The 71,578-nt window shown below is 43.1% G+C and overlaps 5 protein-coding genes across 7 annotated transcripts in view; all 5 read left to right on the forward strand.

The window, feature by feature from the left end:
* Positions 1-949: 949 nt before the first annotated feature.
* LOC120025986 (apelin receptor B-like) lies at positions 950-3,221 on the forward strand. Its single transcript, XM_038970760.1, has one exon. It carries the CDS (start codon positions 1,096-1,098, stop codon positions 2,200-2,202), a length of 1,107 nt encoding a protein of 368 aa, XP_038826688.1. The 5' UTR covers positions 950-1,095; the 3' UTR covers positions 2,203-3,221.
* A 16,117-nt stretch (positions 3,222-19,338) lies between these two features.
* On the forward strand, positions 19,339-21,335 carry LOC120025818 (NF-kappa-B inhibitor-like protein 1). Of its 3 annotated transcripts, none has more exons than XM_038970501.1 (4): positions 19,339-19,905; positions 20,008-20,120; positions 20,237-20,348; positions 20,422-21,335. In XM_038970501.1, the coding sequence occupies exons 1-4, from the start codon at positions 19,632-19,634 to the stop codon at positions 21,000-21,002; spliced, it is 1,080 nt and encodes a 359-aa protein (XP_038826429.1). In that variant the 5' UTR covers positions 19,339-19,631; the 3' UTR covers positions 21,003-21,335. The 3 variants fall into 3 exon arrangements, with proteins under 3 accessions (XP_038826429.1, XP_038826431.1, XP_038826432.1); XM_038970503.1 differs by having other exon boundaries at positions 20,425-21,335; XM_038970504.1 differs by having other exon boundaries at positions 19,805-19,905; positions 20,040-20,120.
* Positions 21,336-23,027: 1,692 nt separating this feature from the next.
* On the forward strand, positions 23,028-32,642 carry LOC120026440 (V-type proton ATPase 116 kDa subunit a2-like). Its single transcript, XM_038971303.1, has 20 exons — positions 23,028-23,230; positions 23,887-23,965; positions 24,798-24,898; positions 25,120-25,257; positions 26,159-26,253; positions 26,373-26,499; positions 26,612-26,694; positions 26,817-26,910; positions 27,292-27,504; positions 27,613-27,763; positions 29,283-29,422; positions 29,533-29,690; positions 29,853-29,943; positions 30,121-30,239; positions 30,359-30,569; positions 30,712-30,831; positions 30,930-31,049; positions 31,138-31,255; positions 31,384-31,555; positions 31,787-32,642. The coding sequence occupies exons 1-20, from the start codon at positions 23,114-23,116 to the stop codon at positions 31,887-31,889; spliced, it is 2,550 nt and encodes an 849-aa protein (XP_038827231.1). The 5' UTR covers positions 23,028-23,113; the 3' UTR covers positions 31,890-32,642.
* Positions 32,643-33,900: 1,258 nt separating this feature from the next.
* Positions 33,901-58,899, forward strand: LOC120025590 (oxysterol-binding protein 2-like). The gene is made up of 14 exons (XM_038970143.1): positions 33,901-33,923; positions 36,151-36,356; positions 46,884-47,134; positions 47,373-47,541; positions 49,143-49,269; positions 49,550-49,619; positions 49,795-49,929; positions 50,505-50,750; positions 53,070-53,190; positions 53,976-54,079; positions 54,490-54,585; positions 54,723-54,907; positions 55,104-55,324; positions 55,491-58,899. The coding sequence occupies exons 1-14, from the start codon at positions 33,901-33,903 to the stop codon at positions 55,631-55,633; spliced, it is 2,097 nt and encodes a 698-aa protein (XP_038826071.1). The 3' UTR covers positions 55,634-58,899.
* Positions 58,900-63,130: 4,231 nt separating this feature from the next.
* LOC120026291 (solute carrier family 35 member E4-like) overlaps positions 63,131-71,578 on the forward strand; it is a 9,146-nt gene continuing 698 nt past the window's right edge. The window contains exons 1-2 of the mRNA XM_038971118.1: positions 63,131-63,496; positions 68,264-68,877. Of these exons, the coding sequence (XP_038827046.1) occupies positions 68,283-68,877 (595 nt within the window). The 5' untranslated portion in view covers positions 63,131-63,496; positions 68,264-68,282. The remainder of the gene's footprint in view (positions 63,497-68,263; positions 68,878-71,578) is intronic.

The following is a 71,578-nucleotide window of genomic DNA, read 5'->3' on the forward strand; positions in this document are numbered from 1 at the left end:
GGGTAAATTATAATAAATTATATTTTCTTGTTCTTAAATAAGTAACATAGGGCAAACCCAACCCTGGGACATCCAATGGAAAGATAAGAAAACAAGTAAGCTAAACATGTAAATAATATACATGTAAAACATAGGCCAATAACGTTTTCTGTCCTATTTCATGCAGCACAACAAATTCCCATTAGAAAGAGAATAGGATATTTATAATATAATATTTCATGGTCAAATTTTCTCTATCAATGTTCATTTGCTGGACCATGATATTTGATAATTTATCAAAATGAATTATGTTAGATACAACTAAATTATACTCATCTTATAGCACTGCAGTAATAACATAATATTTTATTTGATACATTGCACACGACACACGCAACATGTTTGAACAAGTAGACTATGCAATTGTGCGATCATTGACATGGAAATGTATTATTCTAATTTGGGTGCTCAAGTGTACAATTGCCTATTTTGGCAGTCGTTTCCCCTTAAATGCTGCCACTTTATTATTGTAATTGTCTACTTTTAGGCTAGGTGCTTGCCCCGGCTTGCCTAGACAGGCAGGAAAACGAATATTGTTCAAATCAATTCCATATCAATTCAATTATACTTTTTAGGACTTCTGAAGGCTGTAAAACATGTAGAGCAGATCCCACAATTCGCCTACAGTCTTTAACATGTATTAAAAGTGTGTGTCATAAGAGTTGCAATAATGTTCTTTCAATGCCCTATTTGTATATTCCTTACGTTTTCGCTTTTAAATTGAGGTCTCCTTACCGTTTATTGGAGAGTTCTCTTCACACTCGAATGCTATGGAGTCGCGGGGGGCGTGGGTAGGGCAGGGGAAGGGGGGTGCTGGGGTCGGCCTGGGAGGAGGTGACAGAGGGTTGTGTGAGGAACTGCCGGGGTTTAAAAAGGCAGCCTTCCCAGCGCTGTGACACCAGACCTGAAATCACCCTTGACTGCGCAGGAACTATTTTATGAACTTATTGCACACGGATTTGGACCAAGTTTCTAATTGCTTCATAAACGTTATTGATCCATTCTATCAACATTATTTTACTTGATAAAGAAGAAGAAAAGGATACTCTAAGAAGAATGGAGAAGTGGACAACCCCTGAATACTATGACTATGATTATGAAGATCAGGAGAACAGCACCATGTGTGACTACTCTGAGTGGAAGCCGTCCTACTCAGTCATCCCAGTCCTCTACATGCTCATCTTCATCCTGGGTCTCTCTGGCAACGGTGTGGTCATCTTCACTGTGTGGAGGGCTCAGGCCAAGCGCCGGTCAGCAGACATCTACATAGGCAACCTGGCCATGGCTGACCTGACCTTCGTGCTGACTCTGCCACTGTGGGCAGTGTACACTGCATTGGGCTACCACTGGCCCTTCGGTGTGGCCCTCTGCAAGATCAGCAGCTACGTGGTGCTGCTCAACATGTACGCCAGCGTCTTCTGCCTCACCGCCATGAGCTTTGACCGCTACCTGGCCATCGTGCACTCTCTGTCCAGCACCCAGCTGCGTACCCGTGGCCACATGCAGGCCTCCCTGACGGCCATCTGGCTCCTCTCCGGCCTACTGGCTGCCCCCACACTCATCTTCCGCACCACCAAGGATGACGAGAACAGCGACCTCATCTCCTGTGGCATGGACTTCAGCCTGGTGTTGGGTGGGGGTAATCAAACAATCAGTCAATCAAATGAATTGAAGCAGAAGGAGTCCATGTGGATCGCAGGGCTCAGCATCTCCTCCTCTGCCCTGGGCTTCCTCCTGCCCTTCCTGGCCATGATGGTGTGCTACTGCTTCATCGGCTGCACCGTGACACGCCACTTCAACAGCCTGCGTAAGGAGGACCAGAGGAAGCGGCGTCTGCTGAAGATCATCACCACCCTGGTGGTTGTGTTTGCTGCCTGCTGGATGCCCTTCCACGTGCTGAAGAGCGCTGATGCCCTCTCCTACCTGAACCTAGCTCCAAACACCTGCGCCTTCCTCCGCTTCCTCCTGCTGGCCCACCCTTACGCTACCTGCCTGGCCTACGTCAACAGCTGCCTCAATCCCTTCCTGTATGCCTTCTTCGACCTGCGCTTCCGTTCCCAGTGCCTCTGTCTGCTCAACCTGAAGAAGGCCATGCACACCAGCCCCGCCAGCTCCATGTCCTCCCAGAAGACAGAGGCCCAGTCGCTGGCCACTAAGGTGTGACGTTTATGCTGTGGTCAGGGCATGGGAGAGGGATGCCAGCCAGAGGGAATAGGTCTCCAGCTGCCTTTTCCTGTCCTACCTACATCGTCACCTGAACACTGCAGGTAAATCTAAGATTTCAGAGGTGCAAAATGATATCATTACCTATTCAGCCACATACATGTGGACTGCAGACTGAGTGCAAATGTACGTGTCCTCCAGACTGTGTGACTGAGGAAACTGATAGTCAGTCTTCTGGCTGTAATCATGACCACTGACATCCTCCAAGCTCACTCTCAGTGATTAGGAAGTTTGTACAAACCCCTTGAACTGCTTGATACAGGGGGCCAAGCTCCATACCAGGGTGATGCAAACCAGACCCCAGACATTTTGGACAGTTGAATGTATTTCAAAGGGACAAAGCAGCTCATATTGTTCTCCTGGTGTTCCGTGTTGACTTAAGGCAAGTTCTTGGGTGGGTTGTCCCATGGCTCTGGCTTTTAACACTGGAGGAGTGTATTATACATGCATTTGTACCATGCTGTTCTTGTTTTTTTTAAGCACTTGCTCATTGGAAAGAGGTGAGACCTCTTCCTCTGCCCCAGTCATGATGTAAGTGTGTGTGTGTGTAGGTCCAGGAAAGGTGTTGCAGCTTGATTAAAAAGTTGTAAGGGGAGATAAGGGCACGGAGGGAGGGGGGTGGTCCCAGACGGACAGATGGCAGCTGACAAATGTTGTCGAGGGAGGAGATCCAACTAATAGGTGGCTGCTCTGACAGATTAAATTCTAGTGTGTGTGTGTGTGTGTGTGAAGGTATGAGTGTGTGTGTGTGTGTGTGTGTGTGTGTGTGTGTGTGTGTGTGTGTGTGTGTGTGTGTGTGTGTGTGTGTGTGTGTGTGTGTGTGTGTGTGTGTGTGTTTATTGAATCAGGATTGGGGAAGGCATGAATTAACTTGTTTTTATTTGACTAAGATGTAAATACATGCTGTACAATGCTTTTATGTGATGATTTGAAATAAAACGTTTTCTGTTGAACTAAAATCCTCTCTTGTGTCACTGTGTTACTTGTTACAATGTCATGCAAACACTATTCAGTAGACATGCTTTGTCCTGTTAGCACACAGAGTTGAAGGGTGACAGTCTCCCTCCCATTGTGTGCAGTTAGAATGAAAGCTGTGTCTACGGGAAATACATATGAGTTCTATTTCCCGCTCCAACGTTTGTTTCTTTGCTCCTTTACGACAGTGTTCCCCTTCAGAACATTAACAGACATTTGTTGAAAATGTGTTGATAAAATGATGGAGGACAATGTATTCTTTCTCAGAGAACTGTGTTGATCATGTAAACCAGTGTAACCATGCTACCACATCTCTCCCTCGCTCCCTTCAGCAACATGTAAGCTTGAGTAGCTTCTTTTAAAGCAAATATCTAAGATTCACTCCCCATGTGTAATGTCAAAGTATTGTAGTGTACCATTATCAACTCACTGTTCCTTAGTTGGGATGCTTTGCACTGAGACCAGTTTAAGCCAATAAAGATAATTGAACTATTGTATGAGTAATTTGCAGACAAGCACTGTGCGTACAGCAGTTCACTGACCTGTAAGAGACCATCCCCATGATTAACAGATTTGGCTGTAATGAGCTTTGTTCTGGACATAATCAGTAACAGCGGGGGGGGCTAGGAGGAGTGGGCTGATAATTCTGGGCCACTTACAGACACCACACTCCTCCTGTGAGACAATATTTGCCTTTGTTGACATGATAAATTGGGCTTGGAGGAACCTGAATCTGATTCAGCAGTTAAAGTGTGGCCCTGGAGACTTGTTATAAGTTGTTTATTTCTCATTATCTCAAAATGTACAGACACCAGTCAAATTCTTCCCAATTAGAAAACCACATCCCTGTCGCTAATCTACAAAATAAACGTGCTCTCTATCATTACACCACCATGTTGGAATTCCTCCTCATGGAATTCTCTGCGTGTTTGAGAAGCCCAATAATGCAAACATGTTTTATCTGCCTCTTCACAGCTCCAGAGCCTCATGCATGTTAAACTCAAGCACTACTACACTACGAACTAATCTCATGTCTGATAGAGACTTCAGTCGAGAGAAGGAGGATATTGAATGGTTAGTTAATCTATCAGACATGAGATTTCAAGTCCTCATGTCCTCCTCATCAGCAGCTGTCTTGACTGGGTCCACATCAGACACACCTGGCATCGCTCTGTGTAAAAACACAGCCCTATCCTCCATCTGCCGACACCACTGTGCAGGGTCAGAGAAAAGTGTGAAAGACAATCTGAATAGATTATACTCCAAGGTTTTCAAGTTTTATGGAGGTAATTTGATCATATTATACAGATTTCATGGCCTGAACCTTGCATATGCTTGGCAACATAGCTTCTCTTTGAGCTAAAGAGGGCGTTTAGCCATTGCAACATGAGAGACATTTGTCCCCCTGGTCCCTCATCCCACTGGGTTACAAGTTTGAGTGAGATGGCATGGTTGGTATGCCACAGAGTGCTTTTCAAAATAGATTACACAAGAGATTTCCAATCAACATTCCTATATCATAACAGTGTGTGGGTTTCAAGTGGGCCTATATTTATGACAGCAGTCTTACCATAGGGATTTCTCATTCAAAATCCTCTCATTTGATTCCCTTAATGGACTTTGCATGGGATGACAAACAAGTTGACAAAACAACTGAACAGAGTTTTTCTTCTCAAAGGACATTTAGCTCACATTTTAGTCTCATAGGTTCTTTATATTTTAGTTATTTAGCAGACACTCTTATCCAGAGCAACTTACAGTAATGAGAGCATTCATTTTCATACTGGTCCCCCATGGGAATGGAACCCACAACCCTGGCGTTGCAAGCATCATGCTATACCAACTGAGCTACACCGGACTTGATCTATATAGCTTTGCTGACATTTTAGCAAACAGACTCATTTGAGATTGATAGTGAATGTCATTTTTTTCTAACAGGCGAGAAAATGAACACTGTATGATGTATGTTGGAACTATTGATCACGGCATAAAGACACCCCAGCTAGCACATTTGGTTCCTTGGAAATAGTGGGAATGTACGTTTTTGGTTTCCCATTGGTTCTAGGAATGAAGCCATACGCTTCCTGACCGATAAAACTGTTTTTTAAACATTCTGTGAACGGTTGTGAACATTTTATTATGGTTCCCTGAAAGTTTTCCTGGATATTTAAAAACTATGTTTTGCTTGTACATACTATATACATTTCACAGACACTGTACATTTTAAACTAGTTTCATTTTTATTTTAAAATAATAATAATTAGTCCTACCCTTCAGCTCCCCTCAACCCCTCCCATCTATCTCTAAAAACCATCCAGTCCCAGCCTTCAGCTCCCCTCAACCCCTCCCATCTATCTCTAAAAAACATCCAGTCCCAGCCTTCAGCTCCCCTCAACCCCTCCCATCTATCTCTAAAAACCATCCAGTCCCAGCCTTCAGCTCCCCTCAACCCCTCCCATCTATCTCTAAAAACCATCCAGTCCCAGCCTTCAGCTCCCCTCAACCCCTCCCATCTATCTCTAAAAACCATCCAGTCCCAGCCTTCAGCTCCCCTCAACCCCTCCCATCTATCTCTAAAAAACATCCAGTCCCAGCCTTCAGCTCCCCTCAACCCCTCCCATCTATCTCTAAAAACCATCCTGTCCCAGCCTTCAGCTCCCCTCAACCCCTCCCATCTATCTCTAAAAACCATCCAGTCCCAGCCTTCAGCTCCCCTCAACCCCTCCCATCTATCTCTAAAAACCATCCAGTCCCAGCCTTCAGCTCCCCTCAACCCCTCCCATCTATCTCTAAAAAACATCCAGTTTTCTACTTGCCATATATTTTCCAGTTGCACTGTGCTGTTTCACAAATGTTCTGAACCTTTCTATTCTCGTAGTTTCTACAGATTTGAAATTAAAGATGAACATTATTACTAAGAGTATTCATATAGTATTGATCGAATGACTAACGCTTTTCTAGTCACCCAGCAGTGCTATTTACAGACTTAATTTTAGGTAAATGTTGTGATTTTTCAGCCATTCCTGAACCTGTGACCAAAAACAAGCTACATATGGGCAGTACCAAAACAAGTGATCTAATGATTCTGTCTCTTTGCAAAAAAACAGCAGAGCTGGGATAGTTGTATCCCCCATATACTGTACATAACGTTATATTGGCTGCAAGAATTTTGTATATAATAATTGAAATGGAGAAACTACATTTTGAATCCGGTGTTGTTTTGTATATCAGTTCATAAACCCTGTGCCATGGAATCAGCACATCGAAAATCTCTTCCCAACTATTTTGTCCTTAAATGGAACTGGTATACTTTTTTTACTTATCAATTTTCTTTTAACTAATTTTGGTCTTGCAGGGCCAACAGACAAGTTCCTTAGCTTCTCCCCCTTCTACTTACCTCCTCCAGTTTTGCGGTATTGCTACAATCAGTTGGTGGTAATTTTGGATAGAGCAGATATTTCCATATATTTTTGTTAACTGCATGTGTGACAAAACTCCATCAGTCCTATTTATGATATCAGGTGTGTTCATTAATTCACTCTGGAGTGCCAGAGTGCGCTCGGAGTGCGCTCCGAGTACGGTCAGAGTGAGCTCAGACTCAGAGTGTGGTCAGAGTGCGCTCAGACTCAGAGTGTGGTCAGAGTGAGCTCAGACTCAGAGTGTGGTCAGAGTGCGCTCAGACTCAGAGTGTGGTCAGAGTGAGCTCAGACTCAGAGTGCGCTCAGACTCAGAGTGTGGTCAGAGTGCGCTCAGACTCAGAGTGTGGTCAGAGTGCGCTCAGACTCAGAGTGTGGTCAGAGTGCGCTCAGACTCAGAGTGTGGTCAGAGTGCGCTCAGACTCAGAGTGTGGTCAGAGTGCGCTCAGACTCAGAGTGCGCTCAACTGGTGTTGCACGTTTGCAAATTCCTCAGTTATTCTGCGCTCTGGCACACTCAGAGGAGAGTGTTCTGAAATCGGAGTAGATAGCCAGAGTGAATTTACGAACTCATTAACAAAGATTAAACCGTTTAAAAAAAAACATTAAAACATTTTTTTAATCGATTAGTGTATTTGAGTTTAATCATAATATTTGTTGAAATATTTGTTCTGTCTTTTCTGGTGGATTAAACTGAAATTGCAAACAGCTATGTATGGCTTGTTTTAAAAAGAGCTATATTTCGAAAATTATTTCATTTTCAAATAACCGAAAGTTGCAATCTGAATAAAGGGGAAAAGGCTATTTTGAACACGGGGTGAGCCATTCATACTAATCTGCTGGAGAACCAATTCAGATTTAAGTATAACTTTTTCATGACTGAAGCCTTTAGTGAGAGGGAGGTTTAATTAACATTCTGAGAATGGAAATGATAGGTTATTTGAAGGTAATAAAATAACATTCTGAGAACATGTTTCAATAAGACTTCTAATAACACTGCTAGCTTAGGTTAACTGTTTTGAACTCCAAGCACAGATCGGACACATGGACATGTATTTGCTTATGCATTAATTATGCAAACACATCCCTTTTTTATTGTGGCACGACGTGAGTAAGATTCAAATCTATGATCTTCTGTTTTCTATCCATGGAATTAGTCCACTGCGCCACCAGGATGGAGCTAACATGCCATGTTTGTTCATTTCAGTCTATTCAAACAGACCCCATTTCATAGGAAACAAGCACTCATTAAGATCAGGTGTGGTCAATGAGTGTGCATGGCCAACACACCTGAACACACTTCACAAGATAGAGGATAGAGAGAGTTTTGTTGATACTGAGAACGGAATGTATATGTTTTCAAATAACATTCTTAGAACGTTCTCTGAACGGTACTAAAGTTTTCTTGTGGTTTTTATGGAAAGTTTTCTTAACGTTCTCAGAATTGAAAACATGACTTTAAATAGAACCACGAGGAAACCTGAATAAAACTTAATGCTAAAGTAATGAAATTCCAACAGAAGAATGTTGTTTCTTAACGTTCTTGGAACAATTTGAGAACATACCTTTAAATAGAACCATGAGGAAACATGTAGGAAACATTATGCTGAAGTACTGAAATTCCCACAGAAGAACATTGTTTCTTGATGTTCTCTGAACTATTTAAGACCAATGCCAATATCAAACGTTCCAAAATTGAAATTAAATGTAACCATGTTTGAACTTTCAGATAACGTTCTGTTAAAGTAATGAAATACCAAGATTATTATTTTTTTTGTCAAGTTCCTTAAAGGAAAATTCCACCCAAAAAACATATTTTGATCTACATTAATCTATTGTTGATGTACTCCAAAAATGTTTTCTATGTCAGCAATCAAATTTTGGATGTTTTTAAATAACATTCTTAGAACGTTTTCTGAAGCAAAACGCAGCATCATATAATGCAAAACTGTCACGCTCGTCGTACGAACTCGGACCAACGTGCAGCGTGATCTGGGTTCCACATCTTTTATTTAAAGTAAGTGAACCACAAAACAATAAAGAATAAACAAAACGACAATGGCGTGCTAACACACATAAACAATATCCCACAAAACACAGGTGGAAAAAAGCTACCTAAATATGATCCCAAATTAGAGACAACGATTACCAGCTGCCTCTAATTGGGAATCATACAAAATCACCAACATAGAAAAACAAAACTAGAACCCCACATAGAAAATATAAACTAGACTAACCCCCCAGTCACGCCCTGACCTACTCCACCATAGAAAATAAGGACTCTCTATGGTCAGGACGTGACAAAAACGCATCATACCAGCTTTATTTCTGTATTTTGTAAGTTATATATCTTGAAAACTTGAATCCTTTAAATGTGCTGAGAATGTTCCAAAGCCAAGCAACTATCCTGCATCATTCCCAAAAAGTTGTGGGAAGGTTGTTTGCAAAATAACCATTGGACAACCACGCTCTCACCAAGATCTCAGAAACATATGGTTCTCAGAACATTATGTGCTAGCTGGGACAGCTCTGCAGTTGTCACGCCCTGACCTTAGAGAGCCTTTTTATTTCTCTATTTGGTTAGGTCAGGGTGTGATTTGGGTGGGCACTCTAGTTTTTCTATTTCTTTGTTGGCCGGGTATGGTTCCCGATTCAGAGGCAGCTGTCTATCATTGTCTCTGATTGGGGATCATACTTAGGCAGCCTTTTTCCAACTTTAGTTTGTGGGATCTTGTCTCTGTCTAGTTGCCTGCGAGCACTACATAGCTTCACGTTTCGTTGCTTTTTGTTTGTGAGTTTCATCGGAATAAAACATGTGGAACTCTATGCACGCTGCGCCTTGGTCTACTCATTTTGACGAGCGTGACAGCAGTGGCACTGTTGTCTCTGCTCTTTCATCTTCTCCTTGTTAGCCACTTCTCCTGTTTCAAGACAAACACATCAACACCCCACTGAGCCATCTAGATGACGAATGTAGCCTCTACCTAGCTAAAGGAAAGCACCAATGTTACTTATAATACTTGAAAACATATAGAATAGTCATTTGAGAGGTAAATTCAACACCAGCAATAGAATATATGACAATCTGCTTTATCAATATCAAGTCCTTACAGGCATTTCCAGTGCAATACACATTATGCAAAGACAACCTCACACTTAATAAACAACACAGAAACATATCAAACAGCATAGAAATCATTTCACCTTTATAAAATAGGTGACTAATTGATTATACCACAGAATGTAATTAGACTAGGGGAGAGAAATCGAGTTGCAGTGTGCTAGTTATTATATCCTTTGCCCTAATGGCTATCGTCTGTGGACATGTCAAAACGCCCATGACACTGTATGGGAGGTGTTACCACATCCAGGCAAACCACTATGAATATTTACCAACCCCAGCACATTGTGGGTCAACTAAGAGTTTCTTCTTTTGCTTACATTTATGTGTTGTTTGTTATCAGGATTGTGTTTCAAAATCATTGTAGATAACGCTCTAACCCTAGGTTAGGACCCTAGGTTAGGACGCTAGGTTAGGAGATGAGCCATTTCAGCCAAACACCTCTCCCTCCCAACAGACCTCCACAACTCCTCTACCTGTTTTGAGTGACCCGAGTCAAAATCACAATGGGGTAATACTATTAAAACAGGTATAAAGTCAGGCCTCTTGTCATACACACATCTCCAGCTGTCATAAATCAGAGCAGAAGAAACCAGGCCAGGCAAAAGCAAAAATAGATCCAGAGGAAGTGTGTGCACGTTTCTCCTCCATCTGAACAATGGGGAGAAGGTAGCCCAGGCCACAAACCGGACCTTGGACCAGGCCTGGTCGTGCTGTGGCGGGATGGGGAGATGACCCCTGGAGCGTCTTGGAGGACCCCTGCCTTCCTGCTGCCTGCCTTACCCTCCTCCCTCTCCGGTGGGTGATGGACCTCAGTGGACAGGATAGAGTCAGCAGGCCAGGCAGGAAAGACAAGCGGCAAGGTAGGGGTTCCTGTCCAGGGATATCCTGTCTTTCAGCAGCATCGCTCCGCTTCATCCCCCTGGCGCGAGAGACACACGCCCCACCTGACCCTATAGGAGTTCAGGGTGTTAGCAGGAGCAGTTACGTAATGCTGTGATAGGATCTGATCAAACTTGGCACTCGACCGCACTCTGAGGCAATTGAATAGTGGGATAGGGGGGATGGGTGGGATGGGTGGGGGGGTTGATCCACCTCACCATGCTAAAATAGACTGTCTGTGAGAAACCAAAGAATGCACCCTCACCCTGCCTATCTATCGCTTTTCAGCCCAGTCTCCACATAGACGTGAGCATGTGACCCAAACACCTGAGGTGACATAGTGGAGCCCTTTCACACAAGAGGGGTATCGTTAAGGGAGTCACGTAGTTTCCGACAGCCATGGGGGAAGAAGGGGTTCTGACTGGGGGACCACTCCGGAACTACGGGTGTGAGGAACTGAATTATCCTGAACGGATCCTCCTCTCTAGGGCACAAAGCACCCCTTCATCTCCTTCTCTATCCCCATTGTGAGGGAGCCCTCTCTCTGCACAGAAGCCATCTCCCTCTCTCAGGCCCACCCGAGGACTAAATGAAGCCTCTGTCATCAGCCCCAGCACAGAGCCAGTTCAGCTGGACCCATTCAAGCCCTCTGAGCATAACATTACTCCATCTCGGGAACTGACAGCTACACTGACAGACAGACAGACAGACAGACCTGGAGACAGGTACAAATGTGTTAAGGTCAAGAGGTGCATTAGCTAATTCCATCCTCATTTGATCAAAGGGTAAGTTTGTAATGCAAAGATGCGTTATTTTCTATGTATAGACATTTTCAGTATGATTAATACAAATTGAATAAAAATTTGTTACAGAATCAGTGTATATAAAAATTTCCTCACACACACACGCACACATGATCAAATGCACGCATGCACACACACACACACACACACACACACACACACACACACACACACACACACACACACACACACACACACACACACACACACACACACACACACACACACACACACACACACACACACACACACACACATTATCAAATGTGCGCATGCATGCACACACACACGCATGCACACACACACACACACACAAACATTATCAAATGCGCGCATGCATGCACGCACGCACGCACGCACGCACGCACGCACGCACGCACACACACACACACACACACACACACACACAGATAAACTCTTGTAAAAAACAATTAATTTTGCTGTTCCACATTTCAGCATTTGGGTTCTATTATTGCAAGCGCCATTGGTGTTGATGCCTGCAACAACAACTAGCTGCCACCCACCAACCGACCGACCAAACCACACACACACACCACACAAACAACACACATACAACGCACGCACGCACGCACACACAGATGCTCTCTTATAGCCTACACAGTCTCCTCTTCCTGACAGGTGGCAAGCTGAATAAGGACCCCCAGAACAGATTCATGGCAGAGAATCAACCCCAAAGGAGAGGAAAGGAGGAACTAGAGATGGGAAGCGATGATCAGACAAAAAAAATGAATATAAAGATGTACGGGGGGGCAACCCTTACAAAAAACTCCTACAGGAATTTGCCCCTTTGTGCATGAATTGTGCAGGTGTCCTGCAGAAATCCTGTAGTATTGACAAAATCCTGAAGGTTAAAGCCCTGATGTTCCTGCAGGACTCCAGTAGGAGTATGACTTGTCCTAGAGAAATTTAGAAAATCCTGCACAACAACGTAAGTTCTTGCAGGTATCCTGCAGGACCAAAACCTGCATGATTTTGGTCCTGCATGGGGTGGCAGATAGCCTAGTGGTTAGAGTGTTGGGCCAGTAACCAAAAGATTGCTGGATTGAATCCCCGAGCTGACAAGGTAAAAATATGTTGTTCTGCCCCTGAACATGTCACACCCTGATCTGTTTCACCTGTCTTTGTTATTGTCTCCACCCCCCTCCAGGTGTCACCCATCTTCCCCATTATCCCCTGTGTATTTATACCTGTGTTCTCTGTTTGTCTGTTGCTAGTTCGTCATGTTTGTCAAGCCAACCAGCGTTTTTGTGTCAGCTCCTGTTTTTCCCGTCTCTCTTTTCTTGTCCTCCTGGTTTTTGACCCTTGCCTGTCCTGACCCTGTACCCACCCGCCTGACCACTCTGCCTGCCCCTGACCATGAGCCTGCCTGCCTGCCGTCCTGTACCTTTGCCCCTGTTGCTGTAATAAACATTGTTACTTCGACACAGTCTGCATCTGGGTCTTACCTTAATACCTGATAGTACAAGGCATTTAACCAACTGTTCCCCCGGTAGGCTGTCATTTTAACTGACTTTCCTAGTTAAATAACGGTTAAATTAAAAAACGTTAAAAATATATATATTCCCGCAGGTCCAAAATCTGCAGGATTTTGATATTCCTGGCTGCAGGATATGGCAATTTCAAGTTAACTACAGGATTTGAGATATGTTGTGACAACAGAGAAAACATACTTTTGAAATATAGTGCAATATCAGACAACATTTCAACTCAGCAGATGTGAGAAAATGTATAAATGACAATGTCCACATGCAATAATTATAGTGTATGCTACTTTTATTTATAATGGTTTCAGTAGGTCCACATTTCAGTCAATGTAATAATGTCAATGTAATAATGCATTTTGTATCATGCTGCCAGTTTAAGAAACACCTTTATTCATACATACTCTGAATGTATAAATACAATGTAAAAAGTTGTATACATTTTTATAACAAATAAATAAATAGTTAGGTTCAGCGCTTCCACCCTTTCTCAGTCTACCTCCCACTTGTTGGGTTGTAAACAGATGCAGTTCCCTTGTACACCTTGGATGTCTTTCAGGTAAACACAGGTGGTACATATGTCTGTGCATTTGATTAATTGAACCTCATTTGAATTGCCAATCTCTTTACGAATCCAAGAGGCAGTGCCTCCTGTCTCTTAGTCTCTTATTGTGCATCTTGTTGTCATCACTGCGTAGCCCACTTCACTGCCTACGTCAACAAAAGACATGACCATCCCCACTGACCCATGTTGGGTGACCACTACATGGTTTACTAGTTTCGATAAGGTACTTGCTGTTTTGGAATAAATGTGATTCCCTTTAATGATCGCTCCATGGTGAAATGTACATGTTTTTTTGTAAGTAATGTCTGATTCTTCAAGGAGAAAATCCTCCCTTGATGTAGGGTTCTGTGCAACAGGATACCCTAGTAAAAATACACTTGTTTTTTTTTCACATTTGTTGGCGAGATTGTAGCCCCTTAATATTTCTTCAACAAATCTTTTGCTAGCTTGGTTTGATTCTGTGGTGAATGTAATAGTGAGTAGTCTTGGGATGTGTTGGTAGAGAGTGAACATTTCCACTATTTGTCCTGGTACCAAGTCTCCCATTACTACTTTCAAAGATTAATGCACTTTGAGCCCACAAAGGTCCCCAGTTTCGGACAGATGTAGGTGCATGCAAAAGTATGTGGACATTGTAGCTGACTTGACATTTCCCATACGATTGTTCAAACCTAATAACAAATTCTCAAAGGAACATCGCAGCCATATCAATGTCATGAGAGGTAACCGTGTCTTTCAGTAGACAATAGATACTGTACTGTACCCTGCACCAGTAGCAGCAAATGTTGTAAGCACTGCCTGGGTAAAATCCCATTTAAACAGGGGAGACTATAGAACAGCAGGAAGTGTTGGAACTCTGTGGCTTTCCAATATTTGAGTAAATTAATTGAGCGTGGTGGTCTTGCCACATTTACAGGTGGTTTTATGGCAAGCAATATTTTGTTTATGCCCTCTACTTCTCTTCCAGTGTACTAGGACTCAGGGTGATATTTGGACTCAAACCACAGTGTAGTCATTTGATGACATATGCCTAGTAAGATGCCGTGCATGCAATCAAAAGCAAACCCTGCAATCCCGCTGGAAATGGTAAGGAACACTAAAGGAGATAACACCATGTATGATGTTCCCTGACTCTACCACCAAGGCAACCTGTTTGGTGTCTGTGCGTGGCTCTGGCTCATTCTAAACAGTAGGATACACTCTAGTGAACCCATTGCGCCTTTTCTACCCCTTCTCCTTTATGATAGCACCAGTTGCACCCATGTTCACCATTAAATTGTTTGATATTCTTTGACATGTTTTAACGTTAAACAGTGATAAGATGTTAGTGTATGATTATGTTAACATTTATACAGCCAAGACCATCAGCAGAGGGGATGACCCCTTTGGGCATAAGTAATGTCACACTGCAGGCCTGCAGTAGAGGTGGCACCTCCAGCACAGCCATGTGAAAGACCTGGCTGTGGCTGGGATTGGGAGGGAGGTGATTGCTACTCATGGATTATCTGGAAAAGTGGAAATGCCAATAAAGGGACTTCAGGAAAGCCAGTCCTTGATGAGGGAAAAGTCAAACTGATAATTGGTGAGGGAAAATATTTGACCATAATGCAGCACTAAAACCCCTTTAGTAACTCATAAAATGTTTTTACTTTGATCAGATTTGGATTTGTAGAAACTGCACAAAACAAGTTTCCAGATATACAGTTGAAGTCGGATGTTTACATAGACCTTAGCCAAATACATTTAAACTCAGTTTTTCACAATTCCTGACATTTAATCGCAGTAAAAATGATCATAAGGTCAGTTAGGATCACCACATTATTTTAATAATGTGAAATGTCAGAATAATAGTAGAGAGAATGATTTTATTTCAGATTTTATTTCTTTCATCACATTCCCAGTGGGTCAGAAGTGTACATACATGTGCAGTTGCAAACTGTAGTCTTGCTTTTTATGGCGGTTTTGGAGCAGTGGCTTCTTCCTTGCTGAGCGACCTTTCAGGTTATGTCAATATAGGACTCATTTTACTGTGGATATAGATACTTTGTACCTGTTTCCTCCAGCATCTTCACAAGGTCCTTTGCTGTTGTTCTGGGATTGATTTGCACTTTTTGCACGAAAGTACGTTCATCTCTAGGAGACAGAATGCGTCTCCTTCCTGAGCGGTATGACGGCTGCGTGGTCCCATGGTGTTTATACTTGTGTACTATTGTTTGTACAGATGAACGTGGTACCTTCAAGCGTTTGGAAATTGCTCCCAAGGATGAACCAGACTTGTGGAGTTCTACAAAAAAAATTCTGAGGTGTTGGCTGATTTCTTTTGATTTTCCCATGATGTCAAGCAAAGAGGCACTGAGTTTGAAGGTAGGCCTTGAAATACATCCACAGGTACACCTCCATTTGACTCAAATGATGTCAATTAGTCTATCAGAAGCTTCTAAAGCCATGACATCATTTTCTGGAATCTTCAAAGCTGTTTAAAAGCACAGTCAACTTAGTGTATGTAAACTTCTGACCCACTGGAATTGTGATACAGTGAATTATAAGTGAAATAATCTGTCTGTAAACAATTGTTGGAAAAATTACTTGTGTCATGCACAAAGTAGATGTCCTAACCGACTTGCCAAAACTATAGTTTGTTAACAAGAAATTTGTGGAGTGGTTGAAAAACGAGTTTTAATGACACCAACCTAAGTCTATGTAAACTTCCGACTTCAACTGTTTATACACTACTTGACCAAAAGTATGTTGACACCTTCTTGTCGAACATCTAATTCCAAAATCATGGGCATTAATATAGAGTTGGTCCTCCCTTTGCTGTAAAACAGCCTCCACTCTTCTGGGAAGGCTTTCCACTACATGTTGGAACATCCAATTCATCCCAAAGGTGTTTGATGGACTTGAGGTCAGGGCTCTGTGCAGGCCAGTCAAGTTCTTCCACACCGATCTCGAAAAACCATTTCTGTATGGACCTCGCTTTGTGCATGGGGGCATTGTCATGTTGAAACAGGAAAGGGCCTTCCCAAACTTTTGCCACAAAGTTGGAAGCACAGAATCATTTAGAATGTCATTGTATGCTGTAGTGTTAAGATTTCCCTTCAATGGAACTATGGTGCCTAGTCCGAACCATGAAAAACAGCCCTAGACCATTATTCCTCTTCCACCAAACTTTACAGTTGACACTATGCATTGGGGAAAGTTTCGTTCTCCTGGCATCCACTAAACCCAGATTCGTTTGTCGGACTGCCAGATGGTGAAGCGTGATTCATCACTCCAGAGAACGCGTTTCCACTGCTCCAAAATCCAATGCCAACAAGGTTTATACCACTCCAGCCGACGCTTGACATTGGGCATGGTGATCTTAGGCTTGTGTGCGGCTGCTCGACCATGGAAACCCATTTCATGAAGCTCCAGATGAACAGTTATTGTGCTTTTTTTAAATTTGCGCTACGAGCTTCAGTACTCGGCGGTCCCGTTCTGTGAGCTTCTGTGATGTACCACTTCATGGCTGAGCCGTTGTTTCTCCTAGACGTTTCCACTTCACAATGACAGCACATATAGTTGACTGGGGAAGCTCTAGCAGGGCAGAAATTTGACGAACTGACTTGTTGAAAAGGTTGCATCCAATGACAGTGACACGTTAAAAGTCACTGAGCTCTTCAGAAAGGCCATTAAACAGCTAATGTTTGTCATTGGAGATTGCACGGCTGTGTGCTCGATTTTATACACCTCTCAGCAACGGTTGTGGCTGAAATAGTTGAATCCACTCATTTGAATGGGTGTCCACATACTTTTGTATATACGGTGTATATTGTATATTAGCTCCCGAGTGGCGCAGCGGTCTAAGGCACTGCTTCTCAGTGCAAGAGGCATCACTACAGACCCTTGGTTGATTCCAGGCTGTATCACAACCGGCTGTGTTGGGAGTCCCATAGGGTGGCGCACAATTGGCCCAGCGTCGTCCGGGTTTGGCCGGGTAGGCCGTCATTGTAAATAAGAATTTAACTGACTTGCCTTGTTAAATACAGGATTTTAAAAAAAGTATATTTATACTCCGGACTCTGACATTGCTCATCCTAAGATTTCTATATTTCTTAATTCCATTATTTTACTTTTAGAGTTGTCTGTATTGTTGTGTATTTTTAGATATTACTGCACTGTTGGCGCTAGGAACACAAGCATTTCGCTACACCTGCAATAACATCTGCTAAATATGTGTATGCGACCGACACACTTGTATTTTATTTGAGAGAAAGCACTGAGGGGCAGCACTGAGGGAAACGGTGAACGATGAGCATAAACTTCACATTAGGTATAGGTTTACATCCTTTCTTGTCAATGTATAGGTGTGTTGCGTGTTAATATACATATTTCTTCTGTGTTTTTCAGACAAAAATGCTTACGTTTCCCTTAAACCCAAATGAGCCTTTCATTCAGTTATAATAACACCTCTCCTTACTTTGTTTCCTACTTTTCTCGGGGATCAGCTTTTTTACTTTTTCATCTGGAAAGGAAGAAGCCTTGTGTGGAAGGCTCCAAAACACCTGAGCTTTGTAGTGTTGTCACTTCAATGATGCCATTTGCCTGGTTTGGACCAATGAGTTGTGCTTTTTTTCTTTCAGCATAGAGAGACAAGAGAATATCAATATTTAATAAAAGTATAAAGGAAGTTATGTCTTCAGTGTTCTTTTGTAACATGTTTAATAATAGGCCTATATCATTACATAGGCCAATCATTACCCATGTGACTGAGTTGACAGCCTATTAGTAATATCGCCTATTTGGCCTTAATAACCATGTTTAAAAACGATCAAATTTGACCCTTTTCATTGAGTACGATTTATGATAGTAAGTACGATTCTGGTAAGTATGACCTAACCGTTACTTGTTATTTCGTTTGTCACTGTTCCTCATGTAACACACACGCACACATACCGTTTCTGCCGTTACATCCTGTGAACGCTGCCCATCTAATCTCTTTAATCTCCTCCCCTGTTAAGACCAAGCCTATGAACAACAGTGAGACTGACTAACACAGGCAGCAGCACTGGACAGCCATGCAGGCGATTCTCCAAGGAATCATCTTTTATGCAGCGCTGGAGCTGAAAAGGACAATAAAACTCATCCTTTGTTGCTGCATTGAATAATAAAATTGTCATGCAATCTGATATCCTGTGCTTTCTGTCCATTCTTTTGAAATTGTGTATTGTCCTACAGTAAATTCTCTATGTAGGATGAGGAAGGGATCCTGCAGGTTGTCCTACAGGAAAATGGGCCTGAAAATCCTGTGGGACTTTTTTGTAAGGGAACCTACAATTTAAAAGTGAAGAACACACTTTCGCAACAAATTTTAGCTCTATAGCAACATAATCCATGGTAATATTGTTTTATGTAATTTATAGATTAGATGTATAGGTCCTACAAATTATCAATCAATGTCTCAATGATTCACATTGCTAAACCAGCACAGGGGGGTCACCTGCTCTACCTCTACCTCCTGCTTCTCCTTTTACGCTGTCTACCTAGAAAAGTATGATCACATACGATAAAATCAGACATTAGCTTTATCATTATCTACTCGGTGAAAGAATGGTTTAAACTTTTAAACACGAGCAATAAATGCAAGGGTTTAAGATTTAAATTAACTGCATTGCAAGTCAAAGCCATGTATACTACAGCGGTATACTGCCACTTAGTGATTGAATTCGGAATTTACAACCCATCCGGAACTAAAAGACTCCGAATAAATATACAGGGGAATTTAACGACAGGACAGCATATTGACGTCGGTGTTACATTGTTATTTGTCCGTGTTTCCGCAAATTTGGTTGAGGTTACATCAACTAATCGACAAGCCAGCTAACTAATGGGGGTTGCGAAACATTGAAATTGGCTTGATCAACTGACAAAAGATATTTAGTATGCAACGAAGACGGGTAATAGGATTACGCTACCTGTTGTGCTCTTTTATGACAACCTATAACTAACGTTATTGATTGTTGTTGGTTAACTAACTGTGGAAGCTGCTAGCTATGTATTGTTACAGCTGTTAAGTCTTTGTTGAAGTAAATTAGAATTAGAGTAAGTGTCCATACGGAGGGAGATCATGGCGACTCGTAAACAGAAAAAGATGATAAGATACGTGGAAGATGGCAGTTTAATGAAGCTGAAGTCCTACTTCCGGAAACACTCCGACCTCGACGTCAACTTCTCCCAGGGTAAAAAGCGCAGGACTCCCCTGCACCTGGCCTGCTCGCTCCGTGATGACGCCATCCTTCGGCTTTTGTTGAAGTATGGAGCCAACATCCTTCAGAAAGACAAGAAAGGGGACACGCCCCTACACATTGCTGCTAACAAGGCTCTGAAACATGGCAAAAGAGGTGAAGGTCTGCCAGTATTACTAACAACAAAAAGATGCAGCTAGGATAATAACATGCCTTCTAACCTTTTAAAAAAAAAATGTACCCCCTTTTATCATGTAGTTTATGATGACCTCGTCTTGCCCCTTCAAAAGAGTTGCCCAGATGCCATGGTTGCACCAAATAATGCAGGAGTTACACCTCAGGACCTGCTGCAATGGATGAAATTTGAGAAGGTATGAATGTCTCTGCCATATGCATGTGTAATATGTGTTTTAGGAGAGAGCTAGGACATGATTGTATGGTGTGTACATCCTTGAGAACTGTTTCTGATGTTATTTTTCTCCCAAAGACTGCACCTAGGGAAAAGTCTTCACAAGCGACAGACGCTGAGAAAGAGTGGCAAGAGAAGCTCTTTGGGGAATGCCAGGATGAGTTTTTTGAAACATTTGGACAATATGATGGTAATGTTTCACTCTTGAATAATTTGATTTAAATAATTGTACATTGTCATATTTATGTTGTTTTTTTCTTCAGCAGATGATTTATTTGCGGAAGATACCGATGAGGAGGACTTTCAAGACTGGGCAGATAGAATTAGACAGGAGTATGTCACTAAACAGCATGCAGAGGCTCAAAGACTGGCATCCTCAGGTTTTCATGGGAAGAGGAAGAAAGAGGCGGATGAGGAGGATCGGGCTAACAGAGAGCTGCATGAGAGGCTACAGAGGGAGCATGAAGAGTACCTGGCGCGTGCTGCACGGAAAGAGGAGGAGACGCGTCAGGGGAAGAAGCAGCGCTACGAGGAGCGATGTGCAGATACCTTCAACACTGACACTGCAGCAGCGGCCACCACAAAACTGAGTTATCGGGACATCCCCTGGCCGGCAGCAAAGGGCTCAGTGGAGGAGATGGTGGAGGTGATGCTGCATGGTGCAGATAGGAAAGACATGCCAGTGTTCCGTAAACTCCTCAGGCGCCAGCAGACCGTTTGGCACCCGGATAGGTTTGCCCAGCGCTGTGGGACCCGGCTGGAGGAGGGAGACAAGCAGAGGATCCTGGAAACTGTCACTGCTCTCTCACAGGAGCTCAATAGACTGGCTCAGAGCCTCAGGTGACAATGTCAGACTGGAAAGGACCTTATGAGATGTTGAACAGTCTGTCGTTTAGCCACTCACGGTCCTGTACATGCAGGGCAGTGGTTATGTTTCCAGTGGTGGTCAGTCATTTTGATCTGTCAAAACTAATTTCTTGGATAAACTTGGCTAAGCTTCTTATTCTTGTCACCATGCCAAAGTGTTGAGTGAATGCCATATTTCTTAGTGTTGAGTTGTGTACTTCTCGGCACTAGGACTTGATGTAAGAGATGATGTTGCTAGAGAGAATAAGTGTTTGCCTTGTTAAATTTTAAAATTAATTAAAAATAAATAACCTGTTATATCTTGATTGCATAAGTGTTGCTTGAATCAATACTTGGAGGAGGCACATTTGGCAGCAAACCGGCATGAATCTTTATGCACACCTCTTAGGAGTGCAACATTTATCCATTATTGGCAAAGGTTCTGCCAAGTTGGTTAGGGATCATTGATGGACACTGGACATCAATCTTCATGTTATGTTACTGATTTTTAAGCTGTCGGAACTGAGAATATTTGTATACACAAATGTTGAAACAAGTTGTGTAAAGCCTGTGTATAGACAAAATGATTTATCAAAAATGTAAGATAGCATCCAATACCAATATTTAGTGAACACTTACGCATGAAATTAGAATGGTTTACATTAGTAAGTGTTACTAGCATCATTAATAATGTTGATAATGTCATGGTAACAATGCATAAAAAAGGAGAAAAGTCAAAAGAAAAGACTTGTTATTATGATGTTGTCAGGAACCCGGCCCGCCTTATTCACAAGTTCAGCATGTTACCTAACTGAAAAAATTCTGAAGCTATTTGGGTTAAGGATTGGGAGGGGATCAAAAGGACCATGATGACACAAACTGCACAATACACTCGACTAAGTCAAGAGTGCTGATGAGATCAAAGTGGGGGAAAAGAAAAAAGATCACAGTAAGTAAACAGTTTGACACTTGACTTGATTTAAAAAGAGAAACTATTGGACAGCATTTATTAACCTACCACCACCTACAATCCTTATACAGGCCTACACACACAAAGAAAGGGCAGATGGTTCACCCTAATTTGAATGATGGAACTGAATAAATGAAAGGATGCTCTAGTTGCCAGATTTGGTTCAAATCCCCAAACGAAATAATAGCTGTAAGGCAATTTCGCCCTCGATATAAGCTAGCAGAAAAAATGCACATTCAAATATGAATTCATCTACAATTCTCTGTGTTTTTGGAAATGTTATAGACGCATACATTGACTGTACTAGGCCTAATGGCTGTGTGTTTATTTATATATTGCCACAAGGGCTCATAGCCTATGAGTCATAGGCTTTATTGAAAATAATGTGGTATTTTCGTATTGGTGATTTCGCTATCAAAGTGTATTATTATTTGAGTGTATAGACTGTGGGTGTAGGCCACACCCTACCTTTATACACTTTTGATAATAGCGGCGTATACTCGGGTGTCAAAATTCAATTTGAGGACTAAAATAAAAATATCTGGCAACCTGCAGGCACGCTCAGACTATATAGGCAGCCAACATACTGCGATTAAAGAAAAGTATTTTATTTATACTTACCCACATTTTAACTTGTACTTTTTATGTACAATTTTGGATATTGTCTGCTGGCATGACTGACATATATTTTTATTTTCTATTTTGCGTAATGAGCAATCTTACACATAGCATTGCGACGGGGATATAGTTGACTCTTTGTGATAGCGACACAGGATGACGCGTATTATCTGACACGCTCGATAAAATATGTGCGAAGCGATAGAAGGGTGAGGGTGTATTGTTTGTTTTCTTACAATTTAGGGGACCTAATGATCTAGTGTAAAAGCTCGAGCGTTATTATCGATGAAATAACTAACCCGTTAATAGGCAGAGTAATTTTGCCAAATTGAGAGAGCTTATACTCGATACAATGTATTAATTTTCGGAAACGTTATTGCGAAGCTTGGCATTATAGACACGCGCAGAGTTGTGATTTCGCGTTGGTATGATTTATTGGATGCAACTACTGCTACAATTGTCGTAGAGTGAATTAATAGGCCGGAGGAGATTTCGTCAGCAAGGTGCCGGTGGCAGATAAGATGGGGTCGGTGTTCCGAAGTGAAGAGATGTGCTTGGCGCAGTTATTTCTACAGTCCGGTTCAGCATATGATTGCATAAGTGAGCTGGGAGAAATGGGTCTGGTCGAGTTTCGAGATGTAAGTAGGCTATTCCACTTGTCTGTCGAGCCAATGTGCAGACTTGCAATGCAATAATAGAAGCATAGTGTATATAAATTAGTTAGGCCTACTCAGTGTCTGTCAGTTGTCAATTATATGTCATGACCAAAACTGTTCTTTGTGTGTGTGTGTGTGTGTGTGTCTGTCTGTCTGTCTGCCTGCATCGGACTACCAGTGCACCCAGGGTTATGCCTACGTGTGTCTATCAGTCCAGTTAATGTGCTACTCCTGGATCAATTATTTGTAAAAAATAAAATACAATGTAGCACAAACTGATTAAGCAAATCAGTTAAAGCCTTATTTGATCACATATCCCCCTATTCTGTGATTGTCTGGTAGTCATGATGGAGGTCTCTATGCAACTGCATATGGTCTGTCTGTCTATATAATTCAGGGCCTCCAAAAACCTGTTACCCAGGTACCTTGCTCACTGGGTTTGTTTAATTTCATTGTTGTGACCTGACCTAGATTTCAAAAGCAAATGGATTTGGACCTTTCAAAATGAAATGTTGATATTTAAATGATACATTCTGCAAAATAAAATGTACTGGAAAGGAATCTATTTCATGAACTCCAGGATGTGAGCATTGGGCCTCCTGGCAAAGTCACTGACCACTGTGCTCCTCTGGTTTCAGATCAACCCCAGTGTCAACTCGTTCCAGCGACGCTTCGTCAGCGAAATCAAGAGATGTGAAGAGATGGAGAGAATTCTGGGTGAGGTCACTGAGATGGACACTAGACCAAGACTACCATACAGATGTAGGATCCTAATTTGAGCTTGTTTGCTACAGCAGGAAAATAATTCTGCATATTTTTTTTACCTTTATTTAACTAGGTAAGTCAGTTCTTATTTTCAACGACGGCCTCGGAACAGTGCCTTGTTCAGGGGCAGAATGACCAAATTTTACCTTTTCAGCTCGGGGATTTGATCTTGCAATCTTTTGTTTACTAGTCCAACACTCTAACCACTAGGCCACCTGCTGACCCATAATAATCCTGTGAATTATAATGTGAATTATAATTAATGGACATTTTTGTAGGGGTTGATAAAAAAGATTATTAGGGCAAATCAAGTCTGACATTTCAAAGTGGAAATTACAATCTTTAGAAGCCTTTTTAAACCTAAAATACACTACAAGTTTGCCTTTCCTGCGGTATAGGAAAATTCTCAACAACAAAAGAGAGATCAAATTAAGATCCTACATCTGTACCTTTGATTTACTGGTGGGGTTTGATCAAGCTCTGGTTACCTCTACAGAGAATTACATATTGCTTTTGGTAACAGCAATGCAGTGGGATTGAATTACAAGTCATTCCTCTGTGAAAGACTGGCTTTGTGCTAGATATAGATCTCAGTTGTTCTTCTACAGATAATTTTAGCAAGACCTCTTTATGTTTTGATCAAACGTGTCTGGATTTTATAACTGTAAATACTCTGGATGTTTCAACAGATCCCATGATGATTGTGTGTTCTTTTGTGCTCAATCAGTGTTTGTTTATCTGATTAAACACTTGTTTTAAATAATTTTTTGTTTTCTTTGTACAGGGTACCTTTTGAGGGAGATCCGAAAGGCAAATATTGCTGTGCCAGAAGATGATGAAATCTGTCCAGTCGCCCCTCCCCCCAAACATGTCCTTGAAATCATGGTAGGTCTGAGATTCTGTTTGTCATGTAATGAACGAGTGCTGTGGTTGATGTTCACTGTGGATGAATCGCTGAGTTGGTAAATGTTTGAAGATAGTATTGACCATGTGTGGTTTAGGGTATTGATTGTGTGTTATTAATGGTTGAGGGGAACTAATTCCCATATGATTCCTGTGGTCAAGGGGTGTTGACCGTGTGTGGTCTGTCTACTGTGGTCCCCCAGGAGCAGCTCCAAAGGCTGGAGGTGGAGCTTAGCGAGGTGGCCAGGAACAAAGAGAAGCTGCAGCGGAATCTTCTGGAGCTGACCGAGTACACGCACATGCTGAGGATCACACACACCTTCGTACACAGCCGCTCCCGGGTTAGTGCCATCATGTCTATTTACACAACTATGACTCCCACCATACACATTACTATCACATAACCTCGCCTCATAACTGCCTAATGCCATTTAAGTGACACATACACTTATCAGACTCACCCTTTGCTCGATTGCCCTCCCAGACACAACTGTCAGTTGACTGTGACACCATATATTGGGTCTTTCTGTCCTCTCTTCATGCGTTGAGTATCCTCATCACCACACACATGAGTATCACCTGACTTTCAACAATGGACATTTGGTCATGTGATTCCACGGCCAATGATGCATGTTTTTTTTAGCTTGTAGATTATAGGCCAGGGTTCCCCAACTGGCAGCAACTGGTATTTTTATTCGCCCCCCCCAAGTTTTCTGAGAATTATTATTTTTTTAATGTTGGTTGAATTTTCATTGTTGGACATAAAAGACTGTAAAAACACCAGGAAATCGTCTCCAAGTGATTTTCATTTTGTAAATCTGTTCCCAAGTATTCCCATGCGTAATAGACACGTGATTGTATACAAATGTAAGCAAGGTTTAAAATTATTATGTTTTAGTCACATATTATATCTGTTCGGGCTTCTTGCGGTCAACTTGCAGTCTACAAATCATTTTTCATTATGTTCCGGCCCCCCGACCATACGCTGAAGAAAGAATTGGCCCATGGCTGAATCTAGTTGATGATCCCTGTAATAGGCTACACTTGACAATAGGTGTAGCAATGAATTTCAACCATTATGTAATAACTTTGCTATTACAGATTTACAAAAGGTCTAGAAACTAATAATTAACGTTTTATAAACTACTTAAGTACCACTTTAAGACTTACCCTTTTTTTTAAATCAAAGGCTACTGGTATTTGTGGGTTGATCATGCAAACCTGGCCTTTCCTTGTATGCAGCATGAGGCCCTTGGCCCCCAGTATGAAGAGTTCCAATCCATTGAGTCAGACTCTGGAGGCTGCACTGGCATGCAGAGACTGGGAGCCAAGCTGGGGTGAGTTTCACAGACAAACATGTATAATAGAAACTCACATAATGTGTAGCTAATCACTGTGAGAGTCAGCTTAAGTAAGTGGTGAGTCCTGAGTGGTAAAGTCTTCCTCTTGGCTGTAGGTTTGTGTCAGGCCTAATCCACCGGGTGAAGGTGGAGGCCTTTGAGCGCATGTTGTGGAGGGTGTGTAAGGGGTACACTATCCTCAGCTATGCAGAGCTGGGCGAGAGCCTTGCTGACCTGGACACGGTGAGTAGAAATAGAAAGAAATACGGATTTCAGAAATCTATGTTTACCGTCATGTCATTTTTGGGGGGTAATAAGACACATATAATATGTATTGTGTGTGTGTACCTTACAGGGTGAGATCAGCAAAAATGTTGTGTTCCTTATCTCATTCTGGGGAGACCAGATTGGACAGAAGGTCCAAAAGATCTGCGATTGGTATCTATGCTTTTGCCAGCACAAAACACAAAATCATCCATTGCATGCACACTTCTTCATCTCTCAGGCCTGTGTCTCTCATTGATCTGTATCAGTGATATTTTTGTATCCTTTTCTTCCAGTTACCACTGTCACCTTTACCCCCACCCTGAGAATGACGAGGAGAGGGCAGATGTAATGGACAGCCTAAGGACCCGCATCCTGGACTTGAACAATGTACGGGCAATTGCCAGGGCATTACCCATATGTCTGTCTGTCTGTCTGTCTGTCTGTCTGTCTGTCTGTCTGTCTGTCTGTCTGTCTGTCTGTCTGTCTGTCTGTCTGTCTGTCTGTCTGTCTGTCTGTCTGTCTGTCTGTCTGTCTGTCTGTCTGTCTGTCTGTCTGTCTGTTTGTTTGTTTGTTTGTTTGTTTGTTTGTCTGTCTGTCTATTTGTATGTCATGTTAAAGGCACGGCCCAAACAATGTATGATAGAGTTTGGCTAGATAATATTTGGATGACATCTCTCCATGTTCCACATTTGCATAGACACTAGTTATAAGACCTTATGCAAATACTTGAACATATCAAATCTTGTAACTGTCCCCTGGCACCACCAGGTGCTCCACCGCACTGAGGAGTACCTGAGGCAGGGGCTGCAGAAGGCCTCAGAGTCGGCCTTCACCTGGGTAGTGCAAGTGAAGAAGATGAAGGCCATCTACCACATCCTCAACCTGAGTAGCTTTGACGTCACCAACAAGTGTCTCATTGCTGAGGTGTGGTGCCCTGTCACTGACCTGACCAACCTGCGGGGGGCGTTGGAGGAAGGTTCGGTGAGTGAGGCTGTTGAGGATACCATAGTCCTACAGATACAGTAGTTTGTTTTGTCAAATCTGGCAGTAGTGTGTATAAATGTAATACATGCTATTTTCCCTTTTCAGAGAAAAGGTGATGCCACTGTACCATCCTTTGTAAACCGAATCCCAAGCAACGACACACCACCTACGCTCTTGAGAACAAACAAGTTCACCTCTGGCTTTCAGAGTATTGTGGAGGCTTACGGAGTTGGAGACTACAGGGAGGCTAGTCCAGGTGAGTACAGATTCAATAGACCAGTGGAGGCTGCTGAGGGAAGGATGGCTCATAATAATGGCTGGAACTGAATCAATGGAATAGCATCAACCACATGGAAACCATGTGTTTGATGTATTTGATACCATTCCCCTAATTCTGCTCCACCCATTACCACGAGCGCGTCCTCCCCAATTAAGGTGCCACCAACCTCCTGTGTAGTCGACAGACAAACCTACAGGTAGGCTAGTTTGGAACACTTTAGACACAACATTTAGGCAAGCTCAGGTGAGCACTATTAGAGTGATTCCTCATGAAACCCAGACAAAAAAATACTGTACCATGATTTTGGGGATATTCACGAAATGTGATCCATAGAATAGTCCTTTGGAGGAAGCACTGTTGAAATATATTTGATATTTTAATTTAATAAATTTAATAAAGTTGGCATATTTATTCAATTTTGGCCTCACCCAAGCCTCCTTTAAGACTCCATAATCTTTCGTCTGTAGGTGCTGCAAAGCAAACATTGGTGTCATATGAAGCTTTACTGCTTGCTCTGTATTATGAGTAGTATTTTGATTTCAAAAACTTTTTTTTTTACATTAATTAATATTGAGAAATAGAAACATGAATATTGAAAATATACCAATTTTGATTTGGAAAAGTATTCAATATATTGTTGAACATAATATACTCTACTGGCATATCAAAGTTCCAGAGTGGGATCATCATTCCTACTTTTAGAATTATGATCCAATTTGTAAGCACTACCAACAGAGTGAATGTGAAAATAGTTTCAAAATGGCCGCCCTCAGCTGGTGATTTTCAAAGTGTGCAGTGATAAAGGTAAAAGGAGGGCTATGATTAGTTACATTGTCGTCTATGCCAATTTCTCTATATAAAATGGGCCATAATTTAAAAACTAGCAGAGATCCCACTCTGGAACTGTGATATGCCAGTACAGTATGTTATGATCAACAATATATACAAAAAATTTGCCAAGTTAAAAATGTAATATTTTCAATGACACCAATTTTTGCTATGTAGCATCTACAGATAAAACATTATGGTGTCTTAAAGGAGGCATGGGTAAAGCCAAAATGTCATAAATATGCCAACCTTGAGTAATTATTTCTCAATTAGGCTTTTAAATACAAATGTAAAATATATGTCGACAATCCTTTCTCCAAAGGACTATTGTATGGATAAAATTTCATGAAAATCCCCCAAATCGTTTTTGTCTCGGTTTCATGAGGATTCATTATAGGATTCCAATTACTAACCAATACATGTAATGCAGACTAGTCAGGTTGAGCACAGTTATAGGAATAAATGAAAGCTAGTTGTCCATGCTGAACATTTTTAGCATTGGGCCAGTAACTGAAAGGTTATAGGTTCGAATCCCCAATCCGACTAGGCGAAAAATCTGTCGATGTGCCCTTGATCAAGGCCCTTAACCCTAATTGCTCCTGTAAGTCGCTCTGGATAAGAGTGTCTGCTTAATGACTAAAATGTTACATGTATCTCTGCTTGGCAGTTCCCTACACCATCATTACGTTCCCCTTCCTGTTTGCGGTCATGTTTGGGGACCTTGGTCATGGTGTGGTCATGGCATGCTTTGCCCTGTGGATGGTGTTGAAAGAGAAAAGCCACAAGCACAAGCGCTCTGATAATGAGGTGAGAGCGTTTTAAGTGTAATTTCTATCAAATTCGACTGTGTTTTTGTGGTTGTCTTGATTTTGATGTACTGCCATGAATGTTGGTCTTGGTTTCTGTGTTGTCCTCAGATCTGGACAGTGTTCTTCAAGGGACGTTATATCATACTAATGATGGGCCTTTTCTCTGTGTACACGGGGCTGATCTATAATGACTGCTTCTCCAAGTCACTCAACATATTTGGCTCAAGCTGGAGTGTTAGGGCTATGTTCACAGATCAGCAGTGGACGTGAGTGATCAAAACGAACACACAAAAACATGCACATTTGTACATTCCCAAGCACAGTATGCACAGAATAGATGGTCAGTGTACCTGTCGATGTGAACATATCGTTTTAATTTAGCTGTAACTGACTGAGGTTATTGTACTCATATTCACCTCTTATTCCAGAAATGAAACTCTCCAAACGAATGCTTTGCTCTCCCTTGATCCCAATGTCACTGGTGTCTTTAGTGGACCATACCCCTTTGGCATCGATCCTGTGAGTATACATACACACGACACACAGACATATAGCGATGCTCTCAGATGCTAAACACACAAACCCACAATCACGCACTCTCACATGTCCCTTCTCATGCCTTTCACTGCTCCCAAATCCCAGAGATTGACATTGTCTGATGTTATGTTCATGTTATGCTTTGTATCACACCCACAGATATGGAACATGGCAGTGAATCGTCTGTCCTTCCTGAACTCCTACAAGATGAAGATGTCCGTCATCATAGGGGTCGTGCACATGAGCTTTGGGGTGGTGCTCAGTGTCTTCAACCATCTGTGAGTGAGCAGTTGGTGGTTCCTAACCGTAGTCACAAAAGTTGAAAACTTCAGAAAGGGTTTCTCTAAATGTAAATTCATCCTTTCCTCCCCTTCCCTATTCTCTTCCATTTATCCAGGCACTTCAAACATAATTTCAACGTCTACCTGCTGTTCCTCCCTGAGTTGCTGTTCCTGCTATGTCTCTTTGGCTACCTGGTTTTCATGATCCTCTACAAGTGGCTGGCGTTCGGTGCACGTGACTCCCGCCTGGCCCCCAGCATCCTCATCCACTTTATCAACATGTTCCTCATGCAGGGAGGGGACAACACCCCTCTCTACCCTGGACAGGTGGGTGTTGGGGATGGGGTGATGATTCTGAGTGCTCCCCCGAGTCTGGGTTTCTCAGCATCTGTATCTGAATCTCTGAATGTCTCTTTTGACCATCTATCCATGTGGCTCTGTGTTTGACTCTGTGTATTTTGATCCACAGACTGGGCTGCAGGTCTTCCTGGTGGTGGTGGCTCTGCTGTCTGTGCCTGTGCTGCTGTTAGGAAAACCAGTCTACCTCTACTGGCTGCACCGTGGAGGGAAGGGCCTGCGATTACGCAGGGTGAGTATGGTGGAAAGAGTCATGTATGAGCTTGTTACCCATATGTTTTCAGTAAATAATGTATGTGCACATTTTAATGTCTGTTGTCTGTATTTTAGGGATATGAGAGAGTGAGGCGTGTGAGTGAGGATGATATGTCCCAAGCACCAGCATACGATGATGATGAGGAAGAGGGATTGGATGACCTCATGACCAGCAGAGAGACCCAGCCTAAGGAGGTCAGAACCACAACTATACATCTCATATACACATTTGAGTACATCACTGTTGCGTTTCTGTCTAATCAATGTATTTTTCATCTTTCAGTTTGACTTTGGGGATGTGTTCCTGCACCAAGCCATCCACACCATAGAGTATTGCCTGGGCTGCATCTCCAACACGGCGTCTTACCTACGTCTCTGGGCCCTCAGTTTGGCCCACGCTCGTAAGTATCGGACTCACTACACCTTTAAAAGGCCACAAGGGGGCAATTACTATAAATTACTGTTTCTATGTTCAGATATTGATCCATACATCTTCCTCTTACTGTGTGTCCATCTATATGTTTGTCAGAGCTTTCGGAGGTGCTGTGGGCCATGGTGATGCGTCTGGGCCTCAGGATGACCTCCAGACTGGGGGTGCTGTTTCTGGTACCAGTGTTCAGCCTTTTCGCTGTGCTCACTGTATCCATCCTGCTGGTCATGGAAGGGCTCTCAGCCTTCCTCCATGCCCTCCGGCTGCACTGGTGAGTCGGTCTTTATACTAAACTACGTGATGCCTTACTGACTGACTCATTCAGTCAGTCAATCAATTACTCTCTGTTAATCACTCATCTACTCTCACATACTCTCTCATTTCCCAGCGGTCACCTACTCAGTATAATTCAGTATCTTTTAATCATTCACTTAGTAATTTGTTCACACATGCATTCATACTGGTTGTTTACATACAGTATGTGAATGCTCTCCTTTCCTAGGGTGGAGTTCCAGAATAAGTTCTATCATGGGACGGGTATCAAGTTTGCCCCCTTCAAGTTCTCCACCCTGCCCTCAGTCTTTGAGCAGGACGGTTTACTGTGACCAGCGACAACCAGATTCACTGGATTTAAACAGGAAAACATGTACCAGGAAGGATGCTATGGGTTAGAGCAAGATGGCACACTGATGAAGAGGAGAAACCGCAGAGCAGTGCTGGGATGACTTGTAGCAAAGTTTTTCAGCATACGGCTTTTGACACTATTGGCTGCATTGACTGCCTTACATCATAAATATGTCCATATCAGCTAACCTCAATTCCTGAATTCAGTGGGATTCAAAACTGTTCATCTAGGTCTGTTGAAATGTACTTTGTACTGTTCTGGAGTAAGTGATGCATCTCACATAATGGCCACATTAAGCCAATTTTGTGGATCCAAGCATTTTATTCGATTTTTGTAGGAAAGAGTGTTTTTTATTGTTAATTTATTACTTAAGACTCATATTTATCACTTAAAGTACAGAAAAAATGTTGTAGAAGCAACACATAAAGGACAGGAGGTCATATCAATTATCCTGATTTCTAGTGCCATAACAATTTCTTACCGATAATGACAAATGTGAATACCACGGCTGCTAATTGTGCAGCTTTTCACAGTGCGTATCCCTGTGAAGACAGCTTTGGACATATAGTACTGTATAATGAATTGTATACTTGTAGATCATGATGTTTCTCCTGTTATTATACACCATGTGGCATTCTTGGGAAGATAAAAGATGACAGCTCAATTATGTATTTTTGCAAACGACATTGCCACAGAGCACTTTTCAAATAACAATGCAGAAATGATTGTACAATAAAAGTCAGCATTTTCACTGATGACTAGTCTTACTGTTGTAATGCGAATGTTAGGTGCTACTGCTGACAAGACACATTTCACAGGATTGAAATATTTACAGTTGAAGTCAGACGTTTACATACACTTATGTTGGAGTCATTTAAACTTGTTTTTCAATCACTCCATAAATGTCTTGTTAACAAACTATAGTTTTGGCAATTTGGTTAGGACATCTACTTTGTGCATAATTTTTCCAACAATTGTTTACAGACAGATTATTTCACTTATAATTCACTGTATCACAATTCCAGTGGGTCAGACGTTTACATACACTAAGATGACTGTGCCTTTAAACAGCTTGGAAAATTCCAGATAATGATGTCATGGCTTTAAAAGCTTCTGATAGGATAATTGACATAATTTGAGTCAATTGGAGGTGTACCTGTGGATGTATTTCAAGGCCTACCTTCAAACTCAGTGCCTCTTTACTTGACATCATAGGAAAATCAAAAGAAATCAGCCGACCTCAGAAAAAATATTGTAGCCATCCACAAGTCTGGTTCATCCTTGGGAGAATTTTCCAAACGCCTGAGGGTACCACATTCATGCCTGGTTCCTCTCTAGGTTTCTTCCTAGGTTCTGGCCTTTCTAGGGAGTTTTCCTAGCCACCGTGCTTCTACACCTGCATTGCTTGCTGTTTGGGGTTTTAGGCTGGGTTTCTGTACAGCACTTTGTAACATTAGCTGATGTAAGAAGTGCTTTATATATACATTTTGATTGATTGACTGTATGGCTAAAGGTAAGAATGTACCCACCATCGGCAAACATTTCTACTTTGGCCCCCAAGACACACCCAACTGAACTTTGTCAGTGAAATACCAGTTTGGCTACCCAGAGAGATGTAGAAAGATTTTTTTTGCCTGTAGAAGTTTGTTTTAGAAAGGAGCCAAAGTCAGTTGGGATAATAAGCAGTGAGGTCATGGAACCAGAGATTTTGTTTATTTTGGGAGGTTCAGGTAGTCTTTGTGGTCCCTGGTTAATTTTTTAAATTCTGTTAATTCTGGAAATAATAGCAACAGGGTTCCTGCTTTGCGATGTATTGCCTAGGACAGGACTCTCCATCCTGTAGGTTTTCAATCTAGCCCGGATCTAGCGCATCTGATTCAATAATTAGCTGCTTCATCAACTGAATCAGGTTAGTTACAACTGTGGTTGGAGCGAAAACCTACAGGAAGGTAGCCCTAACCTAGGAGATCAACAGCCAACCACTGTGAAAGATGCGAGAGTTTGTGTTCTCGAAGTAGACTACGGAAAATAGTTTCATTCGTTGCAAAAATAATGAATGTTAGGAGTTGAGGAGTCGATTCCTAGCGCAATTGAAGCTTGACATGCATAAATGAGTCGACAACGGGAATCGACGGTCAAGGAGTCGAGGAATCGATTATTTCGGAGTCGACTCCCCTCCACTATTTACGTCACACACCTTACTCTCATCAGGACCAGTGCTGAAGGCTCAACTAGGTTAGGGGGAGAAGGTTAAACACACTCTCCATCGCCGTGGCAACCCCTTCATCTAGCTGAACGACTAATAGCTATTACAGTGGGTTACCTCATCGGCGTTAACGTTACATGATGGGTAAAGCAGGTGCGGTGTTGGTCTTTCGTACTATGAATCATAGGCAAGCTAGCTAGCTGTATCATCCCTCCACACAGAGCAAGCTACAGCTGTGTTGATTCCTCTGCTCTGACTCCATCTACCGCTGACAGTGGGGCAAATGAGTGAACCGGTGAAGAGTTTGCCTTCCCCTACTTCTTCAGGGGGGCAACCTGCGGGGTCTGATACCTACAAAGGCTGGCTGTATAAATGGACAAACTACTTGAAGGGCTACCAACGCCGGTGGTTCGTCCTTAGCAACGGCCTTCTGTCATATTACAGGTAATATTTGCTAGCAGCTAGCTACGCGCTAGCTATCTACTGTAGATGTCAAATCAGGCTAGCTGGCACTGCATTAATCCTAGCAAAATCCAGTGCAGTTTCAAACCAATCCCACAGTGACTGTTCTTTTAGATTAAACATGTAGTTGACAGTCTATAGAATGTGCTTGACGTTCATAATTTATATAAATTCCGTGGCTTTTTAACTAACATAGCTAGCTAGCTAGGTAGGCCAATATTACTCATCAAAACAAATATCTTATCTGTTTAGATAACGTTATGTGGCAATTAAGAACTGCATGCCACGAGCTTCATCCCCTCCCATTCCCACAGGAAGGCAATTCTCTAGTCACAGTCAATGACATGGCATAAATTAAGAATGAGCTAGCTGGACATAATTATCATAACCCCCCAAAATATCTAGCTAGCTAGAAACGTATCAGACTCCAAATGAGTGAATATATATTTTCGCCTATATGATGTAGTCATTGATATTTTTGCAAATGTCATTTAGAGAATTGTTATAGATGAACCTGTGAATAATATTTTAGATAATATTCTGGAACATTTCATTCATTTATTTATCCCTAGATATGTTCTATTCCAGGAACGACTGTCATTGTATGTAGTGTAGTATGCTCTATGTACATTAACAAGTAGGGGACCTATCTAGGTCCTAACATTTCATTATGATGATGATAATATAGGACATGTTTTACCTGATGCATCATGATGCTTTACAAATGTGTGAAAGTGTGGTCCGCTGATTCAGTAATGGCCAGTTGTTAGGCACATTTCCCTAAAACCAGTTAATAGTGAGTGATGTCAGTCAGTGTTATGCACTTTAATTGTGAGGCATTAGTCAGAGGCGTGTGTGTGTGTGTGTGTGTGTGTGTGTGTGTGTGTGTGGTGTGTGTGTGTGTGTGTAGGCTGCCCTACAGGCTGCCCTACAGTCTCGGGTGGGAATGCACAGCTCTGCTGTTATGTCATTCACAACAAAGAGAGATGGACACAGATAGAGAAACTGAAAAGCATAGATGCAAGGACTGGTGGTGAATGCAAAAACTTCCATTCAGTCATTCAGTACCACAGACATACTCCAGCAGCTGTAGCCTCCCCAAGGCTGTGGGGCGCATACCGTTTGAACACATTAGACTTAGAGCCTAATGTAGGAGCTATCGTGTTCACTGTGTTTTTATAGAGCCTAATGGGTTTTATGCACTGCTCCTTTGTAGATTCAACTCTACTTTCCCTCTCTTTCCACTCTCCTCTGTGGCATGTGTGTTTATGTAACTGTACTCTCGAGTACTACCACTGTATAAAGAGTTTATGCCCTGACCAACGCATGCACATTGCACCGACACGCACACACGAACACACTTCCAAGCACTCACATCAGCTATGCTCAAGTGGGATACTTCTATGAAATATTAAACAATTGCATGTGTGTGGATTTGTGTGTGTGTGAGAGTATGCATGCCCTGTTATGTATAATTTCTGTCTCTGTAGAACTAGATTTAGTCAGCAGCCTCTTCTCCCCTGTCTCTGTGTGTGTACGTGTGTCTGTGTGTGAATGTGTCTCTGTGCATTAGGACTCAGGCAGAGATGGCCCACACTTGCCGTGGCACCATCACCCTGGCGACGGCACACATTGAGGTGGGTGACACCTGCCACCTGGTGCTGACCAGCGGAGGGCGGAACTACCACCTGAAGGCCACTTCCGATGGGGAGAGTCAGCGCTGGGTCTCGGCTCTCCAACAGGCTAAGGCCAACACCACTCACATGATGCACCAATCAGGTGCGAGCAAGAGGAAAATCATATTTGGGTGGATTGGGAGGTTTTAAATGGGAGAGTGGGTAAAGAATGCTTAGCTTCGTATATATTTAGAAATAACGAAAATAGGACCAAACTGTAGGAATTGTGGCTGTACTACTGTACAGAACACAGTGATCTGTGACCCTGTTGAAAGGAATTGGACTATAAATGATAAAGTTATATCAAACCAATATGAAACTCACTGGGATATTTGACCTTTGGGCTTTCTTCTCATTCAAGGTGAGAATGTATATTGCGACGTTGACTAACCTTTAAAGCATCCACTACTTTTCTGAAAATTATAAGGTTAAGGACCTGAGGTAAACAAATCGTAGTGTAGTATTCAATGTCAAGGTTACCAGTGTTATTCATGCATCAACCACAAGGTGGTGCACTTGCTAAACGAATGGAACTAGTATCCCTGTTTTCTCTATATATAATGCAACATTTAAATATAATTTTACTTTGGCGGTTTGTTGTCTGTTCTCTTAAAATCTTCCAGTGCTATCATGTGGCCTTTCTGCACATTGCATTGCTAAGTGGGCACACTGCTCTAGGGTCCTTTAAAATAAATTGGCTTGATTGAACAGTCTAATTCTGAGCTATGTCTCCACCAATTGCTGGTCTCAGTCCAGGTCTCTGAATTACACTTCGTGGGCATGTGCAAATGAGGGTGACTGCCAAGGATGGTGCAAGGGTACAGTTTGTAATGGTGGCCCAGTCTCTCTCTCTCTCTCTCTCTTACTCACTCTTTCACATCTAATTTCCATCTTCCCTCACATACTTGCTCTCTATTTTCCTCTCTACCCCTCTCTCTCCCTCCCCCTCCCTTTTTTCTGAATATGATGACAGCCAGAGCTGAATGAAGTGATCCTCCAGCATTTTAACTCCTCCTCCCACTCTGCTATGGAGAGTGAGAGGGATAGAGAGGAGGAAGCAAGAGAAGGTGAAGGAGAGAGAGGCAGGGGAGTAAGAGGGAGGGTTGCTTCATATTTTAATTGAGAGAATTTTCTTTCCGTCTGCACTGTAAGGAGAAGAGAAAGAGATTGAATGCAGCCTCTGTAATGAATTTTCCTCTGTAAGTATTGATTACCTGCTATAATTATATTGAGGACAGAAATGTCAAGTAAGCTATAGTTGTGTGTGTGTGTGTGTGTGTGTGTGTGTGTGTGTGTGTGTGTGTGTGTGTGTGTGTGTGTGTGTGTGTGTGTGTGTGTGTGTGTGTGTGTGTGTGTGTGTGTGTGTGTGTGTGTGTGTGTGTGTGTGTGTGTGTCTGTGTGTGTGTGTGTGTGTGTGTGAATTCCCTGTGTTGTAATGTAAGGTGTTTTTCTTTTGTCCTCATGCTAATTCACTTTGAGAGTAAGTGGGGTAGGCTTATTTCTGGATGGGACTTTACTAGTGTGTGTGTTTATGAACTATGACAGATTTCCCAGTAGTGTTTCACAAGATTGATGAGCTGAACACCAATCAACCTCATTGGGCCTCTTATTTAATTTTTCAGCTGCACAATGGGACAAGTGTGATTTAGCTGCTACTTTGTTATTTGGCATCTTTTATATGTTCGCTTTTCTTGGCGAAAATGCCGAGTCGAAGCTCTCTCTTTTTCCTCCTTATTGATTTGAACTGACCTAAATATGACAGATGGTGGTAATAGGTCTATTAAATGTAAAGTATGTTTTTCTACAGATAGGGTTTATGACAGATTTTCTCAGGCTCTGCATTCATAGGAGAGGGGTGGGCCTCTGCCTCTGTCCCCAGTAGTCTTACCCTCTGGAAGGTTGGTTTGTTTGCGTATGCTTGTGTGTTTATGAACATGGGTTCAAACTTTAAAGTCCTTTGTTTCTTTATTCAACCTTTATTTAACAAGTCAATTATTATTTACAATAACAGCCAGGCAAGTGGCTAGGGTCCGTGCGGCCAAACAAACATATGTAGCAATAAAGCTAGGCTAAGTCAACAGGATTTGAAGGGTCTGAGCGCATTTAGATGGTTTTACATTTGCCCATGGCTCAAAGTGCTTATAGTACAGTGGACACTGATGGTGCAATAATGGTTATGTCAGTAAATGTACAGTTATGACTATAACTACTGTTCCCTGAAGGAGGGAAACGAGGTACAACACAGCTATGTGGCGTTCGCGGGCTAGCGCCCTCTACTGAAGAACATTAGAATCACGCCTGACAAGGCCAATGAACACCGTGCCTCACCGGAAGCCCCGCCTTCCACACGGAATCCTTCAATTCAGTATCGCTCTTCAATGAGCCCAGAACTAGGCGGTGCGGGGTCAAACTGATGTTGTACCTTGTTTCCCTCCTTCAGGGAACAATAGTCATAGTCATAACTGTACCTTCCCTTTCAGTCTGTCAACTCGGTACAACATAGCTATGGGGATGTGAAATCAATCCCTAAGCCCACCTCAGCGGACACCAAATTAAATGGCCCACTGCAGACCTCCCAGAGCCCGACAGGAAAACCTGCAGTACCTGGGTATTGTTCAATCTGCACGCTGCTTAATGACCCTCTTTTGCCCCAGCCGTAAGCATACTGTGGGCTACACTGGGGGGAGGTGACATCCAGCAATAAAACCTCACAAAAGTGTGTGGTGACGCCCAACTCGCCGCAGCACAAATATCTCCTACAGGCAACCCTTTAAACAACGCCCAAGACGCTGCCAGACCCCAGGTGGAGTGGGTGTGTACACCGTTAGGTAATCCCTGCCTTTTGCTATCATATGCCAGAGAAATGACCTCCACAATCCAGTGGGAGAGACGCTGCTTAGAACGCACTCTACCATGAGTCAGATTAGCAAAACAGACAAAAAGTTAGTCACGGACACCCCTGACCAGTCAATGTACATGCGTAGCGCTTGTACCAGACACACGGCATGTAACCTCCTCAGAAGCATACTGAGGAAGCGAAAAGCTCAAAAGCTAGAGACCTGTAAGACATAGTCATGACCTTAGGGGCGAAGGCCGCATTAGGACGCAACGTCACCTTCAAGTTGCCAAGAGCGAACTTCATACAGGAGGGGTGAATGGATAATGCTTGGAGATCTTCAATGCGTTTTGCCGAGGCCAAAGCCATGAGCAGGAGGGTCTTGTAGGAGAGGATCTTCAGATACAGACTCCATCGGTTGAAAGTGGGCTCACCCAGCACATCCCAAACCAAAGCCAAATCCCAAGTGGGCACAATAGGTTTACAAACCGGCCTCAGACAGCTTACACCTTCTTTTTTTAAACTGCACCGCCAGGGGATGAGTCCCTGGAGTGGCACCATCGATTCCCACATGATATGCTGAAATAGCTGCCATATACACCTTCAGGGTGGAGAATGAACTGCCCTGCTCGAAAAGCCCCTGTAGAAACATAATAAATGTCCACTAGAGCTCTGAAATGGAACAATTCCTTTATTTTGTTACCAAAGCTCAAACACTTATACCCATACAACCCTCTTGTGGAGGGTGCCCTTGCGGACTGTATAGTAGTGTTACTTTCAAAGGTAATCCCTTTGCCATCAGATTGGACCTTTTAAGGGGCCAAGCCCCCAGACTCCAAATCTCTGGCTGCGGGTGCCAGACCTGCCAATGTGCCTGGAACAACAGGTCCCTGCGCAATGGGAGTTGCCACCGGTCCCCTTCTAAAAGGCAAATGATCTCCGTGAACCACGGTCATTTGGGCCAACGTGGAGCCACAAGGATCAACGACAAACCCTCCAGACTCACCTTCTCCAGCGTGGGCTGAATCAGGTTGACTTGGGGAAACGTGCAAAGGAGGGTCCAAGGCCACTGGTGCGCGAGAGCATTAGTTCCCAGCAGAACACTCAGGTCCCTTATTGAGAAAAACAGCCGACAATACACAAAGGTCTACATCGACCCTGCCAAACATTTCCCATATCTGGGAGACCCCAGAGAACTGGACCCCCTCCACCCAACTTAGATATCAGATTCGCACCCGCGTTGATGCGTCGCCCAGAGCGAGGGAAAGTGTGCACCGCTCCACAGCAGTAGGGAGCGAGCTAAGGTTAAGAGGGGGCGAGAACGCACCCCTCCCTATCTGTTGACCTGTCCCGCTGTCGGTCCTCACCAGCACCTACTGGCCGGCCAACAACGGGACAAAGCTCCAGGTAACTGATGTGCAGTATGCTCTGCGACCCTGTCCACAACCCCCAAATTAAGCTTCCCTCACACAGCGCACCCCACCCTCGAGGGGATGCATCTGTCATGATCACCTTGAGGGATATAACTCGAACCATGGGGGTCCCCAGTGACAACAGCCACGGGTCCCTCCACCGAGCCTGTAGGCATGACGGGGTGAGTGGTTTAGATGGCGCAATACGTCCAAGAGAGTGTCTATCACCTACTGCTGGAAGCGTCGCAACAGCCAATAGCGAATCACTGCTATCATAGATGCCATCATCCCTAATAGGTGCAGGCACTGGTGAAAAAGCACAAGGTGACCTAGCCAAAATTGGACCAAGCAAAGCCGGAAACCGAAGGCACGATTCTCGACTGAGTCTAACTTGAGACCCAGAGACGTATTGGGCTGAGATGGAGTCAAGCAGCTCTTCTCTTGATTCACTATGAAACCCTGAGACTGAACATGGGAAACCAGCAATGATGCATGTAACACCACATACTCCCTCGACTCTGCTACCACCAGCCATTTGACCAGGTAGTCCAATATACTGAGCCGCAGACTCTGCATAGGTGCCAAACCCGCCTCCACAACTTTAGTGAAGTGTGAGGCGAGAGGGAAATCCCAAAAGGGAGGAACAGAACTCGTAGGCTACAGCCTCGAAATGGAACCTCAGGAACTTTCCTGTGAGGGGGATACATGGCCACATGACAGTACTCGTCCTTCAGGACGATGGAGGTGAACCAACCGCTGACTAGAACAACCGGTTGTTCGTGAGCATTCTGAATTTGTAGACCCTGAAGTGGGTTTATCACCTGTGGAAGGCGGGGCTTCCGGTGAGGCACGGTGTTCATTGGCCTTGTCAGGCATGATTCTAATGTTCTTCAGTAGAGGGCGCTAGTGCGCAAACTCCCCATAGCTGTGTTGAACTGAATTGACCAACTGAAAGATAATTAGCTACATTACACTCCCAAAGCTGTGTTATACTGAGTTGACCGACTGAAAGGTAACTAACTACATTACACTCCCAAAGCTGTGTTATACTGAGTTGACCGACTGAAAGATAACTAGCTACATTACACTCCCAAAGCTGTGTTATACTGAGTTGACCGACTGAAAGGTAACTAACTACATTACTGTCACGTTCCTGACCTTATTTCCTTTGTTTAGTCTTTGTTTAGTTGGTCAGGACGTGAGCTGGGTGGGTGTAGTCTATGTTATGTGTCTCATTGGTTTAGGTGTGTCTGATTTGCCTGATATGGTTCAAAATCAGAGGCAGGTGTTTTACGTTGTCTCTGATTGGGAACCATATTTAGGTAGGCTGTGTTCACTGTTTGTTTGTGGGTGATTGTTCCTGTTCGTGCGTTCATGTTTTTATGTTCTCAAGTTCAGGACTGTAGCGTCGTTGGTTTCTTTCTGTTTATTGTTTTTGTTCGTGTTTAAAAGTATTCAAATAAATATGGATACATACCATGCTGCGTTTTGGTCCGATCCTTGCGCCTCCTCAGACGAGGAGGATTACGACGTTCGTTACAGAATCACCCACCAAACCAGGACCAAGCAGCGTGGTAAAAAGCAGCAGCAGCGATGTCAAGACTCCTGGACGTGGAAGGAAATCCTAGACGGGAGAGGACCCTGGGCACAGCCAGGGGAATATCGCCGCCCCAAGGCAGAGCTGGAGGCAGCGAAAGCAGAGAGGCGGCGTTTTGAGGAGCTAGCTCGGCAGCAGAATAAGGATCTGGGTTACACTACTTGGGAGGAAATAGACAGGTGGTCGGTCGACCCAGGGAGAGTACCGGAGCCCGCCTGGGATTCTATGGAGCAATGTGCGGAGGGATACCGGCGAATGGAGGCAGCACGGCGACACGGTAGGAAGCCCGAGAGACAGCCCCAAAAAATTATTGGGGGGGGGCGGGGGGGGGCACTTGGAGCAGTCGGCGAAGTTGAGGGGTGAGTCTGAGATTGTCGAGGAGTTATTGGACAGATTGGAGGAGAGTGAACGGAGGGGAGATTATGAGACATTCGAGGAGTTGTTGATGAAATTGGAGGAGAGTGAAGAGAGAGAGCTGTTGGTTTGGCAGAGTATGCATGGCATTCGCCCTGAGGAGCGTGTTAGCTGTCCGATGCCACCTGTGTCAGTTCCTCGTACTCAGCCTGAAACTTGTGTTAAAGTTCCGGAAGATTTGATGCCGGCTATACACACCAGGTCTCCAGTACACCTTCACAACCCGGTGTGTCATGTTCCTGCTTCTTGCACTCATCCTGAGGTGCGTGTTCTCAGCCCACACACCAGGCCTATAGTGCACCTCGACAGTCCAATACGCCCTGTTCCTCTTCCCCGCACTCGCCCTGAGGTGCGTGTCCTCGGCCCAGTACCACCAGTTCCGGCACCACGCACCAAGCCTCCTGTGCGTCTCCAGAGCCCTGTGCGCCCTGTTGCTGCTCCCCGCACTAGCCCTGTGGTGCGTGTCTCCAGCCCGGTACCACCAGTTCCGGCACCACGCACCAGGCCTACTGTGCGCCTCAGCCGGCCAGAGTCTGCCGTCTGCCCAGCGCCGTCTGCGCTGTCCGCCTGCCCAGCGCCGTCTGAGCTACCCGTCTGCCCAGCGCCGCCTGCGCTGCCCGTCTGAGCTGTCCGTGAGCCTGCGCTGCCCATCTGAGCTGTCCGTGAGCCGCCAGTCAGCCAGGAGCTGCCAGAGCCGCCAGTCAGCCAGGAGCTGCCAGAGCCGCCTTCCAGTCATGAGCTGCCCCTCAGTCCGGAGCTGCCCCTCAGTCCGGAGCTGCCCCTCAGTCCGGAGCTGCCCCTCAGTACAGTGGGGTTATTTTGGTGGGTCATCATTAGGAGGAGGCCACGGAAGCGGGGATTAACGATGGTGGAGTGGGGCCCACGTCCAGCGCCAGAGCCGCCACCGTGGAGAGACGCCCACCCAGACCCTCCCCTATAGGTTCAGGTTTTGCGGCCGGAGTCCGCACCTTGGAGGGGGGGTGGGGGGTACTGTCACGTTCCTGACCTTATTTCCTTTGTTTAGCCTTTGTTTAGTTGGTCAGGACGTGAGCTGGGTGGGTGTAGTCTATGTTATGTGTCTCATTGGTTTAGGTGTGTCTGATTTGCCTGATATGGTTCAAAATCAGAGGCAGGTGTTTTACGTTGTCTCTGATTGGGAACCATATTTAGGTAGGCTGTGTTCACTGTTTGTTTGTGGGTGATTGTTCCTGTTCGTGCGTTCATGTTTTTATGTTCTCAAGTTCAGGACTGTAGCGTCGTTGGTTTCTTTCTGTTTATTGTTTTTGTTCGTGTTTAAAAGTATTCAAATAAATATGGATACATACCACGCTGCGTTTTGGTCCGATCCTTGCTCCTCCTCAGACGAGGAGGATTACGACGTTCGTTACAATTACTCTACCAAAGCTGTGGATTTTAATTCAGTATCAGTCTTATGGTTTCTGCTCTAATTCCCTAGTCAATGAGGTTGGGCACCAGTAAAGAGCTGCCACCATATTAAGAAGTTGTACATCCTAACAGTGACTGATATTGTTCTGGTATTGTTTTGTCCGATCAGAAGTTCACCAGATTGGGGTTTACTGAAGTCATTTGTGTGTGCGTGTACCAGCGTACTTGCGAGCGAGAGATTGTATGGGCTATGTGTGTGTCTGCGTGTGATCAGCTTTTGGGTGATTGAGTATTATAACTACAGAGGTCTTCAGTAATGACATCATAGGTGATAATATATTGGCACGCCAGTTATTTTAACTGGATGGTAGCTCTGCTGCGATCTCCATCATCTGTAAGGGTCATATTGTATTCTAGTAGCAGTAGCTGTTTCTCCTCTTCCTGGGATCTTTTCTGTCGCCGTCCCTATTGTGTGTTCCCTCTCCATCAGCTGTAGGGGTGGATCATAGTGAGATGTCTCAGAATCAGGGCCAACGAGGGCCATCTCGAACAATTACCTGCTGACGTGTTTTCCTCTGACACCCACACATGACACATGACAGTGATGATGGGTACTTAACGATCGCGCGCACACACAAACATACCATGCAGCCCTCCTCCTGTCCTACTGTATCGCAGATATTTCTCACAGTCCATTTAGACTACGTTATCACAGTTTGTGTCTTAGCAGGGGTGTGCCTATTCATACAGACATGTTTTGGTGACTATGTAGATGCAGTTGTAAACTACCTGGTGTCATAGCAGTACCATGCCGCGCAGCTGTCGGAGGTATGTATGTGTGTGTGAGAGAGAGATATCTCCCGGGCACTCTTATCTTTCTCTCTCCCACTGTGCTGTATATGGGTCATCGGATCAATGCAGATGCCTGAAGTTTTCACTATCTCGTTTTAATCTTCTTCCCCTGAGAGCTCAATAATCCAGTTTCCCCCCTCAAATGTTATTTGTCACGCGCGCCGAATACAACAGGTGAAGACCCTATAGTGAAATGCTTACTTACAAGCCCTTAACCAACAATGCAGTTTTAAGAAAAATACCTAAAGAAAATAAATAAAAGTAACAAATAATTAAAGAGCAGCAGTAAAATAACAATAGCGAGGCTATATACAGAGGGTACAGGTACAGAGTCAGTGTGCAGGGGCACCGGTTAATCGAGGTAATTGAGGTAATATGTACATGTAGGTAGAGTTATTAAAGTGACTGTGCATAGATAATAATAGAGAGTAGCAGCAGCGTAAAAGATGGGGGGGGCAATGCAAATAGTCTGGGTAGCCATTTGATTAGATGTTCAGGAGTCTAATGGCTTGGGGGTAGAAGCTGTTTAGAAGCCTCTTGGACCTAGACTTGGCGCTCCGGTACCGCTTGCCGTGTGGTAGCAGAGAGAACAGTCTATGACTAGGGTGGCTGGAGTCTTTGACAATTTTTAGGGCCTTCTTCTGACACCAACTGGTATAGAGGTCCTGGATGGCAGGAAGCTTGTGCATTGCGGTCGGAGGCCGAGCAGTTACCATACCAGGCATTGATGAAACCCATCAGGATGCTCTCGATGGTGCAGCTGTAGAACCTTTTGAGGATCTGAGGACCCATGCCAAATCTTTTCAGTCTCCTGAGGGGGAATAGGTTTTGTCGTGCCCTCTTCACGACTGTCTTGGTGTGCTTGGACCATGTTAGTTTGTTGGTGTTCTGGACACCATGGGAGTTCTTCACTGTGCACTGGAGCTCCACGGCTGCTCTGCCTGACACTGGCCTAGATTCAGAAAACCTACCTGCCTGAATGGGAGATTGTAGCTTATACATGAATGCATGTGTCACGTGAAGCAGGCAAATGCAGGAGCTGATGGATTTGGCCCAGTAGGATCTACTGTAGGCATTTGTGATATCTACATTGTTTATGCTCAAATTTACTCACAACCACTAGAGTCACAACAGTTTGACCCAGTTGTAGAAATATCCCCATGGAAATGAGAAACCTACTATTTATATCTCTGTATTTAAAGTGTCATGGTTTTAGAACGTTATTTATAGATATCACTTGTAGTGTCATTAGTATGTAAGAGTTCTGAGGTGTCAATGATGTAGACTCCAGGTGACGTTGTTGTTGTTGTCGGATGCAGATGGTAGGGTCGCGGGGACCTAGGAGACCGTGGCGGGTGGTCAGACACCAGACTCCAGCAGCTCTGAGATGTCTGTAACACTGCTGCTCTTTCTCTCACTGAGAAGTCCTTTGTCCCTGTCTCTGGGTGCCTTAAGGTCCATATAATGATCCCTCCCCAGGAATATGTCTGTCTCTGCTGCTACTGGCCTATTTATTTCCTCTCAGCTGCCTGTGACTGATGGCCCTGTTCATACCAACACGGGGAGGAGCAGAGGGAAGTGAAGTGCGTCATCTTTTTTTCTCCCTCCCGCTGCTAAAAATAACCTAGACCTGCAACTGCATGGGCCTGTGTTTCCACGGCAACGATGGAAATGTCATTCACAGCTTTCTGCTGGCGAGGGGGAGGGGAATGAGGGGGGGGGGGGGGGGGGGGGGGCAACGACAGTGTGTAGAGTTAATATATCTTTCCATCCCTCACACTCTCTCCATCTATTCCCATACATGACTTCACGTAATAGCTCTCCATCGATCCCTCCCTTTGTCTCCATGTCTATTTGTCAGTGTGAAGTTGTTTTATATCTGCGTGCGTCACAATTATAAGTGTCCACAGTATCTATGCCTCACCTTCTTGGAACATAATGGAAACTTAAATGAGTGTGACCGTCCTACGGCATGAAAGAAAATAACACTTTCCACCCTCAAAATCAATCATAATGTCTTCCACTTACAGACTGAATCAAGCTATAAGTGCTATTCTAAGAATCTGGCTTTGTAAGCAAATGCCTGAATGCATGGTAACTCTGACTCTGCCTTCCACCATGGCTGGTCTGCAGATGACTCTGGAGACGAGGCCCCTGTGCCCCAGCCAGACCGGGCCCTGACCCAGGGGGCTCTGAAGACCCTGGCCAGTAAGCTGGACGACCTGAGCACCTGCAACGAGCTAATCGGCAAACACGGCACCGCCCTGCAGCGATCCCTCAGCGAGCTCGAGGACCTGCGCACGGCCACCGACGGCACCGACAAACTCAAGACCGTCAACGAGCGTGCCACGCTCTTCCGCATCACCTCCAATGCTATGATCAATGTGAGGACCGACTCACTGCTGCTAACACTTTGCTAATATTTCAGTACAACGCCTACTGGCTACTTCAGTCGATCTTTCTGTATGACCAATGCTAGTAGTCAATCTAATGCTTTAATCAATACAACAATAAAAACTCTCAATACCACGATCAATAGAAGTGTTTATTACATATTGACTGTGTGGTGTAGCTAAGCTCTGTAGATGTGTTATGGATGTATTGTCACCTCTGTGACTGCAGGCCTGTCGGGACTTCCTGGACGTAGCAGAGACACACAGCCGAAAGTGGCAGAGAGCCCTGCAGTATGAGAGAGAACAGCGCCACCACCTGGAGGAGACTATTGAACAGCTAGCCAAGCAGCACAACAGCCTGGAGAGGGCCTGGAGAGAGGCTCCCAGCACACACCCAGGTCAGAGGCACACACACACACACACACACACACACACACACACACACACACACACACACACACACACACACACACACACACACACACACACACAAGCAGTCTGTTCTCTCCTCTCATATTTGATAGTGCAACTGATTAGAAAACACTGTTTAAGCTCTTACTGTGAAGGTAGTTTGGTGCAGTTTATTGCTTGGTGTGGATTGGAATCTCACAAGAAGCTGGCCCTCCTCTGGTCATCCCTGGCACTGCACGCAAAGTAGGCACTGTATCAGTTTGACTATGTCGCTGGTTTGTCTTTCAGAATTTCATTTATATCATACACGCACTCAGGTTAGAAAATCAGATCTACAAAAACACAAAACACGACCCCGCCCTGTGCAACTGGGTCCTGGACTTTCTGATGGGCCGCCCCCAGGTGGTGAGGGTAGGAAACAACATCTCCACCCCGCTGATCCTCAACACTGGGGCCCCACGAGGTGTGTTCTCAGCCCTCTTTTGTACTCCCTGTTCACCCATGACTGTGTGTACATGCACGCCTCCAACTCAATCATCAAGTTTGCAGATGACACTACAGTGGTAGGCTTGATTACCAACAATGACGAGACGGCCTACAGAGAGGAGATGAGGGCCCTCGGAGTGTGGTGTCTGGAAAATAACCTCTCACTCAACGTCAACAAAACAAAGGAGATGATCGTCTGACATTTACTCCTGAGGTGCTGACTTGCTACACCCTCGATAACTTCTGTGATTATTATTATTTGACCATGCTGGTCATTTATGAACATTTGAACATCTTGGCCATGTTCTGTTATAATCTCCACCCGGCACAGCCAGAAGAGGACTGGCCACCCCTCATAGCCTGGTTCCTCTCTAGGTTTCTTCCTAGGTTTTGGCCTTTCTAGGGAGTTTTTCCTAGCCACCGTGCTTCTACACCTGCATTGCTTGCTGTTTGGGGTTTTAGGCTGGGTTTCTGTACAGCACTTCGAGATATTAGCTGATGTACGAAGGGCTATATAAAATAAATTTGATTTGATTTGATCGTGGACTTCAGGAAACAGCAGAGGGAGCATCCCCCTATCCACATCGACGGGACAGTTGTGGAAAATTTTAAGTTCCTCGGCGTACACATCACGGACAAACTGAAATGGTCCACCCACACGCTGTCTGTGTGAGCAAGGAGGTCTACAAACCTGAATCAGTTACACCAGCTCTGTCAAGAGGAATGGACCAAAATTCACCCAACTTATTTTGGGAAGCTTGTGGAAGGCTACCCGAAACGTTTGACCCAAGTTAAACAATTTAAAGGCAATGCTACCAAATACTAATTAAGTGTATGTAAACTTCTGACCCACTGGGAATGTGATGAAATAAATAAAAGCTGAAATAAATTATTATCTCTACTATTATTCTGACATTTCACATTCTTAAAATAAAGTGGTGATCCTAACTGACCTAAAACAGGGAATGTTTACTGAGATTAAATGTCAGGAATTGTGAAAACTGAGTTTAAATGTATTTGGCTAAGGTGTATGTAAACTCCCGACTTCAATTGTATGTGACCAATACAATTTTATTTGATTTGAATGATCTTGTGTCCCTGGCAGACGGAGGTGAGAGGAGGCGGGAGGGGGATGCCAGTGATGAGAATGAGGACACAGAATTTTTTGATGCTATGGAGGACTCCCCTGCTTTCATCACAGTGACTGCCACTGACCACACCCAGCACAGGTCAGTCAGGGTCGCTGGGATGAAACCCTGATGAAGGAAGGTTTGCTGTTGAAACATTAGTTTAATGTATTTTGCATCGGAACTGTGAGAGTATATGGCTTTTCTTTTCTCAGTCAGGGTCGCTGACCTAATTTCTACTGATCATGGGGCCAAGTAGAGTTCATTCATATAGCTATGTAATATGACGACGCTAGTATAATTCATTACACTTCTTTATGTCTAATGAATTCATTATACTGTGTTTTGTGTATACAGTAGTCATAGTGCGTTTGTGTTTCAGACGCTCAGCCAGTAACCAGAGTATCATGAGCGGACGATTACCCAATAATGAATGGAGCCACGACGAGAAGGTGAGTCTGCAGGCTTCTGCTCTTTACCACACCTTTACATACCCAGCCGTAGTAAACCATGGACAACTGTATCTTACCTTAGGGCCTAAGGGATTGTATGATACAATATTTAATGGTGAGATCTATCCTATAATACCTCAGCTTACCTGACTGTTTGACATGTATTTGTTCTCAGGACGCTGGCTCTGACAACATGCAGCTGCGCAGAGTTAGACGCAGCCGCATCCCAGACAAACCCAACTACTCCCTCAACTTGTGGAGCATCATGAAGAACTGCATCGGCAAGGAGCTGTCCAAGATTCCCATGCCTGTAAGAGAAACGACAAGTGATTCTGCGGTCTGTACTAGTATTTGCACTATGTAGTGTGTGCGTATTAAATGCAAGCTCTAGCAATCAATCACATTTATTTTATAAAGCCTTTTTTACATCAGAAGTTGTCACTAAGTGCTTTACAGATACCCAGCCTAAAACCCTAAAGAGCAAGTAATGCAGATGCAGAAGCACAGTGGTTAGGAATAACTGTAGAAGGCAGGAACCAGGCTCCATGGGGTGGCTAGTCCTCTTCTGGCTGTACCGGTTGGAGATTTAAAGACTGGTTCATAGATGACCAGCAGGGTAAAATAATAACCATGGTGGCTATAGAGCACAGGTATTCAAATCTGCTGGTTTTCTTTTCTACCTGATAATTAATTGCACCCACCTGGTGTCCCAGGTCTAAATCAGACCCTGATTAGAGGAGAAGAATGAAACAAAGCAGTGGAACTGGCTTCCAAGTCCAGATTTGAATTTGAGGGCTATAGATGGTGCAACAGTTCAGCAACTCAGTTGGGTCTAACTCCAATGCGTGTGTCTGTGTGTGTGCGTTCCTGTGTGTGTAACCTCAGGTGAACTTCAACGAGCCCCTGTCGATGCTGCAGCGTCTGACTGAGGATCTGGAGTACAGTGACCTGCTGGACCGGGCGTCTCGCTGTGAATCGTCCCTGGAGCAGATGTGCCTGGTGGCAGCCTTCTCTGTGTCCTCCTACTCCACCACCATCCACCGCACTGCCAAGCCCTTCAACCCCCTGCTGGGGGAGACCTACGAGCTGGACCGCCTGGACGACTTGGGCTACCGCTCCATCTGCGAGCAGGTCAGACACAACGCAACGCACTCAAACACACAGACTCTCTCTCTCTCTGAAACATATGTCTGAGATGCACAGAGGGATCTTTCTATAAACAATGGGGCCAATGGGTGACATTTCTAAATGGTTTGAAATGAAAATAAAAAGGATTTTCATGCAGTTCCACATGTACTAAAAGTGAAAATATATCCAAATTGGCCCATAACTCCACCTATACAACAAGGACTATACATCCTTTAAGCAGGGTTCATACAGACAATGGTAAGTCAAATTCAAGGACTTCATGGAACTTTTTCAAGCACTTAATATGAGGACGACAATATTGAAGTTGCGGGAAACAAACGAAAGTGGCCACATCTCTCACAAAAAAAGATAAAAAATGAAATCATGAATAATTATAAAGGAGCAGAGGAATGTATAAATTGGCAACAATAATTACAAGAACTTTAAGCACCAAATTGAGGAAATGTCTGTTTCAGTACTAGGCCTATTCCAGTACTTGAATTTTGTTATTACAATACCAGATCATATTGTGAATAGGCCCACTAGGATATTTATTTCGTTGTCAATATATCCAGAATAATTAATAGGAATAGAGTCTATCCTAACAATTGCGCACAGTAGACAAAAACATATGAAAACACGAACTCATTACCTTGATGCTTTCCCTGATAAATCTAACGAGACCCTGCTGTAAATCAAGCAGAAAATAACAGATCAACATCAATTCGCTAGGGGTATTCGATCCAACGTGGATCCAGCCACAACTGTCTTCACCGGCGTAAGGAATGAGACACCAGAATATTCTGGACATTCTTCGCCACCACCTTTTTTCCAGCACTTGTGCTATCACAACAGCTTTTCGGCACTTGACTGTCATTCGGAAGATTCCTTCATGGATCAGGAAGGAATCTTCACGCTGTAACTAATCAGCTGGACACCAAATGCGCATCCAACAAGTACTATGCATAATTATTGAAGAACCACGTTAATGACAGTATCGATTTAGGTTTTTAAGTATCAAGTATCAAGGAAAGGTGACTTAGATTTTGCAATCGCATACATTATTTCGGATTTGTGTGCCCAAGAAAACTGTTTTCAAAACTGTCCGAAAGCTAGATCCAGGATTTTTACAGGGTTCAAGTTCAATGTCTAATTTAACTGATTAATGATTAATGTATGATATTTCGACAACTTACACTGCCATAAATGCAAGGACAGAAAAGTTATGTTTTATGTCACCCAATTTTGTTTAAATCCATCAAGACACCCACCATGATAAAGGGTTAAACATAGGTTTTAAATCAACTCGTGACTTTTATTGAATATAGCTGTGATCCCCCTTTATCTTAATGTAATGACATGACATTTTTTATCAATAACTTATTAAATGCTGTAACAAGTTGCTGTAACACCTGTACTAACACCTGTACTACCATTACTGTATGTTAATTCCACCTCGCAAAGTTTTCATTTTCATCTCATTTAACTTCTCGAAGTATTGCCATACAGGACTTCGCTGCTGTCGCTTGCCTTTCTCTATCATTTTTCCAACCCTTAACGACGATGACGTATTGGTGGAGAGTCGACGCCAAAATAATTGATTCCTCGACTCCTTGCACATCGACTCTCATTTCTGAGTGTCAAGATTCGATTGCACTAGGAATCGACTGCTAAGATTCAGTATTTTTGGAACGGAGAAGACTGATTATTTGCCATACTTTCGAGAACACAAACCCTCGCATCTTTCATAAAGAGAAGGGAGTCGCACAGTATAGGCAGGTCAGCCACCAGGCAGACTGAGGCAGAACCATTCACTAGGCATATCTTTCGGCAATCAAAACCAGTATCTCGTAATGGATTGCTGTAACTCGCAATTTCTTGGCTCGCAGCTTCAGTAAAGCATGGCCTATCATCAATGAATAGGATATTCTACACGCAAGACCGAAGACTGAACACACACTCGCATCATTAGTGAAGAGAAAGAGCAGGTGAGCCAGAGCGAGGGAGAGAGAAGAGGGGGCATATGTCTTGGAAGCCTCGCAAATTCACCAAAGTAGCCTAAAGTTCACCTCTTCCTCTCTGGTTTTATTTAAATTACACAACTTTCCCCAGGCCTTTATAGCTTATCATCTAGTTGGAATATAACACGGAAAATAATGTTTTTTGTGATAACTGCACTGATTTTAATTTTGTGGGAGGAAAAAAACAAAAAACATTGTATTTCAGTTAGAGATTTTTCTTAATGTTTAGGATCCCAATTTTATTTCAAGGTTCACACCCCTACGTACTGACGATGTCATCCTCCTCCTCCTGCTCTCTCAGGTCAGTCACCACCCCCCAGCCGCCGCCCACCATGTGACTTCACAGCGAGGCTGGACCCTGTGGCAGGAGATCACTATCGACAGCAAGTTCAGAGGGAAATACATTTCTGTCATGCCATTAGGTGAGCCATGCATACCCAGTACATGAATGTTCCTCCGATATGCAATAATTGCTGGTTACACATACAGAAGCATGTCACATAGCTATTTTTTTTAAATGCACATTTTGCAAGTGGTGGTCAGTGATTAAGATTAGGGAGGACAAATGTTTTTTTTAATGAACATGGACTTATTTCTATTACAGCATATTGTATGACTGTCATTCATATTCCATTCCATTCAACAAAATATAGCTAGCTCTCTCTCTTGCTTCTTTTTCATTTGTGAAGAAATTAATTTGTTCGACTATTGTATTTCTCACCACATTTTACGCACTGCAGTGCTAGCTGTAGCTTATGCTTTTTGTACTAGTTTCATTCTCTGGTCCTTTGATTGGGTGAACAACATTCAGTTCATGCTGCAAAAGCTCTGATAGGTTGGAGGACGTCCTCCGGAAATTGTCATAATTACTGTCTAAGTCTATGGAAGGGGGTGAGAACAATGAGCCTCCTAGGTTTTGTATTGAAGTCCATGTACCCAGAGGAGGACGGAAGCTAGCTGTCCTCCGGCTACACCATGGTGCTACCCCAGAGAGTTCTGTTGAGGCTACTGTACACCTTCAGTGTGTTTTAGTCAACTATTTAGTGACATTTGAATATATTTAGTATAGTTTTATCTAAAACGGATAACTTTGTTTTATGTTTCACAATTTCTTTTTTAATGAAATTTCCAGAGGAGGATGGTACATTCCTTCCTCCTCTAAGGAGCCTCCACTGGCTGATTATTTTAATTATCTCTTTCTCTCTAGGCTGTATCCACCTGCAGTTCCACTCCAGTGGGAATCACTATGTGTGGGGCAAAGTTACCTCCACGGTGCACAACATCATAGTAGGAAAACTGTGGATTGACCAGGTGTGTGTTTCACATATTTAATGTGTGTTTGTATATTTGTGTTGATCTGTTTGTCCATACTGTTTGTAGATGTGTGCTGTGTTTTGCAGAATCTGCCCCGTGGTTTCTGCCTTCCTCTACTGTCTCTCATTATGTCTGCAATACTCATCATTTCTGTTTTCTCCCATTTGTCTCCATCCCTTTATGCACTGCTCTGCTATTCTCACTCTAAACAATGTCCCGTACTATGATTATTGACATCCATAGTAAATTATTACGATAGACTGCTAACATTGATAAACTAGAAATATTGCATGTTGTGGACATAAGGCATGTTGGCATGTTGTGGAAAGTATGTAAATATTGCTAAAGCTAGGAGAATCATCAGCCTGAGGCTTGAGATAAAATAGCCTGTGTTTTTCTCTCTGTAGTCTGGGGACATTGAAATAGTCAACCACAGGACCAAGGACACCTGCCACCTCAAGTTTGTCCCTTACAGTTACTTCTCCAGAGACCTCCCACGCAAGGTAAATCCATGGTTTGCCCTCTGCCCTTTGGGTCTCTGTGCTGCATGCGGAACAATTTGAAAAAGCTCATGTAGAAACAAACTGGCAGTCCTTACCATCTTCAATGTCTCCTCCCTCTTCTGGTGTTGTGTCTCCAGGTGACAGGTGTGGTAGCAGACAGCGAGGGCACGGCCCACCATATCCTGTCTGGGACCTGGGACGAGAAGATGGAGAGTGCCAAGATAGTAGAAAGCAGCCGGGGATGTGGAGGGTCAGAGGGCAAACAAAAGACTGTCTACCAGACCCTCCAGCCCAAACTGCTGTGGAAGAAATACCCACTTCCGTAAGATCAGCCTGCCTGCATATTATGAAGTCAGCCTTATAGCACATAATGCACACTAACCTATTTATACAAGTTATTTGATTCCTCTTGCATCCTCGCACGTTATCTTACTTCCACCTCTCTACCCGTTGCTACTTGCCCTCTCCCTCTCTGTCCATCCTATCTGTCTCACCTCAGTGCCTTCTCCACCCACCAGGGAGAATGCTGAGAACATGCACTTCTTTTCCTCCCTGGCCTTGACCCTGAACGAGCCTGAGGAGGGCGTGGCCCCCACTGACAGCCGCCTGAGGCCCGACCAACGGCTGATGGAGGCGGGGCTGTGGGACGAGGCCAACGCCCACAAACAGCGTCTGGAGGAACGACAGAGGCTGGAGAGAAGGAAGAGGGAGGCACAGGCCACACAGGCCCTGGAAGAAGGTGAGGAGGGGAGTGAAAGGACTAAGGACTAGATAAGATATCTCAAGAGAGATTACAGTATAGAAACTAGGAAGAGAAAGTTTGACAATTGTGATACAGTGTATGTCAGCAAAATGTTACCCATATTGAGGAACATCTGTGTACGTTTGTGTCTCTGACTCCTTAGGGCAAGACTTTGAGGGCTTCCAGCCGCTGTGGTTCGAGAGGAGGACAGATGATTCAACGGGGGAGAGCACTTACGTGTACAGGGGTGGATACTGGGAGTCCAAAGACAGACAGGACTGGAGCCAATGCCCTGATATCTTCTAAGACTCTGCCCCTGGGACTGTGACATCATCACTGGAGGGCCGAGCTGAGGGACTGATCGACAAGCAAAGGGAGGATCCACACGCTGAAGACACATGGATATGTAGACAGCTCTTTGTCTGTGTATGTGTATTTGTGTGTGTTCCAGAAAGATAGAGCCCTCCATTGAGAATAATGTAAACTTCCCATACTTCAAGAACTGAGATATAAACATAATCTGTCCCCCTCCCCGATGTAGTTCTCTAATCAAACATGCTCTGTATCATAACACCTGTGTGTTTCTCACTCACTGAGTGAGTGTGTGAGTGTGTGTGCAACAGCGTGAGTGAGACAGACAAATAACTATTTATGAGAGAATATTTTGAGTGTGAGGGAAAGAGTTAGAAAATAGCTACTGCATGGAAAACCATATGTTTTTGAGCTGGTATGTATGGTGGTGCCTGGTGCCCCATTGATCTGGTAATAAGGTAATAACTACCGTAAGTATATAATATTATACAATAATAGGCAGAGGCCAGAAGGAAAGTGAAAGAGTTTGGGTTTTGGTGCTAGGATAGGATGTCCTGTTCCTCTGAGCTGGTTAGGAACAGAGTGTTCCTCCTGCTGGAGATATATAACATTTATGTTGCACTGGCCAATAGGAATGTCAGGAGATAAAGCTCCCCAGGTTTGTCTAACTGAAAGGTTATGAAACAAAAAGCTGCACATAGAAATAGAGTAACCAGAACAGACACGACTCTCTACTTCAAGTATCTCCAATATACTTTACATATCTATATGGAACATTGTTTCCTTCCATGCAACAACTAGGCACTCCCCAGGTTTGTAACAAACTGCTTTTCTGCAGTGCATGAAAACACAGGTGTAGAGGACGCTGGTATCACTATGGGCACTTTTGATTTAATATCTGTACAGACATAATCTCTGAGACCCAGAACTAAAATCTATACCAGTTATGTTACGTGTGTCTGTCCACAAGAGATTAGTACAGACCTAAAATAATTAGGGGAATTTTGAGGATGTTACAAGCTACCCACGATTATATCGATTTTGTTCAAATGTCTTGATTTCTCAAATGTTGGTCATACAGTCGCTAGTGAAAGTCTACACCTCCCTTGCACAGTCTTCACATTTTGTGAATTAATTTTGCTGCCTTAAAATGTAATCTCAAAAGGGAATACATTTGATTTATTTCCTACCGATCTACACAACCTTATCCACATTTTTAAGTTAAAGAGAATTCTAGAAAAATATCCAAATTAATACTATATAAAAAACAAAGATGTCTTGATTGCGTATGTCTTCACAGCCCAGAGTTAATGCTTGGTGGAAGCACCTTTGGGCAACATTTATCCATTGTTTTTATAAAAATTGCTCAAGCTCAATAAATTTGGGTGGGAGTCATTGATGGACAGCAATATTCAAACCTCAAATTTAAGTCAGGAACACTCAACACCTCTTAGAAATCCATTCTGGTGTTTTTGACGTTTTAAATTGTGTAATCATCCCACAATAATAAAACTATCCCAGGGTTAGCTTTTCAGAAGACTGAGGTGGGTTTTCCTCTAAATTTCAACCTGGGCTTTGCTCCTTTCTATTTTATTTTATCCTGACAAACTCCCCAGTCCCTGCCGGTGACCAGCATACCCATAACATGTTGCTGCCACCGCAATACTTGAAAAGACTGAGGGTTTCACTCAGTGTTGTGTTGTAATGGATTTGACCCAAGCCTGTAGTTTTTAATTTGGGCAAAAAAGTCCATGTCTGCCGTGTTGTCTTGCAGTATTACTTAACAGCCTTGTTGCAAACAGAATGGATGATTTGGAGTGGATTTTTTAAAACAGGCTTTATTCTTTTCACTTTGTCATACAGGTCAGTAATGTGGATGTGAATGCAATATTGTTGATCCTTTTCTATTTTCGAGTATTGTGGTGGCAGCATCATGTTATGGGTATGCTGGTAACTGGCAGGGACTGAGGAGTTAATGTTGATGGGAAAGACACACCAGATCGGCTTTTAGGTCTTGAGTGTTCCTGAATGATCCAGTCTCAGTCCTGACTTTTAAATATGCTTAACAATCTAAGACTAGGTTTGAATATTGCTGTCCATCCAACGACTCCCAACCAAATTTACTGGGCTTGAGCAATTTTGACAAAGTATGGATATATGTTGCCCTAATAGTTGTGCAAAATTGGTAGAATCTTATTCAAAATGTTTCACAGCTGTAATGGCAGCCAAAGGTGCTTCCACCAAGTATTAACTCTGGGGTCTAAAGACATACAGAATCAGGACATCTATGTTCTATTTTTTGTTTTGTAATTTGGAAAATTCGAAAAAAAATCTTTCACTTTGGAAATGTGAAGTAGGCAGTAGGAACAAAAATCCAATTTAATCAATTTTTAGATGTACTGAATTTTAAGGCAGCAAAATGTGAAGACTTTATAAGGGGTGTGTAGACTTTCACTAGGCACTCGTTTGAGTGCCTAATTGTGTACAGACAAAATCTTAAATTGTTTCATGATTCCTCCCTGTGCAATGAAATGTTTCAAAGTCTTATATTTTTTTAAATATTAAGAAATCATATGAATTATACTATAACATGTGTAATGGCGAGTTTCACGGTGCAATTGAGGTGGGTAATTCAATTATTACACATCTTTGTGTTTGACTGCAGGCATTTAAACATGCACAATCAATGAACTCAAACGAGTGTTGTGGCACCACGTGTAGCTCATGCATGGTTTAGTGTGCTCATACACTGTTATCTAGTATTAATTAGGCATTCATTAGTATCAATTAGTTGTTTCTAGACTTCATTCACAGAAGAACATGTGAATTCACCTCTTGTGCCCTAGGCCTTCGGAAATATATTTTTTTTTAGCTCAAACACAAAGTGTCTCAATGTAGTCTTTCAAACACTCGCAATGTCATTAGAGATGGTCTATAATGTTGTAATCGGCTTTGGTGTCAGTTCTCAACTCAAGACAAAGATGAGAAATAAATGAGACAAGCCTTCAGGAAGGATGATGTTCCCTGAAGACCCATAGCCAAGAGGAGATTTCCACTGGGACTATCTGTCTGATCTGGGCTTGCTGGTTGGATGAAGGAGCAGCAGAAGCCCTGGGGTCTCATGATGGGGTAGTGAAAGGACACTGAAGGCTGCACACTCCACTTTAGGCTACTTGTTTGATGTCACCTTGTCTCTAGCACACATGTATTCAAGGTGTAACACTGAATAAACACAAATAAATCTACCTATGTGCACTTTATTGGCTTATCTTGATCAATGTTTCACCCTAAACTGACCTCTCTGAAGGTTAGAGCGTTGGGCCAGTAACCGAAAGGTCACTAGTTCTATTCCCCGAGACGACAAGGTGAAAAATCTGTATTCAAGGTGTAACACTGAATAAACACAAATAAATCTACCTATGTGCACTTTATTGGCTTATCTTGATCAATGTTTCACCCTAAACTGACCTCTCTGAAGGTTAGAGCGTTGGGCCAGTAACCGAAAGGTCACTAGTTCTATTCCCCGAGATGACAAGGTGAAAAATCTGTCAAAGGTGCCCATGAGCAACGCACTTAAAGGGGCATTTCACCATTTTTAAACGTTATATTCATCATCTCCAGCACCACTCCAACATCTACATATGTGAAAATGGTGCGTTTCTATGTTTTGTAGTAAATAAAAAATATATAGGAAGACAAGTCTTTCCAAGGACATGTTGGGGTGTTGATGGAGATTATGAATATGAAAATGTTGAAATTTCCCCTAATTGCTTCAGAGTCTCCATTGATAATGGGTAGACCCCGGTCGTGACTCCACTCTCGGAGGGTGTCTTAAGGAGAATTGTGATATGCAAAAACAGATTTTTCCTTAATTTACACATGCATATTGTAGCGACCCGCACAGACAGCGGTGTGTTATGTGGTAGGCTATTAGTGGGTTGGGTTGTACTTACCAGTGTTCGCGGGGTCCGACATGCCAATCAACCTGCTATCTGCCAATCACGGGAATGCCTGGAATGTTCTGATGCCGGGCATCCTGGCGGAGTGGCGTGGAGGGGGGTTGGGCAGGGGGATGGAGCATTGGAAGTTAAGACGAGGTTTAGCCATTGTTCTCTCTCTTACGTCTGGGCTTCACAAGAGAAGGTCACGGTTGGCTTGTGGGGTATCTTTCATTTATTTGGCGTGGGCTACGGCCAAACAGTAGCCTGTGTAAAGTTGGGTTAATAAACCGTCAATTCGTAAACTCAACCCTCTGTCTGGACAATTGTTCCTTTATGATCTAGTCAGGTCATTACAATATTAATACACACTTTTACATGTGTGAAATAGGACAAAGATAAGCACCCACCAAATACGTATTTGTTGCTGCAGTAGCACTTACATACAGCAGGTGCCACATAGTTTAAATTCTAATATTGCTGCTGTAATGCCATGTTCACTTACAGTAAGAAAAGACCTGCTAATCTAATCTTGGGGGTGTAGCCCTTTCCTGCAGTCAATGACCAAAAGCTCCGTCTTTGGCCTCATGGGTGGAATGTTATTCATATTTTTCATAAATGTATAATTCATAAATGTATATTATTTTTCTAACAATGGAAATCTGGTGTTTCTATGTCAAACAGTTTTGTTACATTTCAGTCTTCTGTGATGTATATAAACTGTAATATTGTGAAGCAAACTCAAAATTGAATACATTTCAACTCTATATCTGACAGGGTACAGACGTCTTATTTTCTTAAGCCCATAACCATGTTTGTGAGGTGTATACTTATGTTTCAAAGTAGATTTGTTGAAGACTACTAAGAATCACTCTGTATGGCCCTAATTTAGCCCACTACAGTAAGAGATTAACTGGCACTGTGCAGACTTTTGGCATGCCTTTGAGTGCAGATCTATGGTCATCGTGTCCATTTTTTGTCCAAGGATACAAATAATGAGTTTTTTATTGAGCTGATTGGTGTGGCTACAAGTTCAGTATTCAGGTAGTCTAATAATTCAATTACAAGTATTAATGGGCTAGGCTATACACATGAATGGAAAAAGGAAAAGGAAAAGGAAATTGCATTGCGAACAGTGAATAGGTCATTCCTTGTTCTTCACCTGATACACTGATGTGAAATATCCTGGATGTACAGTATCAGTCAAAAGTTTGGACACACCTTCTCAAGGTTTTTTACTCAAGGTTTATTTTTCTACTTTGTAGAATAATAGTGAAGACATCAAAACTATGAAATAACACATATGGATTCATGTAGTAACAAAAAAGTGTTAAACAAATCGAAATATATTTTAGATTCTTCAAAGTAGAATAAAAACAGTGGTCTGAATATTGACTTTGATCTCAGGCCCTTCTTATGAACAATAAACTAAACTTTTGCCATAAACTATTGTTTCTTAACAGTTTCACTCAATTCATTCTAATTAACTTAATCATTATGACACACCCCTCACTATTATCATTGGTTGCACTAATTGCACTGTTTGTCTACATAACCTGGTTCAAGTATTTATGACATTATCCTGAAGAAGGCACGGTGACGCCGAAATGTTGGTGATTTACCCAATAAATTACGGAGTTTATATATGTAGTGTGCGACTCTCTTTATTTGTATAGTTTATAGATTCTTCAAAGTAGCCACGCTTTGCCTTGATGACAGCTTTGGCATTCTCTCAACCAGCTTCATGAGGAATGCTTTTCCAACAGTCTTTAAGTAGCTCCCACATATGCTGAGCACTTGTTGGCTGCTTTTCCTTCACTCTGCGGTCCAACTCATCCCAAACCATCTCAATTGGGTTGAAGTCGGGTGATTTTGGAGGCCAGGTCATCTGATGCAGGACTCCATCACTCCTTTTTGGTCAAATAGCCCTTAGACATCCTGGAGGTGTGTTTTGGGTCATTGTCCTGTTGAAAAACAAATGATAGCGCAAACCAGCTGGTGAGCAATCAGCCCTTGATTACCCACCAATCCGCAATCAGCCCCAATTAGTCCTGGCTGGAGAGCCCGTCGAGACCTGGCACTTTTCAGCAGATGGAGCCATCGCCTCGTGATGTATACTCGGTCTGTCACCAGGCCTCGACGAGTCTCCCCCTGGTGGCTGACCTGCTGTACGCCACACACACTTTACTAAATCAGACTTAGAATACTGTCCCACTTCCCCTGAATGGTGTTTGGATAGTGGGACACGTACCATTTTAGCTATTAAAATGCACAAAATGAACCTTTAATCAATTTAAATGTATTTTCATTCATTTGATATTCTAAAATACATTGAAATATGTTGTTTTAGTTGTTCATAAGATCTCTGAAACAATTGTAGATGTTATATAGCAAATAAACAGCATAGGATGACCGTGGAAGAAATTAGAGAGGAATAACAAGGGTAGGAAAGGAAGCACAATGAGATGTAATAACAAAGGGAGGATAGAAAAGAGGGTACATTTATGAAAGGGGACAGAATTTGGGGGATAGTAGAGGTGTTTCAGAATCAAGTAAAAGCTGTGCAAACTCCTTTAGTTAGATTTTCACCAAGACCTTGGAATGTCCCCAAATATATTTTCCAAGGTCATGGAGATGGTTTAGTTAAAGGTTATTGTCATAAAATTGTAAAAACAGAGTGTGTCCAGACCTTATTTCACATTTCTACTTGTTTATGTGCACATCTGTTTATGTTTGGCTGGCTCCGCTGAGTCTAGCTCTCCTCACGTGAGGAGATATCGATCAGGGCATGGCCAGTGGTCTCAGCTAAATCAGCTGGTGCCCACTTTCCCCACACTCTATACATGAGCTGATCATGCACCCTCTGATTGGTTAAGGACATCTAGCTGGTCCTGCACTGGCTAGCCCTATAAATATAACATATTGCCAATCGTCTTTAACCTTCCAGTGCAAGATCAGAGGAGGATATATGGCAGTGTGTTCATGGAGTTCATGGGTAAAAGCCATTTCCATGTCCATACCCCTGTTTGGCAATAAAGTTCCTGTGTGTGTTGACTCTGTGAGGTTGCCTTATTACTCTGACCAGGAAAGTTTTTCAGTGAGTCACAGACTAGTTAAATAGGAGTGTATTCCCTCACAGTGTGTTATCTACAAGCTTCTACAAAGTCGTATTGATGAATTCGTAACAAGTGTGAGGTGAAGTGGGACACTAATGTATTTCTAATGAGAAAATAGTGTCCCAGTTAGTTTACTAAAGTGTCCCACTGAAAGAGACCCTTTAGCAAAAGTATGGGTCTGATGTTGTTTTAGGGGTTGTAGCATCCACTGAATAATACATTATCAAGTTGTTTCATCATTAATTAATGGGAATACACATCACTTAAATAACTGATTCTGATTGTCTACATAGCAATCTACCAAAAAGTGTCCTACTCATGCATACTTCACACCACAACTCCTCACTTGGGGGTGGGAGAGCAGGGTGGGTGTGAGAGGGGAACAATCTCTCACTGTGATTTCTTCCCCATAAGCTATATTTGCGTTGGTGGACTGTTTGTTTTTTAATAGTCAGCAGTAGGTCAACATTTGTTCACTGTGTACATTGAGTGCTCTGTTTAGGTTATATGTAATTCAAATTTGTGCAGACATGCTTTATGAAGTGTTATATAAAAACGCCTTTAGAGGTGTGCCATGTGTGCTTACACTGCATAATAGAGTAATGCTTCTTCTTCCGCTGTCAGCTTTTGTCCTAGCCGAGGTCATCTTTTCTTAGTGACTGTCCCAGTGAATGAAGAGAGGGTGATTGCAGTGACGTGAACCGCACAGCTGATCGGACGATAACGAGGCAGACAAGCATTCCGCTATGTGCGCCCGGGATGTTTTTGTGATGTTACCAAGCCAAAGATCCACAAAGAAAGAGGTAAATGTAATCAAAAAGCATAGGCAATAGCGTTATGCTGCCGCGTGATGTTAAATGTGCGTATGGTGAGGATGTTTCACTTGCTGTTTAATCTGGTCTGTCATTGCAGTGGTAGCTGACGATTCTGTGTTTCGTCGTTTATCAGGTCTAATATTTTATTCCGACTTTGTTTTAGGTTTGCATGTACATCATTTAGCAGACGCTCTTATCCAGAGCATTTGGGGTTAAGTGCCTTGCTCCGTGGAACATCGACAGATGTTTTACCTACTCGGCTCGGGGATTTGAACAAGCGACCTTCCTGGTATTGGTCCAACGCTCTTAACCGTTAGGACGGCTTCCTGCCGCCCTATGTAATACGGGTAGGACAGGGTAGGTTATAATAACTTCAGTTGATAGACACGTCATGATTTTCTACACTGCGATCGCGCTGGATGATAGCAAAGCATGATGACGCTAGATCCGTGCACTAAATACGCTGTGTAGGACTCTGCGGGGCTGACAACAATTTATTTGCATCGTAATGACCCACGGTCAATGAAGTGAACAATTACCCCCTTCTGATTCATGTCTCATGTGTATCCTAGATGTTGAGTGGGTTAAATTAATCGTCGTAGTTCTGCTACTATTAATCATGAGACCCCTCGCATGAATTCATCTTTGATAGCTACTTGCGACAGCAGCTGTTAGAGCGGAGGCTTGCTTACATTCCTGACTGGCGACTTCATTCTGGCTAACAACAGTAGAAGATATGTAGCCAGCTAAATATAGCCGCTGGAAGTAATGGTGCCCCCTGAAAAATCGGAATAAAAATATATATATTAATAAAAAAATTGGGCACTGGGAACTTTAATAGTCCTGTATTAGCTGACAGATAGGGACAGATATCAATTTGCAGGGCCAGCTCAGGCAAAAAGATTTACAGTATCTCCACCGCTGGCTATGCAGCTGAATGTAGCGAATGTAATACTCTTTGGAAACTTTTCTCTGTCATAACTTTTGGATTTGAAATTGTAACCAATTACAGACTCACCTGTAGAGGAAGTAGAAGAGTCAGCAGTTTTCAAAGGTATGGGTCTTAAACATTTTCTTGCCCAGGAATCCTCCTCCCAGGCAAACTGGTGACCCAGGGACCACCCCAATAATATCTTCAGGGCCGGCTCCAGGCATAAGCGACATAAACGGTCGCGTAGGGCCCCCGGCCGCTATGGGGCCCCCTGACCCACATTTATATATATAATATTTTTTTTAGGAACTCAGTCGGGTCTCAACTTACTGTTGAGAGTAAAATGCTTTTCATGGTCAATCTGACGTCTGAAGTGGCCGTACAGCGGCGGGTAGGGTAGCCTTAGGGTGGCAGGGTAGCCTTGGGGCGGCAGGTAGCCTTGGGACGGCAGGCAGCCTTGGGACGGCAGGTAGCCTTGGGAGGGCAGGGCACGTAGCCTAGTGGTTAGAGCGTTGGACTAGTAACCGAAAGGTTGCAAGATCAAGTCCCTGAGCTGACAAGGTACAAATCTGTCATTCTGAACAAGGCAGTTAACCCACTGTTCCTAGACTGTCATTGAAAATAAGAACTTGTTCTTAACTGACTTGCCTAGTTAAATAAAGATAAAATGAATACTGTGATGTAGACTTCAGGGCTTTCATACTTCTTGCAATTAGCAGAGCTATTGTGAAGGGAGTTGTCAAGGAAGTTCCTGTTATTACAGGATGTACCGCCCCACCTACCATCAACCAATCATGTTAATACGGAGCCCTCCGCATTGTTACAAAATTTGAGAGGCGCACGGCGATGCGGTACAGAACTTGATCTGGCCTCTACATGGCTCCGCAATTGCATCACACCCTCCATACGAAGCCTCCGACCACATGTTTGGATCAAGCCTAAATTGGCTTTTAGAATAGTAGAATACACAAGGTGCAAGTTTGAAATGTGGTTGTGCATCAGCAGTTTTTCTCTTCTTTTGTAAGTCCCTGACAGTCAGTTAATTGGCCATGTCAGCTAACAATTTGTAGTTTGGTAAGTTAGTCTAGCCATTTATCTAAACTTGTACAGTAGTAATCATGGTCGAATACCGAGCTGGCACACAGGGCATGTGCCCAGGTGCCCTGACCTCCACGGGGCCCCCATTGATTTTGTTTGTCTCTCTCACTCAGATATTAAGATAGCACAAGTCATGGCAAAATGTGTAGAATTGCATGAAATGTGTTATAAAATTGCAGAATATTTTCTCCGCCCCATGGCAAAATGTGTAGAACTGCAGGAAATGTACTTTAAAACATAAATGTTTCTCTCCGCTTGGTGGTGGGGCCCCCCAATCAAATCTAGCTTAGGGCCCCCAAAAGGTTAGAGCCGGCCCTGCATGTCTTATCATCAGGTGAATGATAATGGCAAAGTGAAGTAATCAGCATTTAAAAATTAATAATTCATATATTTGGTAATCTTCTGACTGGCTAACTGTTCCTGGAGCTGTTGGTGGAGAGTCATGAAGGCCTTGTGTAGTTCTCGCTCCCCTCCCTTGAAATTTGTTCCTCGATCGGACACCCTCTCTGGGCCCGGGTGCCTCAGCTACTCATCATATTTCTTGATCAACAACCTGGTGAGCGGATGACCTGGGTCCAGAAACACTGGGTGAAGAACGTCAAGGCCCAACAGGTCACACCTCTGAAGACGACCTCAAACACGAATCAGTCTGGTGTCGTTGTCACGCTCCGGTGTCAGCGTCACCAGACAGCTGCTCAGAGGGATTGGCTTGCCTGCTTCTAGTAGGGAGAAGTCTCTGCAAAGATCTCAGACTGAGCATGTCTGAGTACTTTGAGTTGCTGCTTGCTTGAAATTGTAGGCTGAAGGGTTGTCGGCACTACTGGCTGCCCCGTGTAGCAACTCTGGCTTCCACCAGCTCATGGAAAGTGTTGAACTGGGCAACATCAGGGAGAGACGACTTGGTGTCCGCTGACAGGAGCCCACAGATGGTAGGCTTTCACAGCTCCTCTGCTTCGTCAGGGGGTACTTGGTCTGGTCTTCTCAGCCAGGATGACTGGGCCTGCCACAGGAATGGAGGACCTTGACTCCAAAGGTTGTGTTCTGAAAGCTGAGACAGCGTCTTGCCGCGTGTGATATCGTCAGCTGAATTTCTCTCCGTGTCCATGTAATGCCTGGCCTGGGGGTCCGTGAGCTCCTGTTGTTCTGTGACTCTTGTGCCTTCAAATACTTTCTACCTACAGGAGTCTGACTGGAGCCAGGTTAAGACTGTTGTAGAATCCGACCAGCACTTGACCTCATGGATTTCCAAGGTGAGTTATTTTCTGATGACCACGGCCAGCTGGGCACCGGTGAGTGCAGCACAGAGCTTGAGTCTTGGCATTGACTGTTCTCGTTTTGGGGCCACTCTTGATCTTGCTGCAAGGAATGCCACTTGGAGCCGTCCATTGGTGTCTTCAGTACGGAGGTACGCGACGGCACCGTACGCATGTTCTGAGGCATCACTGAAGACGTGAATACTTGACGTAACACCTTAGCAGTGTGACCTGAGACATCTGTGGAAGTTTGACATTTTGGTTGAATGCATTCAGTTGTGCAACTGACTAGGTATCCCCTTTCCCTAATATTGAGTTAAACAGCTTCAGAACAGCCTCAGAACAGCCTCAATACGTTGGGGCATGGACTCTACAATGTGTCGAAAGCATTCGACAGGGATGCTGGCCATGTTGACACCAATGCTTCTCACAGTTTTGTCAAGTTGGCTGGATGTCCTTTGGATGGTGAACCATTCTTGACACACGGGAAACTGAGCGTGAAAAACCCAGCAGCGGTGCAGTTCTTGACACAAACTAACACAACTACTAACATACTCCATTCAAAGGCACTTAAGTATTTTGTCTTGCCCATTTATTTCCAGTCAATGTAATGAGCCTATCATTTTTAGTATTGGAAATCGAACTTTGCCCACTATAACTTTTCTCCGCCCATGCATTGAATTGATGTCACACAATACATTGTAGGTGCACTTGATCTCCCGCGTCCTGCAGAGAATTGCACTCGGCTTGCATTTTGACTCATAAAGTTCCTCATAAAGGAATTATGTTTTTCAAAATTTTGGAATGTTCCTGAGTGGCCTAGTAACCGTTTTGTCCTAAATTGACTTGAAAATGGCTGTGTAGCAATGATCAACAACCAACTTGACAGAGGTTGAATAATTTGTTAAAGGATAATGTGCAAATATTGTACAATCGAGTTGTGCAAAGCCCTTAGAGACTTACCCAGAAAGACTCACAGCTGTAATCGCTGCCAAATGTGATTCTAACCTGTATTGACTCAGGGGGTTGAATACTTATGTAATCAAGATATATTAGTGTTTTATTTTTCATATTTTTTTTTTTTTACAAATGTTAGAATTTTTTGTGTAGATCATTTATATTTGTAAATTTTTTTCATCCATTTTCATCCCACTTTCTAACATAACAAAATGTGGGAAAAGTGAAGGGGTGTGAATACTTTCTTCCTCCGAGAAGATTGAATGACAAATTAAGTTTTTATCAAAAACTACTGTTTTCAGCACCCAAAGAATAGCCCGCAATAACACAGAACAATGCTGTGTTTTGATGTTTTGATAAAAATAAAAATAAATGTTTTGATAAAAACTTAATTTTATGTGACGTTGGAGCTCCAGTCCGCCCACACAGTCACTGCTCAACTCCATCGTGAATCATGGAGTGGAGTTTAGTTGGCTAATTATTGCTTAACCAAGTCAAGATGTGTTTGCCTTACAGAAACGAGGATGAAACCAACATGATTAGCACCGATGGCCTCTCTAAATGCGAGGCGACCTGGCGCGAGACTGGGAAAAGGCCACAGCCGGAGATGTTGCACCTTCTGTCCGCTGTCATTGTCTGGCTTGTGACGGGGACAACCATCTCCAGTCTTAACAAATGGATTTTTGCAGTGTACAACTTCAGGTACCCCTTACTGCTGTCGGCCCTGCACATGTTGACAGCGATAGTGGTGGACTATGGGCTTATTAAACTGCGAATTCTCCAGCAAAACGGTGGGGTTGACAACCAGAAGGACCTTACCACCAGCGCCAAATGCAAGGTGTTTTTATTGAGCTTGACATTTTGTGCCAGCATCGCATTTGGCAACATGGGTCTAAACTATGTCCAGCTGTCATTTGCCCAAATGATCTACACCACCACGCCAATCTTCACCCTGGCCATCTCCACTCTGATCCTGGGCAAGCAACACCACATCCTCAAATACACAGCCATGATGCCCATCTGTCTGGGAGCCTCGTTCAGCATCATGGGCGAGGTCCAGTATGACCAGACAGGCTGCTTCTTTGTATTCGCTGCAACAATGTTGAGAGGTGTCAAAACCATCCAGCAAGGTGAGTCACAGCTGCTACCTTCAAATTGTCTTTATGATAGTTGTTATGTTGCATCTCTGATGATGGTCACTTTATAAATGTTGTATAATAACAGCTGTATAATAGACTTCTGTTGTAGCCCTAGGGGTCGTTCCTAAGGATTTCAATCACTTTCTGACTTTTGATTTGAACATAACCTTTCTTACATGTTTGCCGATGGTGGAAGTGGTCAGAAAGTTACATTTTTGGCCTGAATGCCAAAACATTTAGGAGATGGAGGTGTTCAAAGATTACCCATTTTGCATACCCTACCCTACCATGAGACGTCCATGTCTTCATCACTGAAAAAGATTCAGTTTGATATAATTTGAAAGTTTACAAACGGGGTTGTCAAACTATTTTATGATTTCTAGAAATATTAAAAAATAAATATATAAGTTTTAAGTTTTAACGTCAATTATCTAAAAACGTGTAAACTCAGATGTTTCTCATTTTCACAAATGTTGTAGCTTAGATCCTATTTTTCATCATCTGAAGTATTTGTGTAGTGTCCATCATCGATTGAGAGACAGCATACTCTTGAGTATAATTTCAATCATAGAAATATAATTCATAGAATGGACCTATCCCTTCAGACCCCTGCAATCAGAAGACACGAAGAGAAAGGTTTTACTCCACCCAAAATCTGTCCAAGAAAATAAGCCCACGAAGTGAGGAAGTTTTGTATGGTCAGTGAAAGAGTGTTGTATTTGGTCAAAGGAAAATGTAATTGCTAATTTGCTATGTGAGGCTTATTTGAGCAAATATAAGTTTTGTAATGGTTTGGTTGTTAGTTACAAATGCACTGATATAGGTGGACGCACGTGGCATTTTGAAAGAAACATTGTTGGAATTGTGCCTGTTGTCATAGAGAGAGAGATAGAGGACTCATCATGGATATAATCTGTTTTAGCATGGACATTGCCGTTGAGGACTTCCCCCATTTTAAAGTAGTCCACTGGGTGGGGATTCCTATGAGTTGGGAGCAATCAGCAAATGGAGAAGAAAATGTACTTGTTTAAAATGGAGATAGCTAGCTTCAATGGCACCGCCCATGCTATAATGGCACACATAGAAAGATGAGTAATCTCTTTGGCCTGGTATTCACACACATATCTGCCCTCTCATTGGCTAGAATGGTCCCACCTGATCTCGCCTCCTCTCGCCTGCTTTCTATGTTTGAGGACATGTATTTCCATTGCTAGAGCAGTCACTCGAATTTCTTGTTAATACTGTATAATAGACAATCTTTGCTACAATTTAGCTGCTACACAATTGACATTTAAATTGAATTGAAACTTAAAATTACTACCAGTAAGATGGCTGATGGTCCACCCACCGTTGAATGTCAACTTGAATGGGAATGTCTATCCTATTATCTATATTTCTAGGATTTCAATAGGTTTCCAATGGAAGATTGATAGTTTAATTTATAACAATGGATATTCTCACTCAAGTCAACGTTCTTTGATGTGTAGACCTCCAACCATCTTTGTGGTACCATTTGAAAGTTGAAATTTCAATTATGTTCTAGTCTCATAGTCTTTTAATTATAGGTCTATGGTTTATTATGTGTAGGTCTATGTGAGTCGCATGGTAAATATAAGAGTCATGGATTTACGTAGACCTACAATACTATTTGGAATATGTTCGGTGGTTTGTTGTGTGCAGTACATTTTAGTGGGGAATAGGGTAGGCTATGCTTTTATGATAATTTAATGATGGTTGTAGACCTCCAACCATCTTTGTGGTACTATACCATTTGAAAGTTTACATTTCAACTTTTTTCACATTTTAGTACATTATCAGCCAAAACATGACACTCACCCTGTATTCAAGAGTATGCTGTGTCTCATCTGATGGCAGGCATAACACAAACACCTCAGATGATGTAAAATATGGTCTAAGCTAAAACGTACAGTGGGGCAAAAAAGTATTTAGTCAGCCACCAATTGTGCAAGTTCTCCCACTTAAAAAGATGAGAGAGGCCTGTAATTTTCATCATAGGTACACTTCAACTATGACAGACAAAATGAGAAAAAAAATCCAGAAAATCACATTGTAGGATTTTTAATGAATTTATTTGCAAATTATGGTGGAAAATAATGCATCTGGATGAGCATTTTCTCGTTTGTTTATGTCTTAGTTCCAGCATCGGTTTGTGGTGGTAAATAGACAGCTATGAAATATATAGATTAAAACTCTCGAGACTTCCTTAATTTCGTTCCTGTATTTGAACAGTATGAATTTGTTCATATATTTTCTCTACTTGTTTTGTTAGTGTACTGTATAGTGCTGTACTGATAATGAACCTGCTAGTCTCATGATGTGAAATCCATTCTAATTAAACAAACCTATGACATTTCCATGTTCTGACCATGGCAGATTTGACATTATGTTAAAATAATGACTCTTGGTCTGGATTTTCTACTCTCAGAACCACCACCCTGAAATACCAATGTAGTTGGATGGTGTCGTGTCGTGTTTCAGCAGCTATTTTCAAACTACCCTCGTAAAGGTCTCACTTGTTTACTTTATATGACACATATCAGTGGTGCACGTGTCTTGTTATTTTGCTACAGGCGGCTCACTCCCTTGGTATCCATGCAATTATCTGACGTGTTGTTTCACAAATATAACACATCTCAGTGATATGAATGTGGAACTACAGTGTTGTTTTGTA

The sequence above is a fragment of the Salvelinus namaycush genome, chromosome 31, assembly GCF_016432855.1.
Source record: "Salvelinus namaycush isolate Seneca chromosome 31, SaNama_1.0, whole genome shotgun sequence".
NCBI classification, from domain to species: Eukaryota; Metazoa; Chordata; class Actinopteri; order Salmoniformes; family Salmonidae; genus Salvelinus; species Salvelinus namaycush.

Excerpts from the sequence above, each read along its gene's own strand:
- LOC120025986 (XM_038970760.1), top strand. The coding sequence starts at position 1,096 with ATGGAGAAGTGGACAACCCCTGAATACTATGACTATGATTATGAAGAT.
- LOC120025818 (XM_038970501.1), top strand. The coding sequence starts at position 19,632 with ATGGCGACTCGTAAACAGAAAAAGATGATAAGATACGTGGAAGATGGC. Across the intron at positions 19,906-20,007 it reads TCTGAAACATGGCAAAAGAG|TTTATGATGACCTCGTCTTG; the intron begins GTGAAGGTCTGC and ends TTTATCATGTAG. Across the intron at positions 20,121-20,236 it reads AATGGATGAAATTTGAGAAG|ACTGCACCTAGGGAAAAGTC; the intron begins GTATGAATGTCT and ends TTTCTCCCAAAG.
- LOC120026440 (XM_038971303.1), top strand. The coding sequence starts at position 23,114 with ATGGGGTCGGTGTTCCGAAGTGAAGAGATGTGCTTGGCGCAGTTATTT. Across the intron at positions 26,911-27,291 it reads GCATCCTGGACTTGAACAAT|GTGCTCCACCGCACTGAGGA; the intron begins GTACGGGCAATT and ends TGGCACCACCAG. Across the intron at positions 30,570-30,711 it reads CCCCTCTCTACCCTGGACAG|ACTGGGCTGCAGGTCTTCCT; the intron begins GTGGGTGTTGGG and ends TTTGATCCACAG.
- LOC120025590 (XM_038970143.1), top strand. The coding sequence starts at position 33,901 with ATGCGAGAGTTTGTGTTCTCGAA. Across the intron at positions 36,357-46,883 it reads TCACATGATGCACCAATCAG|ATGACTCTGGAGACGAGGCC; the intron begins GTGCGAGCAAGA and ends GCTGGTCTGCAG. Across the intron at positions 53,191-53,975 it reads CATTTCTGTCATGCCATTAG|GCTGTATCCACCTGCAGTTC; the intron begins GTGAGCCATGCA and ends CTTTCTCTCTAG.